The sequence below is a fragment of the Liolophura sinensis genome, chromosome 7 (genome assembly GCF_032854445.1).
Source record: "Liolophura sinensis isolate JHLJ2023 chromosome 7, CUHK_Ljap_v2, whole genome shotgun sequence".
In the NCBI taxonomy this organism is placed as follows: Eukaryota; Metazoa; Mollusca; class Polyplacophora; order Chitonida; family Chitonidae; genus Liolophura; species Liolophura sinensis.
The window spans coordinates 36,622,190-36,693,634 of record NC_088301.1 but is presented as its reverse complement, the minus strand read 5'-3'; the positions used below and the strand labels follow the sequence as shown (position 1 = coordinate 36,693,634).

The following is a 71,445-nucleotide window of genomic DNA, read 5'->3' as shown; positions in this document are numbered from 1 at the left end:
CTCTAGTAAACTTGACGGTGTGAGGCCGGCCTTACAGGAATAAATCGGAAAAGAAGGGCTGCCGCGGTTATTGTTTTTGTTGGAGCTGATGAAAAAAAGAAAAACGCCGATGGTGGGTACGACCGTGGATCGCCAGACGGACATCACTAGGTGCATATAATGCTCTCATGGCAGAATTGATGATTGAGGACCCACAACAGCTGCGGGAATTTCTGAGGATGAGGCATGGGGACTTTCAATTTATCCTTGATATGATTGAGGCAGAAATTACCCGCAAAGACACGGTCATGAGGAAAGCTATCCCAGCTAAGGAACGTCTTGCCCTCACACTCCGATTTTTAGCTACAGGTGAGTAATGACCATTGAACAAAACGATGTATTTATGTATTTATTTATTCAACATTCACTGTAGTTGTAAACATACTGGAGACAGTTGCTAAAGAGATGTTGACAAGGATTTATAGCGAAACCAAAAATAACAACTACTATAGTCACTACTTAATAATATTCGATTTTAGTATCGAGTAAGACTGTTCAAAGACAGTTTGGCGTACTTGTTTCGTATTCCTGCAAACACGATCTCTGGGATTGTTCCTGTCGTTTGCAAAGCCATCTACAAGGCCCTGAAGGATGGCATCAAGGTAATGTATGCACTTGTTGCAGTAACACAATTTACAAAGAGGGATAGGCGTTGTATCCCGCACCAGCACAAGAGTTCGGAGCAATGCCAGAATAGGTGGCATATTGGTTTTGGTCAGTAACAATATTCTGCATGGTCGTGCTTGAGGCATGTGATTGGCTAAATGAAGGCGACGGCGTGTCAGCCCTCCAGGAAAGAGGTGACGAATTACCACTGTACTGCTGTTCATCCAGTTCCTGAGCTCTCAAAATTGTCATAGTAATATCTCGTTTGGCTCTGTTTCGAATATGTTCTCCACGAATAGCTCGAAGCTCCGTCGAAACGTACTGACCGAAAATATCAAGAGCGTCCGCTGGCGGCTCTTCAAGCACTTTTACAGCCTGAGCCAACAGGTCCTTGTTGGGTTCACGCCGGGCTTTCTTTGTTGTCGGAGCGGTGCTGGCCATTTCGATGGTTTCGTCACTTCTGTCAGGGAGAGTTTCGGAAAATCCAATCTTGAAAAAAAAAATAAACATTGCAGTTTTTTTCACCATGCAGCTTTAAAGAGACTATACCTCAGATTTGTGGTAAAAAATCGATCAGCGCTAATCACATTGGGGCTCCCCTAGCTACAAGACGCCCTGTTACATGGGGCTATCTACTAACCCTCTACGGCACTAGTTGTGGCACCGTTTTACTCTAAGAGCAATATTCAAAAAAACAAAAATTAGATAATTCGGGTCGAATTATCTAATTTGGCAAACTCTATTAGCGTTTTTGAACGGGAAATCGTACAACAACAAACGTGGTATTTTCTGAAAGGTAAATGATTTGAGCTATCTTAGAAATAGAGCGAAAGCCCGATTTGATTAGCGCTGATCGATTTTTTACCACAAATCTGAGGTATAGTCTCTTTAAAAACAGCATAATATATATGTGATTATACAAACAACATCAAACTATTCATTTAAGCTGGACGTACATATTAATATTAAATGACTGTTTCAAAACAACGGTGGGCTCGATGTACCCCCATTCAAAGAGTATAATAAATTATTTCTGATAAACCCATGTGAGCTAGTCTAGTGAAGTAACAATCTGACAATGATTGACCACCATACGATAATAGAATTTACATCGTAATCTATTTTGTACTTTCAGTTTCCGCGTTCTGCAGTGGAGTGGGAAGTCGTTGCTGAAGCGTACAAAAAATTATGGCATTTCCCCCATTGCATCGGCGCACTTGATGGTAAACACGTGGTCCTGAAAGCTCCGGCCAAAAGCGGCAGTTATTTTTCAACTATAAGGGCACACATAGTATAGTTCTGCTCGCACTTGTTGATGCCAAATACAGATTCATGTTCGTGGATATAGGCTGTAATGGGCGAGTATCAGATGGAGGTGTTTTTTCGGCAACTCAACTTTTCACGGGTCTAAAAGAGAAGGCGCTGTCACTTCCTGATCCTTCACCACTTCCAGGTCGAACAAAACCTGTGCCTTACGTGGTTGTAGCTGACGATGCATTTGCACTTCAAGAAAATATAATGAAGCCTTATCCATTCCGAACAAGGGACATTGTCAGTCGGGTATTTAACTACAGGCTTAGTCGGCCACGACGGATGGTCGAAAGTACATTCGGTATACTGGCAACTCGATTCCGCGTTTTGCTGAAGCCCATCAATTTGAACCCAGACAAGGCTCAATTAGTTGTGCAAGCAGTCGTCGCCCTTCACAACTTCCTAATGAAGGAACCGAACGAAGCGTATACACCCCCTGGTACAATTGACCTTGAAGACCGAGACGGAAATATGATGCCTGGTTCCTGGCGCGCAGATTTCAACCCCCAAGGGACGCTTCTGGGACTTCGCCATCAAGGCAGTAACCACCATGCGACATCTGCGAGAGAGATTCAACGCGAGTTTGGAGAGTATTTCATGACTCCTATTGGTGAAGTGTCCTGGCAGTATCAACATGCGTAAAGTGGACCTACCTCTGAGGAAGATCCTTGCCGTTTTTTCATCCCCGCGCCGACAAACGACAACGCCTCCATGTACTGCCACTTACTCTTCTTTACAACACCCTCGGACCCGGACTTCCTTTTTTCTTCGGCCTTAACCTCAGCGGCATACTGAGTCCTCAGCGTGTGGAACTTCTTTTCCACCTGGAAAGAAAGACATGCATGTGTACAGTCAAGAGTGATTTTAAAGTCAGATTATTTGTTGGCGCTTAGTCTTCAGTGTCAGTGATAGTGTCAGTGACCAGGGATGAATTACCAGGGAGTATTTTTTACAAAAACGCTGTACAGTTATGTTGATGTAGCATCTCATCTTTGACTACACAAATGTATGTTAATAAAAAAAAATTCAAATGTCTCACCTCGCATTGTTCCTTGTTTAAAGCTTCCGCCACTTGTTTCCACGAGTCAGATTTTTTTCACCCGGTCTCTATATTCGTCTACCAATACATTCCACAGTGTCGGTCGTTCCTCCACCTCACAAATCAACTGCTTTATCTCCTCGGTTGACCACTGACCAGGCATAATTCACCTCTTTTATCTGGAATGAAATTGGGATCGACTGAACTTGACATATGCGAACATGTGTTTTTTCATGTACTATAAACTTGCTGGATAATAGGACCATGCTCTATTCCCAGCAACATTGCCTCAAGTCGTCGCAAGATCTCGAAAAGAGCCATCACACGGCGCAAGAACGGGTAGTGTGCAATATTGCTACACATTGCTGGACATATTGAGCAAGTCTCTTGCGGGGGACATCACACGTACCAGAATATTGCTGCAATAGTTTCATCAATATTCTTGCTCAAGTAAACTTGATCGTGTGAGGCCGGCCTAAGTACGTATCATCGGGCAGGGTTTCTGTAAGAGGACAGGGTTGTGCATCAAGATAGCTATATCATCGCAATAGTTTTGCAAACTAATTTCCGACGTTAAGACATTTTGAGCATTTGGTGGTTTCTGACGAGATTCGGTTTCGGAGGACTAATACTGACTGCGACTCAGGCGGCATATATGAACACTAGTGTAGCAATGTTATCATCGCATGTTATGCTCCAGTGATCAATATGCAATGACTATAAGCACGTGTAAATCGCTCGACCCTGAGTCAGCGGTTGTCTGTAATCGCAAGCTCAGGTAGATCGACTAATTACCAATGCCCATTTGGAAGCCCTCAACTGCCAAGACCAGAGTTCCTCCGATCCTCAAGAGTATTTCCTGGTTCAAGCATTTCAGGGTTTTTTCAGAGACGGCTTATCAGATATATATGAAACTATGTTTTAGGTACGGACCTAAAATTGTGCACCTTAACTTTTCATCAGTTCACTTGACAGTCATTTGGGATGCTGACGCGGTTAAGCTGGAACTGAAACTGCAGTTGTACAAAGATTATAGGTATATTCAATCTGTTAATGAAGACTTTCTGGGTTGAAAAATGTACGATGATTTGTGAAATTGTCATGTAGCTACAAATCTGTTTTTTTGGCATTCTTCAAAACTGAAAAACTTGTGTTACTAAAACGGTAAGGCAGAAATGGGTAAAACCTTGGTATGTAGACAGTATGTAGACAGGGGATAAACTTTAGCGAGTAAAAATCGGCCTGTCCTGCCATGTGACCTGATGTCTATATTGGGTTAATATGAAAATATTTCAGAGCCATGTTCTCCAGAACCCCATGTCGGCTTGACTTGAAATTTGGCACACGTAACCAGTGTCCAAGGAAGCTCTGTGCCATTTGTGAGCAAATCGGGTTTTAACTGATACAGCGAAAGTAATGTCGGGTGAAAACAAGACAAATGGAATTAGAAATTTCTAAACATGTTACTTGACGTATAGCTTGACACGAACCTGGTCTTATTTCCCGCGATGTATACTGTCTTTTGTCGCTAAAGTGCTAAAAACAGCAATTTCCTCCATATTTGCAGATCATTTGACAAAACTTTCAACTGCAAAGCTGAAAATTGCTGAATGAAATGGGCTATATATGTATTCACCTGTGTTAACATGACAGACACCATTCAACTGTGAACTGAAGTGACTCAGCATATACCGGCTTGAACCCCAGCAATCTTCATATTTAATTATTGGTTCAAACATAGTTACCCCGCGAAAGCTATGGTCAGCCCGGGAGAGGGAGGCCTATGTCAGCCCGGGAGAGGTAGGCCTATGGTCACCCCGGGAGAGGTATGGTCACCCCGGGAGAGGTAGGCCTGTGGTCACCCCGGGAGAGGTATGGTCACCCCGGGAGAGGTAGGCCTATGGTCACCACGAGAGAGGTATGGTCACCCCGGGAGAGGTAGGCCTATGGTCACCCTGGGAGAGGTATGGTCACCCCGGGAGAGGTAGGCCTATGGTCACCACGAGAGAGGTATGATCACCCCGGGAGAGGTAGGCCTATGGTCACTTTGGGAGAGGCATGGTCACCGCGTGAGCGGTAGGCCTATGGTCACCACGGGAGAGGTATAGACACCCCGGGAGAGATATGGTCACCCCGGGAAAGGTGGGCCTATGGTCACCCCGGGAGAGGTATGCCCACCCCGGGAGAGGTAGAGGGTTTGCATACTCTACTTCCCTTGCACTGTACTTGTTTCTGTGCTCCTGTAATACTGAACTCGAGTAAAAATGTACCTGTCTTTCAGTTATTAAATCTTATCTAATCTAATCTTCATGATTGATCGGACAACACAAACATGTCTGCCACGAAAGCTTCCGAAAGGAGACCATGCAATGACCCCCTTCTTGTCGGCTGGGAATCTTGATATGAAAGGGCTATGATGTAACTGCAGATGTGGCAATCAAAAGCGCCATCTGTATAGTTTACTACAGGACTAAGTGTATCATATATTCATCATATCACTTACGTTTACGTTGTAATCGAAGACTTGCAATATAGGCTATACAATCCGAGCAGCCACGACAGTGTAGCAATGGCCACCAGTAACCGGTGAAATATGACTTCCTGTCAATTCACCTCAGTTAGGGTTTTATTCTAACTGGACAGAGAAAGGCACTAAATTCTACACTTGCGACCATATATGAATGATACTAGACGCACGTATGTGAAAATAAGTTGGCATAGTCAGTTAATGCTATATTAAACATTCTAAACATCATCTTCTAGAGGTAAATTTGTCCTATACAATATGACTCTTTGTGTTTCATAATTTGGACTGTGTCGACGTATATACAGCATAAAGAGAAAAACCAGAGTGGCGATGACAATGTGATATATTTAAATGGTCACACCTAACGGGTGAAATACAGCCTCCTGTCAATTTACCTCAGTTAAGGTTTTATTCCAACTGTTTAAACAGTAGCAAATTACACGCCGACCTAGCACCACGATGGCTTAAGCAGAACTAGGTAAAAAAAAAAAAAAAAAAAAAAATCCACTGGTCTAAAATTACTTAAAATGCTGGGTTGTTATTTATTTATTCATTTGATTGGTATTTACGCAGTACTCATGAATATTTCACTTATACAACGGCGGTCAGGTGGGAGGAAACCGGGCTGGGTGATGTGTTGTGACCACATTTTATATATAATAACGTTAAAAAATTTCAAAGGGTCGCCGAGCTCCCAGGCGGCCATTTTTGTGTACAGGTGCATACTTGGTATTAAAATGCTGGAAACTGTCTAAACTTTGAGGAGGTATGAGCTTAATTGGCGAGAGAACACAAGGTGTGTGAGGTAGTTATGAGGCTCCGAGTGACGTCCCCTTGCTGTTGCTAGGCACGCCTCCCAGCTGCCGGCATAGAGAGGTCCAGACTTTGACGGTCAGCCTATGTCAAGATTTTTATGGCTTCTTTCTCACAGGCTGGGCTAGGTATGCACCAAAGCTAGTCTTTAACACTATCACTTACGGAAAATTAATGGGAGTCTGTAGCCAACTCCTCTACAGCTATTGGCAACATAGATGGCGCCCCCATGCACCCTTTGTACATTATAGCTGGGACTGATAGAACATTAAAAAGTTAAACAGAAAAATGGTAATCGTAAAACTTGTAATATGTATGTATGTATTTATGTATGTATATACAGAGAAGAGTCCATAAACCATGCCAGGCATAACTGAAGCGAGTTAAATCGTTACCATAGTTTAAAACAAACAGCCAAGATAATTTATTCACCATTGGAAACCATTGTTTAAAAAAAAAAGGTCTTGTGACTAACACTTCATGTGTTTCATAATCATACCGGTATATATAACTTTAACATTTCCCAAGTTGTATAAAGACAGCGATTATTTTGCGAAGAAAATTGTGTTGGATACAGCGCCATCTATGATACCAAATCATTCCAACCCGTACTCCACGAGCGAAGCAGACATTAGCTGACAGCAGATTTAACAATATACTACCGCACCGAGCTGATAGGTTTGCTCGACACGCCATTGCGTCGTTAAATCAGTTGAGCCACATTCGGGCGGCCATCCGATCCGAAGCGTGAACCGCAGCCGACCTGCTGAGAATATGGATGTACATAACGGCACAACCCCACTGCACAAATAACCGGTAGGCCTACTATTAAGCGAAATGTCAGGACTTCCTTAGCACAGTGTGGTTTAGCTCTATAGGGCTGTGACAACGTATACTATCACAGCCCTGTCTTGTTCCAAAAGCCTACCATAGATACCGCTGTACTTCCCTTGTTGATTTTAATATCCTACTGCTGGGAACCAAATAATTTGGCTGTTCGTAGTCATTGTCGTCTCAGCTATCAATTCCAGGTAGGTGTTCCCAAGTGTCATCACTACTAAACCCACACAAGCATGAAACTATAGTGGAAACTGGAGGAATTCCAGCTCCAACCGCCATGTTTGAATGCATAGTTTGCACAGTGAGGGGAGTCATGTATAGGCCTACAATTACCACTGCCATCATATTAGGCAAGTTAGACCTTTTGACTCGCATTCTGGTTAATTGTCTCACCAGTAAGGACCTCGAGGGAACCATAATCAAAACTGATCACTAAAAACATTTCTAAAGTGAAGTAAACAAAATTGAAAAAAAGATCAAACAAGTACAAAATATGCTGTCAGTGTCAGCACCGGTAGTTATCTCCCTTGTATAGGCTGTGAGGAGTATACATTCAAACATGGTGGTTGGAGTTGGAATTTATCCAATTTCCACCATAGTTTCACGCTTGCGTGCGTTCACTAGTGATGACCGACCTGGAACTGATAGCTGAGAAGACTACGGAAGAACAAATTATTTGGTGCCCTGAAGTAGTATACTTAAGCCAGCAAGGGAAGTACAGAGGTGTTCAAGATAAGCTTATGGAACAAGGCAGGACTGTGATAGTATACGCAATCACAGCCCTACAGAGCTATGTGTAGTCCTACCAACTCACTATACTTTCACTTGGCGGAAGGGGAGATCGCACCATAACACTCGCAGCGCTCCATTATAGTTATGATAGGCCTAAAGTAAAGACGTAGTCTACAACATAGAAAACAGTAAAAACCAGAGCAGTGATGACTGTGTGATATCTGGCCAATGATCTCACGTAACAGGTGAAATACGGCCTCTTGTCAATTTCCCTCAGCTCGGGTTCAGACCACTGCATTGATGTGTGGCCCGCGGAGGCGTTCGTTGTTGACAACGACGGGACATAACTTCCTTGTACGTTGCTTGCTTGATGATTCGACCGAAAATGTGGTCTTGTCCTTTCCCGTGGCTGCATGGCAGCAAACGAATTGCAGGATAGTTGTTTTCCATGCGATTCTTGAGGAGTAGACATCTGGGCAAAGATGAAGTTATATTTGAATTGGCTGGAAGGACCATCAGTCCTACCGTGTACTGATATGGCAGTAGGTCTCTTTTTATATTGTAATCTTTTTATATTAGATTCATTTTGATTATTTCGACCATTTTTGATGTGACTGCATGCTACATTAAAAGCTACACCTGAGCAGCAACTACAGTGTGATATTAAATTAGCAACTAGTCATATGAAACCGGTCAAGTTCGATTTTTATTTACTTCGATTATCTCAAGTGAAAGAATTCGATTTTAACTGTCCTTATTATAACTTAGCCTGCAGTTCAATGAACCATCAGTAAAGGTCCTTGCCCTGGTAGGCCTATGTTACACGGAACGTTCTAATATTAATTTAACAGTGGTAGGCCTATGTTACACGGAACGTTCTAATATTAATTTATCAGTGGTAGGCCTATGTTACACGGAACGTTCTAATATTAATTTAACAGTTGTAGGCCTATGTCACACGGAACATTCTAATATTAATTTATCAGTGGTAGGCCTATGTTACACGAAACGTTCTAATATTAATTTAACAGGGGTAGGCCTATGTTACACGGAGGGCGGAGACATTCATGACAAACTTTTGCTAGCTAAATCTTTGTAAGGAATAGTCGTTCAGAAAGTAGAGTAAGAGGATACATCGTTACAAGATATGTGTGTTATACATTCAAACATGGCTCGTGAATCTGCCGGTCGAAACATAGGCCTACATTCGCATATCAGCCGTCAACAGTAAGTTTTGAAGTGAGACGTCTATAGGAAACCCCATGAAGTTAACACCTGAATTTTGGTAATGGCACGTCATTAACTTCGTGTGGATCTCTTGTTAATAGGTGGGTAGTACACATTCTTGAACCCGCAGACAAATATGGATATCTGTGGATTTTAGGAGTCCAGCAATGTTGTGGGATTTATCAGTGACGTGAAGGTGTATTTGCGTAATGCAACGACAACAGCATAAAACCAGAGCAGCGACGACTGTGGTAGCCAGCAGATGGTTACACGTAACCAGCGAAATACGACTGTTGTCAGTTTACCTCAGGTTGGTTTTATTTCTAACTGTTCATGTAAATGCCTTAATGGTAGCAAATTACACTTCCCCTCCCCCGAGGCTTAAGCACTATTCAGACATCACTGGTTTATAGACCACATATAAATGAAATACTGATATCCAGCTATCCAGCTAAGAGTAACGATATCGAATGTGAAACGTTTCATGTTGTAAATCAAGGTATAACAGCCGTAAGTCATAATGGACATCCGAGTCAATAAGAGCAAGGGCAAGTCAGACTTAGGATCGATGTACTTGAATCCACCTGCTGGCGATTTAAGCAGTCTGCTTGACGGTTTTTGGAGCTTTCAGCAAGAAACATAGTGCTAAAGGGAGATCTCCAAAGAAGTTACAAGAAGCTACGTTTGGCTTAGGCAGAGTGCAATTCCAGATGTTTGAACTGTTTACTTTTCTAAATGACAGATATCTCATTTCCATGTCACAGCCTATATGACATGAGCAAACACATTTCAGTGATATCCCTTCAGAATCAGTATTGGTAGCGTCGAACACATGTTGTCGAAGAAATAATATATCTATGCGTTCGGAGACGAACCGCAACTGTAGATTCGTCCGCTCCGCGGTCAGCCCATGCCATCCATTATTGTAAATGGGAAATCACTTCTTAGCTATGAGCAGCGAATCAACAAGAATCGGTCGGATTTCAAGGTTTAACCTTGAGTTAAACTTTGAGGCAGCAAGAGTTTATTAAATGTAACACAAATATGTTCAAATATATGTATACATGTAAATATAATAAACACAAACAAAGGGTATTGCTGTAAATTATTCTTAAATTAAACGAATTCATTTGCTTGCGTCAATTAAAACGTAGTGAGCAATATATAAAACATGCATATTTATACCTGAAGACTTCCGTTATTAAAGGCAAATATTTAATCAAGCTGGGGCCGAGGAGAGTTAGCACGCCAGCACGGCGGAATGACACAGGAGCCTCCCATCAAAGCGATCGCTGTGAGTTCAAATCCAACCCATGGTAGTTTCCTCTCCGGCCGTACCTGGGAAGGCCTTCCAGCAACCTGGGGATGGTCGAGGGTTTCCCCCGGGCTCTGCCCAGTTTCCTCCCACCATAATGCTTGCCGCCGTCGTATAAGTGAAATATTCTTGAATGCGGCGTAAAACATCAATGAAATAAATGAATTTAATTAAGCTTAATTCTTGTTACCAGAGTGCATACTGTTCTGATTAATACCGATAATTTATTTACATAGACAATATGTTAGCTATATATTTGAAAAATGTAGCAGCAAGAAGCACTTCCATTTCCTCTAAAGGGATAACAGTTACTGAAATGGTTTTATATTAACTGAAAAAAGAATTTCAAAGCTTGGAAAATCTTCCAAATATTCAACAAAAATTCTATTTTATTTTAATTTCATGTGTAACCCATGAGTTTCACGTTCTACAGGTAAAACACATATCTGCACTGTGAGCAAGGCAGAGTAACCTCAAACCTCTAAAGCAAATACATGTATATAAATATCTAGGAAAATCCCAACCTTGCTCGTATTGAGCAAAAAAGCTAGTGACAAAACATACCATGAAATATACGTCACAAGGGGCAAGTCACTATCCTAATATAAGCGCCATGTCCGACATTCATCTATCATGCTATGATCAAGTCATTTAGCCATAATCGTGTTGAACAATGACTCGCGTACCTCTCAACATGCAATGCAGTCAATGTGAGTTCAAGCCTATTTCGTGGTGCCTTCCTCTCCTGTCGCACGTGGGAAGTAATGTACGAATGGTTGTGCATTGCCTCCCATCTTCCACCCCTCCCCCACCCTCACTACCGTCCCAAGCGCAATCATTAGCACTTCCGTTTCTCGGGAATGAATGTAATTCTGTGTATTTTAGGGTGTAAATTCTTCTTTCGCTGCCAGCCTGCCATTTTGGGTGTACAAGAGTATGCTTGATATCATAATTATGGAAACTGTGTAAACTTTGGGCAGGTATGAATTTTAATGATGAAAGTTTGAAATTCTGGGCGAGAAGATACAAGGAGACCAGTGGTGATGAGAATGTGGGTGACGTCCCCTTGGCGTTATGGGCACCCCTCCCAGCTGCTAGCATGGAAAGGTCCAGATTTTGACTGTCAACCCATGTCAAGATTTTTATGGCTGCTTTCTCACAGCTGGGCCAGGTATGCACCAAAGCTTATTGGCCACGGGATGTTTGCGACTGAGCTACAGCGCTAAACGTTAACACTGTCGCTTATGGAAAATTAATGGGGGTCTGAGGCCAACCGGACACTGTCCGCTTTCCTCCTACCATAACTGAAATATTCTTCAGTACAGCGTTTAACATCACAATGAAATAAATAAGAAATTAATGAAACACACTAGCCGTGCAAAATGACGATGAAGAGGATTGAAAATATGCAGGCCTAGGTGAAGCCCAAGCTGAACACACGATCTCCATTGGAGCTCCAGCTAGTGACGGAGCAACTTTAACATGCAGGAACGGTGGAATATCTGTGCATCTAATCAGACATTAGCATACCAGCCGTCAACCAAAATGGCCGTTCCGGCTTAATAATCGCAAGGTCAATTCCCATAACGACGTTGAATACAATCCACGAAAGATTTAAGAAAGTGTACTAAGCACGAAATTAAGACGGAATCATGCAAAGAGAACCGGTAAACAATTTTCAGTGATGTTAGAAAGACGCGTGGAATGTTATAGCCGAATGAGTGAAATCAGTGTTCAAATCGTGTACCATTCTAGTGTGTAAGTTGTCAATAATGAAATATGTATCTCAGTTGCGATTTGATTGCAACTGTTCACATATCCAATATGGCGATCTAATTTAACACAATAAATATACAGCCCTTTGTCCCGGGTTAAGCGGAAATAGACACAATCGTTAAGCAGATTCTGGACGCTCTGACCACATTTAATTACAAGAGAATAATACCGTTGGAAAACTTAGGAAACTTGGAGTGAAGGCATACGATGGAATAACCTTGACACACTGGTTTTTGCAGTAATAACTGCATGGTGACGATTGAAACCGACAAATAACACACAGGATTTAACGAATGTTACAAGGCCAGATATGTAGGCCTACACGTCATATGCAAAATGCCTTCGGTATATTGCTATCCAAGTAAAGATAATTTACAATGTAAAAACGGAGTAACGAGTGAGTGAGTGAGTGAGAGCTTAGGGTTTAACGTAGTTCTTAACAACTTTTCGGTCATATGACGACGAAGGAGTCCTTTAGAATGCATGTGCGTGTAATGTGCCTCCAATTATAGGACGGATTTTCACCGCTCTTTTATCTAGTGCAGCTTCATGGAGACAACTCACCTAAGGCAGGTAAGCCCGTCGACCTGAGCCATTATACTGATACGGGTCAACCAGTCGTTGTATTATCCCCCTTAAGAAACTTAAGAAACCCCATAATGCTGAACGTCAATCAAGGAATCTGCAACTTCCTCTTCTAAGGTCTTAGGTGTGAACCGACCCAGGATTGACCCTGGATCTACGGCCCCGAAGCGGGCGCTCTTACAACTGAGTCATCGGGGCCTGACTGTCAACATGACCATTTCTGTCGTTGCGAGTCCACACAGTTTCTGTGTACCCAGATTGGCAATCCAGGCATCAAATGTGGGAACAGTTGCTTACTATAAGTTTAAAGTTCCCTGTGAACTATTGTAATAGCTGTTGTTCTAAAGAGTGATTCCCTTAACTTTCTAAAAAGATTATCGTCCCTAAAATGGTGGCTTGACCAGGATGTTAAGGTGACCTGCGCTGATCCGCGGGCTGTAATTTACTGCTATGAATCAACCAATCTTTTAAAGCAATACTTTCATTGTTTTAGACCGCTGTTAGCCTTTTGGACTTCTGTTTCATACTGACAGTTATATATTTGTGATTATTTGCTCTATGTTTTGGTTAGCCTGAGCCTTTATATTGGGCTTCAATCGTTATATTTATCATATCTTTAACACTGGTTTCATGGAAATAATTCTTTGCTTTGCGTTTGAAGTAACCTTTACTGTTTTAATGATGTTTTGCGTAGCATTCATTGTTTTGATCCTTTGTTTAGCGAGACATTCACTCTTTTGACGCTAGTTTGCGTTTAGGTTTTTTTTCCATTGTTTGATCCAGTTTCCCATAGGTCTATCCTTAGCTGTATACTGTGTTTCATTTGCACGGTTTTATATCTTATAATATTGTGTTAAGTGTTACTGTTCAATGTCGTCTTCAATACTGACCTTCGGTTTTGCGCCCAATTTTACTTACATTTACAAGTAGGCCTAAGCTTTACACGTTTACTATTATACTTGATGTTTTTCATTTATTTGGGTTAAAGGTTACTGTCATTGTTTTAACGGTTAGGGTTTTTTTATTACTCCGTTTTCAACTTTATTTACCTTTAACGGTACTAAGTAACGTTATATGTTTAATCATTTACTGTCATTGTTTTAGCTATCTGTTCTCTTCATGGCTTTTTTGAGTTGGTGTCATTTTCATTGTTGTATCCTTTTCTTCGTGACTGGCATTCTTTTCATTATTTTGCATGGCCCTACTCTTTACGTTAAGCTGTATTTTCATTGTTTCGATCATTTATTTTGCACTTTTCCATTGATATAAATCCATATTTTACGTTTACCTACTTTCGCTGTTTGAATACACTGCTCACCGCACAATCTTACCTCCGTTGTTGTTATCTGTTGCTTTGCATTACTTCCATTGTTCTCATTCTCTGTTCTGTTTTTAGCGTTACTTTTACTGTTGTTTCGGTAATATCATACAACATTTTTTCTATGTCGCAACGCTGAACGTGCGTATAGAAACATGCACCAACTATATCAGTTTTCTCACGTCTCAGACCAAAGTTATGCCAGATGTATAATGGGGCCCTCCGTCACCTAGACATTAGCGCTTGCCTAGTGAAAGGACAAAGGAGCGTCTCACCAAGGTGGTCACTGAGTTCACCAAGTCCAGCCCTTGTTGGTTTCCTCTCTGGTTGTACGTGTTAATATCTGCCTCAATATGTGGATGGTCGTGGGTTTAACCCAGGCTCTCCACCGGTTTCCTCCGATCTGAATGATAGGGCCGGCCACGGTCGTATAAGTGAAATATTCTTGTGTACGGCGTACAATACGCCTCAGTTGCATGAAAATTACATGTATATTGAGTACTGGTATCACCAGTATACTGGTAGTATATACGCTGAATACTAATGTTTGTCTTTTTTTTTTTAAAGAGTAGACAGAAAAGATAATTAATCGTTATTTTCATTTCTACAGAGTGTGAACACGCACGAGAAGGCTGTATCTCAGTAAGGAATAACTTGCTGGGGCTTTGCCCATACCCAAACACAAACACATACCCATACATTTGAGCATATTTCAGCTTCAGTACACGACTGATGTCAGTCTCGTTTTGCTTCTCTGTAGGTGGCAAATCAGTGTAGCCTACAAGATCGTATGGTCATAAATGTGGCGAATTTATTACCGTAATTTATTTTCTGAATATCTCAAGAAGTGAGTTGTAAATATTAGCACCCTACAGTTAAATTAGTGTTTTGTTTTTCACTTTGATGATGTGGGTTATAGGAAAAATTTGTGCATTGTACTGCATGTAAAACAAAGAATATAATTCAAGGTGGTATACTGACAGATTACTGCCTGCAAATCCCTAATAAATGCGGTCACCTTATACCATATATGACTCTTATAACTGATACAATATAGGGAGCCTCATTGGCTTTCATGGTTAAATCGCTGGCTCCGTGCGACCCCCGGACCATTGGTTGCTTTGTATGTCCGAGTCCAGATACACGTAGTTCCACCATGCATGAGGTTGGTAAGGTGGTTTACACCCTGCAGCCCGGACCGGTTTCCTCCATCCACAAATCATACTTCTGTTGTAAGCGAAAAATAACTGAGAGAGGCACAAAACACCAATCAACTTAATAAATGTATACATGATACAATAAAGCAACCCATTTATCCCAGGATAGTTTGCTATAACATAACTGCATGACACATGGGCCAACCAGATCGTGTTCTGATCTTGACAAATTCGAGACGTTGACAATTTTTTCGACCGAGAAACAAGCAGCATATCTCACTTATGACATTTCACAACCTTTTTTTTACAAAATATTTAAATATAATTAAAAAAAAGAGAAGTTTTTCAAGGCTTTCTGATCATGTAAATATGTATATAACAGGGCCAATTGCTTGGACAGTCCACATAGTCCACAAATTTCATGATTTTCAGTTTTATTTTTATACTCTCCTGGTCCTCTGACAAAACTTTAGTTGTTGCCTAAGGAAAGCTAGGCCCAGTTGGCTATTTCAACACTTATTTCTATACAAGACTAGCAGAGTATCACAGCCCTGTACCAAGATTTACTTTATTTATTTATTTGATGGTGTTTTGCGCCCTACTAAAGAATATTTCACTTATACGACAGCAGCAAGCATTATGGTGGGAGGATACCGGGCAGAGCCCGGGGGAAACCCACAACCATCTGCAGGTAGCCGGCAGATCTTCCCACATCCCCTGTACAAAAGGGTAGCTGAAATAGCCACCTACAGAAAATTGAAAACATGACTTAATGTGTGTCTTCAAATTTAGGAATCTACATTTATTTAAGACCCAGATTAAATCTATGCATTTTGTAAAATGGAAAGAAGCCCCTTTAGGTTTCTTATTAAAAGACACAATTCAGCCTCCAGGTATCAATATATGTGACAATCATACATACTGCAATAACAAAGGTCTGTATTAACCTGCAGCTTTACAATTCACAAATGTTTCATATTCATAAAATTATACCTCCTCAATCTGTACAATCAACTGTTGCCATCACTCAAAGATTTTTGCATCCACCACACATCTTCTGACATCAAATTTTATGTCAAACATATATTTTTTCAAGGCCATTCACGGCTCTGAGCATGCCAGTTCAAACCTTTACTTTCTGTTTTCTATCAGGCTTACTAGTTACTTCCTGTGCCTCATGGAGTCTCATATCCATAACTTCCAGAGGCCAAATCTTTTTAAGCATTTCCTTTCCTCTCAGGTCTTGCAATTTGAAGACTTTTACAACTGGTACATTCTTTATGGCCATGAGCTTTCCAATCACCAAAAAGTATCCATCTAGCAGAAATAAAAGTATAAACTGATAAACATTGATACTTTAAAATCATGTGTGTTATATGATTTTTCAATAGTTTCAAGACATTTATATTAATTCATTCATGTTGCTAACATTACAACACATCTTTTCAAACTAACTCATTTATCACAAGCTTTGTTAAACATAAGATGTGTGGCCAATTTAAAGTCAACAGTCTACCTAGTCCTAGCTTTCCTGAGCTTGCAGTTTAAGGCAAACATGAATTTTTGATACATCCGAGATACTGAATCCATTTTTTTTTCATGTTGCTTAAACTGAAAAACGGCACATGACTAATGTTTATGTCAACTGAAACTTATGTACCATTCAAAGTATTGTAAATTGGCATTAAATATTTTTTTAGACTTTTTTCAACCCAGTAAAAGTTTAGTTAAACTTCGTCTTGTCACAGCTAAAATGCTTCCACATTAATTTAATATTAACCCCTCTTAAATGTTTACAAAATTACAATAGGATTGTTTTCCAACTGGATTCACGCTCTATTCTGACACAAATGGAAGTAAATCTAAGTACCAATGAGGCTGATCTTGGCATTCGACTGTCACTGGATGTTGTGCTTCAATTTTGTAGAGGTGGCTTCTAAGATGAAAGTAATGCTGACCTAGTTATTGTGGACGTCAGAGAAAGCATCTCGGCTTAAACATGGTGTTTCAATAATTTTACTGTAATTTATAAAAGAAAACAGAAAAAAAAGTTCCCTTGTGTGCAACAAAGACAAAGGGTAAAATTTAAATTCTTCAGTTATAATAAATTCAGAGAAAAATATCATATTACATGATTTAATTAATTTTAAGCATTGTCTGAGGAGATGCTGTCTTCTCATTCCCATAAACCTTCTGCATTCCCTAATGAATTTTTCACTGACGCTGAATATTACATGGCTTGTAAATCAACTGATTTTACGTCTGTGGTGGTCCGTAAATGATACAGACCTGTCCCACAACACTACGTGAAATGGTCCTTCGGCTACACATAAATAAATCGTTGTAAACGATCTCAAAATGATGTTTTTTGTGTTCTGTGTAATCATGTCACTTCATAGAGAGAATGGGTAAAAGCTACGTCACAATTTAAGCTGCGTACTCTGATAGCAATGTGTTTGATTGGATAAAACTCTAGATGGCTGCCTCAACTCAGTCATTTCGGCAGTAATGTCAGTTTGGTCTACATGTTATTCAGTGAAATTTCATTAAAATAATAAAGTATGATACTCTGAGAAAGCTTGAGTATCCTGCTTTCGACTTAAATATGTTTTAGCCAGTTGCTGTCTTGGTCTTTAAATTGAGTTTGAGTTGAGTCCCACATTTCTCCCCTTAATATAGCTGAATGAATGAATTTATAGTAAGTATGAATGAATGAATGAAAAGTATGGCAATTATTGCTACAAAAACACAAAATCTGCAAAATTTGCACTGTTCTACACAGGGCTGGTATACTGTGCACAGAGCACACATATGTATATTATACATGTAAGAAATTGTCCTAGATTTTATCTTCACTCTGTCTAAGAAAAAGAAAACAACAAAAAAAAAATCTACTTGTTTCAAACGGTTAAATAATGCAGCTGAACTTGTTTACCTATTTCTGGCTTTGTGAAGAGTTTGGGAAGTTTGCAGCATCCTGTTACAAGTGCTGCACCAGTGCCATCATCAAGTAAAAATGTATCTGCATTGTCAATCTGAAAGAAAAATTCAACCAGAGTTAAATAAAGATTCAGTTTGTCCTCGGGGGTGGGTGGGTGGGTGGGGGGACACCATCAGCTCACTCTTTAGCAGGGTCAGACTTCATTCATTCAACTAACATACATTCTGCTCAACATGCACATCACCAGATGACAGTGTAGTTAAAGTATGTGTATTGCTAAGTACTTTTTCTTGTCAGTATTGCCATCAATAAACTAAATCATTTTCTGCACTGCGTTGTAACATTAATTATACCCTGAATGCACCACTGACAGACCGGCTAGGGCATGAATTTTACAATCTGCTTGCTGCACTTTTATTTATCCAAACAAATACACTGTGCAGTGTTTTAACTGACAGCATGAACACAAAATTGCAAAATAAACTTGTCCTGTTTACAAGACTGGAAGATTATTTCAGTTCTGAAGTCTAAGTCAGGGAAGAGAATTTGTCTCTGCTAGTCTTCAGTACTAGGCCCATTGTAAATGATTCATGACAGTCCAGTACGTTTCCTTTGAATCTTTTCATATTTTTTCTCCTTCATTCATTCATTCTTATTTTTACTATTCTCCATACAATTTATACTGAGTGTACAGAGCCGATCCCTGGAATTGCTGCTCTCAACAGCAATACATGTAGCCCAGCACTGCTATCTGAGAGTAATGTTTATTTCTTTTCAATGGTCTTCACAAAACCCCTAATGGACACTGTATCTAACTGCCTGTGGTTCAACTCCACATAATTCCTGCCAATCTTTTTTCCCCAGTATCAAGAACTCTATAGACACCAGTCCACCAGAAGTGGTAAAAGATTAGTGGCGTGGACCCCAAGAACACTGCTGGATAACATCTTAAAGCCTTTAATTGTTTTTGTCATGCAAAATACATGAAAATAAGCCGATGTTTTTAATACAAGTACCTGTACAACAGTTCCCTGCAGCCATACATACTTCAGAAGTCTGGGTAACCTGGAAGTCTGTGGATGCCATTCATCGACCAACGAATGGCTGGTGAGGTCAATGTATGGTGCGTAACAAGAGAGATCAGATATGAACAATTTTCTGGATGGTATGCCTGCCTTGGCCATTGCAGAATATGTAACCTATGCATGCAATGCCTGTTCTCATGGTGGAGGACACATCATTCTGCTCCAACTATGGGTCTAGGAATGATACTGGAACATAAAGTTGTTTACAATTACACATTATATACTTTAAATGGCTGAATTCTTCATCTCTGGTATAAAAGCAGAAAATATTGTATACCTGTCAGGTGAGGTGCTGTACACCCGTCAGGTGAGGTGCCCTAGATGAACTGATGTCATGAGGATATCTAAGTCTCCGATATCATGAGATTATTCATGTATTCTGTAAGATGGCCCAGAAGCTAGGGGCTATGTGATCTAATTAGCAACAGACGGCATGAGTGAAGAAAATTGTCTTCTCACTGTTTTAGCATTTTAAAATGCCTATTTTTGAATCACCGTCAGGGACAGTCTATGCACTGGATCTGTATAATTTTGAACTTCAAGTAGGTAGGCATTTTGTTTTTGCCAAGATAGGGTGATCATGTGATCCCCAACTTCCGAGCCATCTTACAGAGTAATACATTTGAGTGAACCAAATTTCATACCACGATCCCATTCTATAAATATATCAGGCTTTTATTCAGTTCCAGGCGGTAGTTTTTAGATGACCATCTTTCAGTGCCCTCTTTCAGTTTTATTGCAATGGAGACCTGTGAAACCATTTTACTGACATCAAAAGTTCCATTCCCAGCTAATCATTATGATGTTACATTAAAGGCCAAATGTCACAGCAGAACTAATACAATGAAACTTTGTAGATGTTTGCGCTACTGTCAAGTTATGATGTACCAATGGAGTGGGATCTAGCTAGCCTACACACTATAGCGCCACCAATTAATATGGTGCCAAGGAAATAACTGATCAACATCGTTTAGAAAGACATGGCATGAACCTGTGTAGAAACCTATGGTTTACCATTGGTTGCCGCTGTGGCTATGATACTCCGCAGGCCAGTATAAAGAGAGGAGTTGTAATAGCCACCTGGGATACTTGGGACCAGTGCTAGCTCTACATAGCTTATACTCCAGAGGAGCTGTACATTTTTAAAATTTTGCAGAGCTGAACTAGTGACTTTTGACCAAGCAGATGGAGGATTCTTTTGGCTGGTCATCTGTGTCAGTGTAATACTGCAGCAGTTGTAGATTTCAAAATGAACTACGTCAAAACGGCTTTGGGGGGAATTAACTTTAAACACACCTGAATAAAGGTGAAGCAGCTGAAATTCTAGCACGCATATTTGTGTAGGTCTGTAGCCTACTTTTGCAAGAGACACAAGATAAATGCTTGAGGCGTGAGAACTCTCAGGCCAAGGGTCTGTGGCACTACTCCAAGAACGTTGTACAGCACTACCAAAGAGAAAACAAAAGTATCAAGCTATGTAGAGCTTGGGCCATCTAGGATCAGATGTTATGCTTCGATCTGAAACTACCTGTGGGATATTTTATCGATGTACACTTATCATTGTCTTTTCTTTTAATCGTCCTTGTTATCAACTGCAGCTACATGAAGATGATCAAATCGGAAAGGTAAACAACAGATATCAGCCTATGAACAAAAAAAGTGAACTGCCTTCAGCATGCAGGAAAGCAATAGGCCACTGTTTATCTCGATCCTTACCAGTTTACTCTTTAAACATGTAGAAGTAAGTGCACTTCGAACACCGCGGTTTTTGACGGAAGCACAAGAACGTCTATCATAAAACGTGAAGTCAATGTCGTAAACTGCCGCGCATGCGCAGTTAAAATTATCTAACAACTTGAGGAAAGTGAGACGATTGGCAAGTATTTCTTGAAGTAAATTGGGTTAACTATGTTGTCATCGTAAGGTACATGTAGCTAAACGTTTTGTGGCAGTCCGAAAATCAGCCTCAACTGATTCACTGCTCATAGACTGTAGATAATCACAACGGGAAACGCATTTTCTTGAAGTTGCCTTCACCATTTCACATCAGCAGGCGTGAGCACCCATTGATTGATTGCGCTGGACAGTTTGAGTGTTGTTTTGCCTCACCTTAGAATCGATCCAATTGTACTGTTTTGTAGTTTATCATATTTTGAACGTAATTATTTGCACACGTTTGGATTTAGGACACAAATTATTAAACTTGTGAACTCGAGGAGTGGGGCGACTAACATTCGATTTATAATCGCAAGCGGCGAGGAGACATTCATGAGCCCTTTACTTGAGGACAGAAGACCTTATGTTCCTAGGACTCCTGTCCTATTGAGCACCAGCCCTTAAACGCGTTTGTCATGCACTCTTCCTTTCCCAGTGTCAGAGGACTAGTACTCATTCACAGCACTATTTATAGTTCATGTACTGATAATTTCTAATATATTTGGTGACACTGAGTACATCAGTGCCTCTCACATTCCTTGTTTGCTCTTCAAGTTCATGACCCATTAGCTTGTCAGTGTTAAAGTGGTATGATGTGACATCATTTGGTTTGTTGCCATGAAATGACAAGATTAATGGAAAAAATTATGCACTATTTATGAATAGTATTTATGAAGTCTTATGATCGTTGGTGTGGAACATTGTAGGTATCCCAGCCTGCTATCTTGAATTATGTGACCTGCTAGGTGTGTCTGAAAACTGACTTGTTTTCTTTGAAACTACATCATCTGGGTGCATCACAACTAACAAGGAATGTTACAAAAACTTGTGTGAAATTCTTGTGTATGGCTTTAAACAACAATGAAATAAATTTTTATTAATGTTGAAATAGATCTTACAGTTGCAGCAGATACTGACTGTAAATACTTGATTTCCTGAACAGAAACAGATAAAACAATATTGGGTCAACCTAAAAACAACTTGTGTCAGTTTGAATGAACGGTACCAATGTAAAACAGTGTTAGTCCTCCAGAATGGCCTATTAAGTATGTAAGAAATGTAATATTACATCTGCAATTATATCATAAATGTGTGAAAATGTAATTCAGTTAAATTAAACATTGAGGTCTATTTTCAACAATATTCATGCTCACAATGAATAAGAAAGTGATCAGTGCTGGTTTTCAGCAAGCCTTTCAACACGTGTGATTGCTAAGATGAAAGAAGATAATGAAAGACCTGTGGTATTATGTTACTCTATATTTATTTTTGTCTTCTGGTTAATATTAATTATTTTACTCGTTTGTATATTTTTGGCCCTCTTTTTCAGTTCTCAGCTGGTGTTCAGCAGAATTTCATGAACAGGTTGCATTTCCAGTGAGACAGAAGGATGAGTAGTAGTGAGAGCTCTACAGACAAGGATGAATGTGAAACAGATGTGACAGCTGAAAAGAAACTGGGTTGTTCACACTACCAGAGAAAATGTTCTCTCATTGTAAGTTTGCTGATGTGTACATTCAGAGTAGCCTTTTCAGATTTCTGTTGCAGCTGATTGATGTGGCTTGTTTGAGTTCGAGCACAATGAAGTCATACCATTTCACAAAGGCATTCATAATTTAGTTATTTGATTGGTGTTTTACGCTGTGCTCAAGAGTATTTCACTTATTTGATGGCATCTAGTATTATGGTTGAAGGAAACTGGGCAAATCTCGCAGGGGGGTGGGGAGGGATCCACGCACATATGCAGATTGTTGGTAGATTTTCAAACTTAGGGCCTGGTCATTGCACCACCAAATTTCATAAACTTATTCTTAGGTGTAAGTTACTTTCTTATTGAACTGGGACTAATTTCATCAAGTATCATATTCCCATGTCCACCAAATTGAAAGCAGGCGTCACTGACTTGAGGGGCCTTCGTGGCTCAGTTGGTTAGCGTGCTAGTGCAGCGTTATGACACAGGAGTCTCTCGCCAATGCGGTCGCTGTGAGTTCGTCCAGCTCATGCTGGCTTCCTCTCTGGCTGTACGTGGGAAGGTCTTGCAGCAACCTGCAGATGGTCGTGGGTTTCCCCCGGGCTCTGCCCGGTTTCCACCCACCATAATGCTGCCGTCCTTCGTATAAGTTAAATATTGAGTACAGCGTAAAACACCAATCAAATAAATAAATGAAAGCCAGGCTGTGTCACACAGGGATAGATTCAAAATTTGGTATGCAAGTTTATCTGAGGATGAACTACCTTCCAGTTTTATCCTGGGTTTTAAACAGTTTGAACCGATTTATGGTTTCTAAAGCAACAAACAGAAAAAGTAATAAGGGTACAATCAGCTACTTTTTATGTCACTACCTTTATATTAAATAACTCTATCTTTTTAGAATTGCTTCACTTAGAGTTTTTAAACTTGAGGTGATGATGTATGATTCACTGGTCCAGAAACATAGTGAAACTGCATCCCAGCGGCGAAGATTTTAGAATTGTGTGCGTATTTGTGATATGTAGGGCATTGTTGTTAGCACCTATTCTTCAGAAACGCTCCTCTTCAAACTTATAAAATTTGGCTGCTTACATACATACATGTACGATACCAGTATAGGCAATAGATCCCAACAGGTGATCTCAAGGTTCAGAAATCTTAATCACCTGATTATTTTTCTGTACAATTCCTGAGTTTTGCACACTTTTAATGTGCTCTTCACTCTGACCCAGATTGTGTAGGTCACAGTTTCTCTTTTTTTACCCCCACATCTCCTTAATGGAGTATTGTCGTGGGTCCATCCTGCTGTCTGTCCCAATTACTTGTCATTGCGAATTTCACCAAACCTGTTGAAAGGGAAGCTTATGAAGTTTGCAGAGATGGTCATTGTAACTCATAGGTGTTCCTGTAATCTGTGATTGAAAAAAAATCCTGTTCACAGATGGTACATGTGGAATCCAATAATCCAGGGTTCTGGTGTTGAGTTGAAAATTAGGGCCTGAATACTAGGCTTGTACCTTGTTGGCACAAAGGCATGTAACTGTAGACAGTATATGTGTCAAGTATATCACTGCCCTTAGCATGAGTAAAGGCCCCACCAGAGGCAATCAGTTGGTCGGCCTGGCAGTTGTATGAAATGTTGGGCAGAGTGGGAAGTTTTGATCTTGACATAGGAAGTACACCAATAACTTTTGTTATCCTGTACTTCCTTGTACTGGATAAGCATGTGCTGCTTACTTTTAGACTATGTTAGTTTACTTTGTGAAGCCAGACTTGATCTTGATTTGTTTGTTCAGATCAAGATCAAGATTTCTATGATAATAAGCCACATCAGCATTCCTGGGTCTAAAATTGGGCCTTGTGATATTTGTACAAAAATTTGTTGGATTTGTCCTACAAGTTTGAAAGGTATATTTCACCTTGGCTTGTTACGTGAATTGACAATACTTTTCATCAAGAGATGTTTTTCTTAAGATATTAACTTTCAGTTCATATACAGTGTAGGAACAGATTGCTCTACTGTTGTTCTGTTATGCGGATTTGTTATGTAATTGTTCAGAGCCGAAGAGTTGTACAATTCAGCTTGTTTTTTTTGTTTTTTTTTGTACTGCCAGTGCCCAGTATCATGAAGTTTTCATGATTTGTATTGATTTAATAAAGTATGTGTACATCTACATGTAAATAAGTATATTGTTTTAACCAAATAAATATGTTGACAGCTACTGTATTTCCTACATGTAGGCTAACTGTTGTAAGAAGGTTTACATCTGCCGGGTATGTCATGATGAGGCAGAGAACCATCAGATGAACAGACACGAAGTACAGGAGATCAAATGTTTGTTGTGTGAAAAACAGCAGCAGGTAAAGTGCAAAATTTTAAACATTTAATTCTGGTCATTTATTCTGGTAGAGGTTAATGCCCAATTATTAGTCCTCAACTGGTACTCACAGGGGATTATAGGTCTGTCAGTCCATTATTCCATCACACTAGAAAATTATTCAGTCATTTATTTTTGTACTTGTGAAATGTAATTGAAGTGGGATTTTGGCACCAAAGATACATGTATGACCATTTCTTTAATTGGGATGGTAGTGTAAAAGTTTAATCATTCTTTTGGTTAACAGGTTTCTCAGGAAAGTTGCAAAGGGCAGGGATCTCCATTGAGCTCCTTGAGGTTCTTCCAGTCATAAGTTAGATCCATATCACATTGCATATTGCCTAAACTTCTAGTCCTATAAATAAATAAAATTGATTGAGGATATAATGTTAGATACGTGTATTCTTCATTGTATGGCATAGAATTCACAGATGTTATATTCCGCTGTTGTATAAGAGAAATATTCTTGAGTATGGCATAAAACACCAATCAAATAAATAAATGGATGTTATATGAGATTTATTATATTCTCGTTTATTGTTGCAGGTATCTGGAACATGTATAGAGTGTGGTACACAATTTGCTCGTTACTTCTGCCGGATATGTAATTTATTTGATGATATTGATAAAGCACAGTTCCATTGTGATGACTGTGGTATATGTAGGTAAGAATGTTCTCTAACCTATGCTAAACAATAAGTGGTAAATCTGAATGAGTTGTTTTCGCATTTGGTAAGTTTCCTTGCTGATCAAATCCTTAGTATTATAGATTGAGTGTATTACATGTGCAAATTAACTCTCAAACAGGAATGCCAAGACAAAGATTATAGCCTGTGTTCTAATACACTGGTTAAGGTTCCTTGCTGCTGAAAGTAAGAAATTACTTGAGGGTGTTCATGGATATTTTGAATGTTTTCAAATGGTTGATGTGAATTTTGAAGGTTTAGAAGATGCTTTTCTTCTTGTATGGCTCCAGCTTGTATGACTCCACAGTAGAAGATGTTGGATCTGTCTTGTATGATTTTTATCATATTTCTTACATCATTAAAGAATATTATATTTTATTTCATGTTTTCTCATTTCAGAGTTGGTGGAAGACAGAATTATTTCCACTGTTCGAAGTGTGATGTGTGCCTACACAATGAACTTAGAAACGCTCATAAGGTAACATTTGGAAGTATTTTTTATGTCTTCTTGCTCTTTATATAAATATATAAATGTCTCCATTTAAATTGTGAGTTGTTGAATTAAAAATTGCTCTGAAAGGTGCTGATTTCTAAGCTAGTATTTGTTACTTAACAATTTCTGACTTACAATTGAGCTCTTGCATAGTTCAAAGTTCTTGTTTAGATTAGCAAAGGTAAAAAAGGCTATTGCAAAGGACCTGGAAGACCCACGTCTTCTTACAATTTTATTAGGCAAGCACACTATTTTGTATGCTGTGTTACCTCTGATTCTGTTGTAGTGCATAGAGAAAGTCTCTCATAACAACTGCCCAGTGTGTCTGGAGGATCTTCATACCTCTAGGATAGCTGCCCATATTCCTCCCTGTGGACATCTCCTGCATAGGTCAGTTCACAAGATTACGCTGATTTGCTTTAGTTAAGTGTGCAGACACTAATGTACATGTATGTTGTTGTAGTTCTGGTCTCATTAGGGTCTACATGATACAGGAGTAACCCCCACCTTCCCCCAGTGATTTTTGTTTTGGTGCCATGGGGAACCCAAAGCATAATGGCCCAAGTGGTGTACACTTTTATTTTCTGTAATATGTCACTGTTTTTGCCTACATGTCCTTGTGCTCATAAGGTAAAAAGATGTACCAAAATGTTTCTCAACCTCCAGGTCAGTGTACTTGGACTAATGAGTGTAGAAAATAATCATAGATCACACCAATTTTAAGATTGTAGAAACTTATTTTCTGCTACTCATGCATAAGTTTATTGTGTTGCAGACACTGTTTTAGAGAGATGTTAAAAACCGGGTAAGTTGTAACTATATTGTAATGTATACCTTTTTGTTTTGTTCTTATTTCAACCTTGCCTTTCAAAACTTAAAATCAACTATGCAGGAGCATGGTTAATTCTATTCTTGCATATTGCTCATTGTAAATTAACATGTGTTAACATAAAATCATGCTGCTTAGTGGTGGTTGACAAAGTAATGGTGTCATTGAACTGCTTTTCTCTGTTCAGAGCCAGACAAAATGAATTATCTGTTTGTTAGACTAAGGCTCTTGTAATTCTAGTTGGCCTCAGTCAGTCTGTCAGATCATCGGTCTGTCCATTTCCTTGTTAATACCGTATCTCAGTGGACTTGCAAAGGGCTGCCAAACTTATTCCTCCTGTACTTATTGATGGTGGAAGAATTCTTTTAAATTTCTGTGACCTTGGCAGCATCAGAGTAAGCTTGTACTACACATTAACCATGGTGGTCACGAAATATCTATGAATTATGATGGGCTTATTTTCACATCACCTAATGGTAACGGTATAATAATCTAGTCAGTTTACATGTATGTGAGTGTGGTCTTGGTTCTTGTCTCTTTTGTTTGTAGAAATTATGCTTGCCCTCTGTGTGCGGAGTCCATGGTTGACATGAAGGGAGCCTGGGATGGACTGGATGAAGAGATTAAAAACACCCCCATGCCAGAAGAGTACAGAAACTACTATGTTATTGCACTTTGCAGAGACTGCCACCAGGTACAGGGACTTCAGATAACTTAAGCTTGATCATAATCAGAGGGTTGTTTTCTTCCTGTGTTTGATATGAACACCAGTCACATCTGCTGTTATTTGAGAAATGTGCATTTTAATATTGTTGAAAGTAGAGTGAGCTCTAAGGGAAATAATATTCAGAAGTATTTCCCAGTGTGAACTCGGAAGTTAGATTCTTTGGTACCATAGGTTGATGCACATCATAAGAAACTGTCCTTGTCAACAGCCAAATTACTGACTGGATTGTTGTGCTTGATACATTTTATTCATGATGTGGTTGTGGCATGTAAATTTTCTCACATTTTCATTGATTTGCATAAGCTGTCAAAAGAGATAATCCAGTGCTTTCGTTTCAAAACTTTCAGAAATTTTGTTCTTTACAAATTTCTGGTGTCATTTAAATGTAAAATGTCCGTCAGTTGTATGCTCGTGTCAAACATTGGACAAATTGACACATTTTCAATTTCAGGAGAGTCGGGTGGTATTTCATGTATTGGGGTTGAAGTGTCAACACTGCGGGTCATATAACACATGCCGTACAGGAGAATTTGTTGACCATTCAGGAGACACTAAGCCAATGCCCAGTACACCGACTGGATCTGCTTCAGGCCAGGGTATGTTACATGTATGTCACAATTATGAAGTAGACCTTCACAATTTTCACCCAGAACTATCTGAAATCAAAGTTTGTAATGCCACAAAACATGATTTGCCTGTTATAAACATGTGTATAAATAGATTTGTCAAGAACAAAAGAAGGAGAAGGATATGGACTTCTCTGACTTTTTCTTAAAATGAGCTGCGAGTATTTATTTCCCTACTTCAATACTGTGCATGAATTGAATAATACAAAAAACGAAACTATCAGCATTTGGCAGCACTCAGAGGTCTACTTCATGTACATGTATGAATGTTGGGTAATAGTGTCAGAATGCATAGCCTTGTTTTATTTTGCAGATTAGAAGACAAGAAGTGCTAAATCATGACCGACTTTGACAGTTTTGTAATCTCGAATGTACTTTGGAGCATTTATGCTGTACTCTCACATGTACATAAACTTTTTATGCAGCATGTCTTAATCTAAATCACTCTGTGTTTTATTTTAAGCTGTAGATTCAAACATAAATACACCAGATTTTTGGTGATTAATGCAAATAATTCTGTCTGTACATGCATACTTTGTAACATTCCTGATTATTTTAATATGGATCACACTAGTGATACATATATGTAGCTTTAAAATTTTGAACTCTGCCTGTGAATAAACTGTTAAGACACAGTCCAAGTATTAAGTCTTGTGACTTTGCCATTGTTTTGTTTTTTTTTGAGAATTAGGATGTGTTATGTAATCTGAATATGACTGAACTGAATATCTTAATTCTGTTGGAGGTTAGCCATATCCATGTGATACATAGTTGGCCAATGTTCCACGTCTCCTGTAACCCATGTTGTATATGTGGTTGTGCATTTGAGATCAGAATATGAGGGTGCATTTCAGAAAAATAACAGGGAAAGGGTCTGATCAGTGTCAAATGTGTTTTATAAATGTTATGCGAGAAGAACAAATAATTTTTCTAGTAATAATGTAGTTCTGTGTGCTGGTTTGTTGTCACTTGATTTGGGAGGGAAGATGTTTTTTCTCAGTAAATAACTGCCTTTAGCAAGATTGGCGAGGTCTAGGACATTCAGTTCAATACCTTTTCCCCTACATTGGCGACTAAGTTATAGTTCTACTGCAATGAAAGAGAAATACATTACCAATTTGCTTGTAAGATGTCATTGCAAAGGCAAAGCTTTAGTAAAATTGATTTAACATGAGAAAGCTGCCCCTTTAATTTCAGGTTCTGTAGAACCGATTCTACAAAAGACAAAAGATATGCTAATGGCCCCACGAGTCTGATCAATCGCTTAGTTATTAAAGCCAATTAAGAGAGCAGTGAAATCTATAAATTCCTGTCCAAGCTGGAAGTGAACTCTCCCTTCTGTGTGCCTTGTGGTTAGCTATGAGTTTACTGCTGGAAAACTTATGTCAGAAATTAAATAATGACATTGAACATTATTACCTGAGGTTTATAGCATTGCCTGAGTACTGCACTTCAGGTTGCCACTCTCAAGCCAATACCAGTGGGGAAACTCGTAAACTCCTTCCCTCCTGTATCAAGAGTCAAAAGCTGTGAACTCGTTTGTTCTTTAGTTTAGTTTGTTATGTCACAGTTATCGGTATGCTTATGCTCATAAAACATACATGTATATGAAGTATACACACACTGGAACATCGCAGGAGAAAACGATGCATTCCACTGTCATTTTGACCATCTGTAGCACGTCCTCTAATCTCCCAATAAAGCAAAACAAAAAGACTATATTATAAATATTTAATGATTAAAATTTTACTAACGTGTCATGACTAGTAAACACATACTGAAGGCAAAAAATTAGAGCAATAAAGTTAAACATATAGGATGGCTAGGCTATAGTTGTCTTTACTATTTTCTCCATTTAATAGTCAGATTTAAGAACTGGAAATAACAGGTAGTGTCTTTAAAATATGAGTAAATTTTATTGCAGATAGAAATAAGTCCAGTGGGCAAGAAATATAAATTTGTCACAGCTCTCAATAAATAATACACGAACAGTACCATAATCTCTATCCATTTGACAAAGGATGATGACGGATAAGAACCACACTTGTCTCTATCCATGCACGTGTAAGTCATTGCCTTGACCACAATTACAGCACCATTTTGGAGTATTATGATCATGTTAATCCTGTTTTTTATTATTTTCTGACTGGAAAAAAATTTAGCCAGAAAGGTATATACCTGAAAATAAATTTTTAAAGGTGATCACGTATAATAACATCACCTTGAAGTACTTCTGGAATAAAACACATCAAATAGGCCTTTTACACCTTCACAAATTTCTCTAGACTACATAAATCAGGTATAATTTCATAAACTCAAATCACCGTTCAAATTTTAATGTGCTTTTGATAAATATACATCACAGAACATTTTTTTTTTTTTAGGTAAGAAAAGATTAGGTACTGTACAGGGAATTTATATTTGTAATGTAAAAGAAAAAAAATTTCCAGCAGCATAATCTAGAAAACACAGGTATTACACTTTATTCATAAAGGCACTGAAAAGATGCTTTTAATAATACAACCCTTACATACTAATATATTATAAAAGCAGTTGGACATTGGAGATCATTTCTAAATACCTTTACAGGTACATTTAAAATAACAAAAACTTAAATTACATGTTGATGTAGCACCAAAGAATAGGTTTTTGTGCACATGTATTGTGCATGGGTAAACTAATATTAAACAAGATAACAAAACATCATTGCAATTGCTTAATAATGGAAGTCCATCTATTACAGAAATTAAACCAATATGCCAGACAGGCTGTAAATTACTTCCATTAGCTTGCTGGTATACATTCCTGTAGTCTTATAATAAACTATGTGACGAGACTATGTTAAAGCTAAGACACACCACAAACCAAACCAAAGAAAACCTATTTTAGTTCACTAAATATATACTTCTATACTCTCAACTAAACCATATATTGTAACAGAATAAACTTTGGCAAGAAATACTTTCCAAAGCATAGGTATTAAACTATGCCATATAAAAACAATAATATCAAAAATACTGCAGATGAACGCACTAGAAAGCGAACAAGAAAATTAATATAAAACACCATAAAAAAAGTAAGTGCACAGCAGATCAGCTGCATTATTGCCAAAGAAAGTCCCAACAATACATTTTCCACTTAGTGTTCTAGAGGCAGTGAAATGAGAAGCGTTGAACATGTGAAGAAAAAAAAAGACAACTGATACTGTAATTGTATTAACAATTTCTTCAACCGTTATTGCATGTTTGCAATAGCTTAGTTCAGTTAAAGACTCTTCTGAGGGCATTAATCTGTGCAGACTGATAGAATTCAGCTCTATGTGAAGCCCTGTAGTTGGCGAACGCAACCTATGTAATTTTGTCTCCAAAATCAAAGTAAAAAGGTGCATAAATCACACTGAAAGTTGCTCTTTCATATGCGACAAGGTTGAGAAGTTTGGATAAAAGTTTATTTTATATCATTATCAAATTTAAATGCTGCACAGAGACTATTAAAGACAAACAACTGGGCAAATGATAAAACTGGCCACAAAAAATGTGCAAGTAACCATTTTGAACCCATGATCAGATAATCAAGAACCAACTGGTCATCTGGGTACAAAACTAGGCAACACCAATTTTACTTTGTGTTTTACAGGCAAGCCAACACTAAAAAAATCAAAAAATCGAATAACCATAAACCTGAAAATCCACCTTTTTATTTTATTTAATCTTGATGTTTTTGTTCAGACAATTTTTTAAGACTTACCGATCCATGCAAATATGTTTTTAACATGAAAAATTTCTATAGAAATGACACTTCCCACATATTAGATGATTTTCAAGTTTTATTTTTATCTTCATAGCCTCCTTGCATTAAGAAAAGATGCCTGTAAAACAAATAAAATTGGTATGGCCTTAGTGATAACCCATGTAAATACAAATGAATATTTTAAACTGTAAATATACTCATGTTAAAGCCCTCATATAAAGTCAAATGGCTTATCTCAACAACGCAGGAGAAATTAAGCCACATTGTCATGATAAATAGCTGCCATACTGCCAATATATCACATGGTTGTTAAAGCCATCTAATAAAACAATGCCTAAGAGCAATAATAATGATTGTCCTGTCGATGTCTCTTGGTGCAGATTCATACTCTTGCCCCTCCAATATATGCTGTTCCAATGCCCTGACCCAGTCTGTAGACTACAACCTGAGTCTCGTACTCTCCCAACTGAACGTCACACTTTGGCGACTTGTCCAGAAGTCGACACAAAGTGTATGCAGCAATCTCAAACTCAGGGCTAGTCCCCAGGAACATGCTGCTCATGGGCTTACCCCTCTCGGGGTCATCTTCCTCCTTCCAGGTAAACTGAAGAGCTATCAACCTTGGTACCTCATCATCACGCAGCTGCAAAGGGAAACCATGCAAGAAATACTGGTAACTGAGTCTGTACATCTATACACTAGATACTGTCTTGTTAAAATGGTTTACTATGTTATGGATAACACATAAACATACCACTTTCCTTTTGAAGTAACAACACTAATGTATGGTCCCAAGCTACTACTGAAGGTAAAAATTTTAAACTATATAAGTATTTCTTTTTGGAATGTATTTTACCCATTAACCCCAGTTTATTTTAGTGTTAAAATTACCCATCATGAACACACCATTTCTTGTCTGAAACCATGGTAATGTTTTGTCCCCAGTTTCTCTTCTAGGTACCATTTCGATCATTGAACATATTTTCTCTTTGAAAGTAACCATCGTATCACCCCCTTCCCCCACCACACACAGAGTTTCTTTTCCTGGATTTAATAAATTCCCACTACATCACAACATACCGTTTCTCTTTGAAAGTAACCATGGTAATCTATTGCACCCAATTTCTCCTGGAGGTAAAACTGGATCCAGTTGTGAAGGCCAACAACTTGGTGACCGCGGCTTTCACCCACAAATACATGCTCAAAGCTGCTAGAATCAAAATCCCTGTAGCAAAGATAACAGATCCAACATTGTTGAGCCCTCTTGATTCCCTGCTTTCAGTCTAATAAATGCTTATTCATAGCTTCGGCCCTTGTACCCCAACTATAGCTCTTGACATTAAATTTAACGTAAAATGACATCCTTCTGTATGGTAACCAATATTTGAAAATGCATTGAAGATGTACAGCTTTCATCTCAATTATTCAAATATTAATCAGTAACCTTAATAATGATATCTGAATAAAAAATTTCAACTAACGGATTACAGATTACTGAGAATCATTACATGTTCTAATACAAAAGGCAACATAACATTCACACAATGCACAATTTGATTTTTTGTCTTCTTCCAAATATTTGGAGCATTTAAAATGTTTTACCTGTCCCCTTTGGTCCTCCTAATCAATCTGAACCACATATCATCAAGAAGCTCTTTGAAGGACTCCAAGTCAGCAGGTGCAACACCTTTCTCAACCAGGTAACTATGGGCCTCTTTCATCACATCTGTCTCCATGATTGCATCAAGGAAGTCCCAGTTCTCCTGCCACTCACCTGGCGTCACTTCCTCTGCCTTCCCCAGCTCACTTTCATAGTTGTCCAAAAGAGCTCTGAAAGCTACAAGGTCAAATATTTGAAAACAGTAGCCTAAACCGTTTTCTGGGTACTTGTAAAATACAGAATTACTGGTATTATATACTTTTCTGTTTGGAACTTTGTTTGCCAAGGGACAGAAGATGCCAGCAGAGCACAATCACTGTCTTTCTCTGATTGATGTTGTGTGTAATTTTCAAACATTCACATTGCTAGGTTTTTCTCAAATCTTTGGAAAGGAGTCCACAGACAAATCAGTAGGTCTGGTTTCAAACATGCAAGCTCATTAACATATGATTAGTGATCTCAAAAAGGGATATTCCAGATTGCATAGCTGTTAAGTGACATCATGCATATCACATTTACCTAATCTGATGGTAACCAGAGAACAAAACTACAAGAAATGTACATACATTCTGCAGCAGACAGTTTTTGTAACATGCTGATTTTAATTTTATTATCATGGTTCGCTTATGTTCGTGTACTGTTTGTTTTTTTTTGGAAATCTGTTGTTTTGCATGTAACAGGCACTTTGTCACATGACCAGAAGGCATCCATATTTGTTTATGAGCGAATGCTGTCGCAAAAGCAGACGTACACTTCAGTGTTTTGAAATGTTGCATGAAACAAACAATGATCATAAAACTAAAAACAGCATTTTACAAATGGTGACAGTTTGGAACAGCTGCAGGCGAGGTTTTATTCATGTCGTCTGTTGGGGAGGACTTCCCAACCTTTTCACTGAAACTAGTACAGTTATGTGACAGGATACTTCATTTGGACGAATCATTCAGACCTGGCAGAGAGAAGGTACTGAAGGGACATCTGGCACAGGCTGTCCTGTGAAAGTTTGGTAACAGAGATTTGACCTCTTAATATGGAGTCTCTCCATCTCAGTTTCTTTGAGCCCCGCAACCAGGTGTTGAAGTGGATAGGCCCAACAGCTCAGTACAGAACAGATCAAAGAGGGTTGCTGGAGTCCAGGAAGTAGCAGAACACATTCCCATGTCAGAGCAACTGAAGTCTCAGTCAGAGATGATTGTGAAGCAACATGATGAACTGCAAGAGCTGATAAAACAGTTTAAGAAGCAATCTTTTGGACGATCATCAGTCAGGAAAGGAGATTGGTGATGCTGGAATTGCGGGTTGCTCGATCATTTCAATGCGAGATGTCCTTGTAGACAGGACCAAAGAAAAAACAATGAGCGTCAAATTACCTTAAAGCGGATTTGTCAGCTCTTGGTTACACCTTGTGGAAAATGGGATTTCTTGTTGTTAGGGACCGTGTCAACACACCCCTTGAATAGAGATGTTCTGGTGTGAAGGTAGCAAACATTTTCAATCACATTGTGAAGACCTTGGGTGTGGAGTTTGGAAGTGATTTTCTCCGGCGGGTTAGCCAGGTCTGGTGAAACAAACTGGTGTAAAGGTTTAGCCATGTTAACGAGACTGTGTATCATAAGGTTGTTGTTGTTGATGATCTTAGACGTGTTCCTATTTTGAACACTCTCATGATCCCTGGGAGATCCATCAGATCCATGTATGGAAGTGTCAAACTACTCAGAAGAACATCAAGTATCAGGGCATGGTTAAATACCATGAACGCTCATGTTCCATTCCAAACTTGAATGAGCATTGGTGTCCTCTTCTCTACAGCAGTGTTGCCAAACATAGATCTTGAGCAAGTCAGTAACTGTGAGGTTATTGCATAGGAGATGAGTGCAGTGAAAATGCATGAAGCTGATCAAATCATGTCAGGGATGGACACTGGAGAAGGGTTTACATAGAAACAGCACCTTGCATTTAATGAACTTCTGGTAAAGCACTCAGGGATCTTCAGTCTGTCAGATTACGACACTGGGCTTTGCGATCATGTCCCTCACCGGATTGTTACCATTGATGATGTTCCTGATAAAGTGCCCTGTCGTTGAGTTCCACAGCATCAGTGGGGAGAAGTGCTGGAGTGTTTGAAGTCGGCGCTTAATAGAGGTATCATTCGAGAATCCACCAGCCCTTGTGCTTCTCCTGTCGTTCCCATTCGAAAATCTGATGGGACTTGGAGGATCTACGTGGACTATCAAGCCTTAAACAGTAAGACAAGCAAAGATGCCTACCCACTAACAAGGCCTTACAAGCCATTGGTACAGGTGGACTCTAGGAGTACCTATGCATGCCATTCGGATTGTGCAAAGCTCAGACTACCTTCATGCGACATATGGATGGTGTGTTTGGCGATCTGAACTTCCAGTCCATACCGATTTACATGGAAGATATCCTGGTGTGGGAGCATGTATGAGGGAACACAAGAATGGCTGAATACAGAACTGACAAAAATTGGAGATAGAAACTTGAAGGTGAAGCCATTCAAATGTCACATGTTCAAGGAGTATCTGCGATACCTAGGCCATGTCATCAGCAAAAAAGGAATTTCTCCTGACCCTGAAAAGGCTTGTGTTGTTCGTGAATGGAAGATCCCAAGGACTGATACTGAAGTACGAAGTTTTCTTGGACTTACTGGTTATTACTGTCAGTTTGGTGCTAACTATGCAAAGATGCAGCCCCATTACATGCACTACTGATCAAGGGTGACAGAGGAAGAAGCAACAGAGGAAGAAGTCAGCTAATCCAATTGTTTTGACCACAGCATGAGATGAAGCTTTTAGGACACTCAAAGACAATCTTTGCTCTGCTTTCCTACTGGGACATGCAGATTTCTCCTTGCCTTTTGTATAAGCAATAGTCATCTAGGACTGGAAGCTGTCTTGTCACAGAAGCAGGGAAACTAGACCGTAGTCTTGTGCCATGCTAGTCAAGGACTCTGAGAAACTGAGTGCAAGATGAACAACTACAGCAGTATGAAATTAGAGCTTTTGGTGTGGGCCATAACAGAAAAGTTCAGAAGGCTGCTAACTGGAGCAAAGTTCTGTGTTTACACATGTAACTTGTTAAGCTACATGTAGACGTCAAAGAAGCTTGGTGCTGTGGAGTCCCAACTTGGTTGGGCTGCTGACTTCGTGCTGTTTGACTTCACAACCAAGTACCGGTCTGGGATATCTAATGGAAATGCTGATGCATTGAGCTACAAGACAAATCATGGACCAGGGCCCATGAATTATCGTGCAGAGGAAATAGGAGTGAACATTTCTCAGGATGAGTCCACTGCACTTTCAAGGCATATCAGGAAGATGTTCAATGAGACCTGTTCTCGGGTATGGGTGAATAAGATCCAGACAAGCTCCACGAAGACTGCTCTATCAGCAACACCCATTTTTCCTTCCTTATCTCAAGAGGAGTTTGTAAAGCTTCAGCTGGCAGACGAGCACATTAACAGGCTATGGACTTTCTGGGACCAAAAACATTGACCAATGGCTAGACAGTGAAGGACAGAATCTAATGAAGTCTGCAAGTTGCTCTGGTTCTGGGATAAAATTATTGACAACGAAGGCATCGTTGAACATGTAAAAAAGACGGAACAGTTGTTGTTACCCAATGGTCTACAGAGTCGACTGTTGCAGGCTATACATGTCAATTCGGGTCACCATGGTCCTTAAAGAACATTTGAATTGGCAAAATCCAGATGTTACAAGTCAGGGATGCACAAAGACACTGAAAGGTATTGTCATTCATGTATTAGATGCATTACAGTAAAAGTCAGAAAACTGGTGCACACCTGTGTCTCATTTCCCTGCTGTGAGCATGTGCACTACAGGTTTCCTTTGTTATGTACACAACATGTGCTAGCTAGCGGCATTCGTCAGTTATGTATTGTGCTCTTGGTGAGCTTGCGGTAAGCAGAGAAAAGTGACAATCAATTTGAACAGAATTTAAATTTCACTAGTCAACAGCTTTCCATGAAATGGTCATTGTTGACTTTCCCTCGCGTTGTATTATTTCACCCTGTGGACGAAACCATTTTATCTGACAGAGATGGTGAGGGCTTCAGTCAGTTGGATATTACACACACTACAAGTAGCTGCCTGTAAAAGAAATTATTAACCATTAAAAGAAAATAACACTTGTGAGGCAGATGCTCAGTCTTGTCTACATGTATCTCAGTGTACAATACAGAAACATGTCTACAATTCATCCTTCCTATAAACTGTCCAACATTTTTATCAATTCAAGGAATATGTGAACTTCATACTTTTATATGTTGGTCTCTCAAACACACAGTCATCAACCCACTCAAACAGAGTATGTCGGGCCCAATCTCTGCCCACTGAACGGGTGCTTGTAACATAACCTAAAAAAAAGAGAAAGAATCAGTATAATCAATGATTATCCAAAGAATCTATGCAATGCTTTCTTTCTCACACTACATACAGTTACTTGTAACTTTGTACAAATTACTGTATCATTTAAGGAAAAAGTTAGATAAGCTAACTGATTACCTGATCTTGCATGAAGATGAATGTTTCGGGAGTTCATAATGGTCACTAGGTAATTGTTTTAGAGTTCTTTTTTTTTTTAAATTCAATCCCTGATAACTGTGGATTACAGCCAGCTGGACTTACATTGGTGACGTAGCCAAACCACATCACTTCGTTCAATTTGAATTAGAATGATCAGAGGGCTCATTTGCGTCTGCAGGTTACTCACTTTTGCATTTTGTTCTTTACTTACAAAATGCAAACAGATACAGTAAACATTAAATTGTTAACTGATGCATTTAAAACCATGAATCCATCTCTTTTTCTCTAGATGTAGAGGTTTGCCTGGACTTTCAGGTATTCTTTAACAAGCATTATTCCTGAACTTGTTTAACCACTGGTACAAGCTGGCCTTCTTTTTGCAGTTATGGAGTGTGTGACAAGATATGGAGTGTGTTATGCCACAGCTTTCTAATACACAGCTTACTGATTACCAAGATATCTACCTTGAAGGTCTATCTTATAGTCTTCTCCAGGTGTACATTTGTTGGTGTCCAGTTCCCAAAGCCTGGTCAGAATCTCAGACAATTCTGAGTCAGGGTCAAACCTATAGAACGTAAAAGATCTGACATGATGCACATAGGATATATTACATCTATGTATTGATCTGCTTCTCCAGATAAACCAGACCTAAAATAGGTTTTATCAAACATCACGTCCCGTTCAATCAAAAATTACTTGCATTTTAATCCTTCCTGCTGAATACAAAATAGTTTATGTAGCCTTACATGAATAAACCACATCTTGCCTCTTCAACATTAAGAATTCCCATTTCTTCACAACATGTAAAGACTACTCAGTACTGCATAGAATTGTGCAACAGATTTCAGCTGCTCACCACAGAAAATCACAACATAGCTTCTCAGTGGCTTAGAAATTTAAAATGTCCTGTTAATTTTGTGTGAAATGGTTTCCTTAAAGCAAATTAAAGCCTCTTAGGGAATCTGGAACTTGAGGTTGCTATTACATGGGCTAAGCAGTGGGCTATGGCAGATAAAAGTTGTGGACTTTGGTGATGAAGGCTCAAGTGATAGGCCTAAATACAGTTTTCTTCCACTGCTTAAACTGTTGATACAGTAGGCCTACTACATTATTTACAGGAACTCCAGCGACCCTGTTTAAATAGCCTAGCTGCGGATGCATGGCTGGGGTATTCCTGGTTCTGGTTATAGCCTTCTGAGGGGTTGTGCTGGTGTTTTTGACACCTAGGCCTATTAAATGTTTACAAAATAGGATTGTTATACACCTAGATTTATGCTCAATTCTGAAACAAATGATAATAATTCTAAGCACCACTGAGGCTGGTCTAGGCATTCGACTGTCACTGGATTTTATGCCTCACTTTTGTACTGGTGGCTTGTAAGAGAAAAGCAGTGCTAACCTAGTTATCGCAGACGTCAGAGAAAGCACCTCATCTTGAATACAAAGTTTCAATAATTTTAGTGTATGTTATAAAAGAAAACAAAAATAACATCCCTTGTATGCAAGAAAGACAAAGGAGCAAAATTTAAAATCTTCAATTGAACAAATTCTGAGAAAAAATTTATATCATAAGATTTAATTAATTTTAAGAGTTGTCCAGTGAAATGCAGTCTTTTCATTTCAATAAACCTTTGTCATCCCAAATGAACTCTTTACCAACTCTCATATTTATTATTTAGAAACTGCTGACTAAACACTAAAATGAACCACCAAAAAAATGTATTCAGGGAGATGAATGCAGTTTGGGCTGTGATAGTATTCTACTGTCTGACATAATTTGTGATATCGTCGTTGAATATTACACAGATTGTGAATCAACTGACTTTACGTCAGTGATGGTCTGTAAATGATACAGATCTGTTTCACAACACTTTGTGAAATGGCTCTTTGGCTACACATAACTAAATCACATATGATCTCAAAATCATGCCTTTTGGAGTTGTTCTGTATTATCATATGTCACTTCACATCTTAGGCTGCACAATCTGACCGCAACATTTTTGATTGGATAAAATTCTCACGATGGCCGCCCTGACTCACACCAGCCATTTGTGCAGTACTGTCATTTTATTTTACATGTTACTCGGTGAAATCTTATTAAAACAATGATGCATGATACTTTTTAGAAAGCTTGAGTGTCCTGCTTTCGATTAAAAGATGTTTTAGCCAGGTGCTGTTGTAATCCTTGTAGGCCTACAAATTCAATGAACAGTGTAATAAGCACACACTTGCTCAAATTAATAAACGAAGTCCCGTATCTACATCAATTTACATTTTAAGAACTGTCAGTGCTCTCATACACACCACTGTAGTTCAACTGAATTAAACGTTGAGGTCTACTTTCAACAATTTCTGATATTTACCTGCCTCAATATCAGAAATTGTTGAAAATAGACCTCACCATTTAATTTAACTGAACTACTGCAGGCCATCATGGGCGTAACAAAACCAAAGCTCCCTGAAAGATTCTTGAAGTTTGAATTCGGGTTTTAACGAACAACTAATAAAATACTAAGACAGGACTGAAATATGAATGCGACAGATCTTCTATTTCTGACTTAAATTTAGCTGACTTAACGACATAAACCTTGCAACGTAAGGATGTAAATGGACAACAAATTATTACCCTTGGCCGCCCTTATATGCCATTGGAATGATAATAACCGCAGCAAATCACTCACTGGCACCGTCACACTCAGCTGTGGTAGATAGGGAGTTGCCCGGCGAGAAACCAAGTTCCCTAAAGTTAATATGCAACACGTATTTCTGTTGGATAACGCCAACCAACCACAGCTCGTTTAGTTTCTGTTCATCTTGCGTTGAAATAGTAACCACCAAATAGTCCCATTTTCATGCCATTTGTTCGACATATTATCTTTCCATACTCACACGATCTGATTAGTTGTAAATATATATATGTATATATATATTGAGAAAACAAGCAAAAATTCATCAGTTATTTCAAAAGCAATGTACCAGTCTACAACTGCGCGGTAAACGTACCAGTTAAATGTGCAAGGTGCCTGTTGGCCTGTTGTGGCGAGTTTGACGGAGCGACTGGAATATGAAGTGATATATTTTATTGTTATTCTTACATTCTTATACTATATTAAGCTGATTTTGTGTAAGACAAGTAAGATAGGATTTAATTTCTCCAAGTTACTTTTAAGTTTTATGTGTATGAAAAACATTCACATCAGAACAAGTCGAAAAACCGATAGGCTTGTAAATTCTGTTAACCCGACTCTTGATAAAGACATATGAACTGTAGGTCTATTTAATTTATAGTGTATAATGAAATTAAGGCAAAACTTAAATCTTAAACTGAGAAAAGTGTTAATTCAGTTACATTAAACATCGATTCAGGCAATATTTGACGATCTGATAGTTGACAGCCATATCAGCATTTACTGAAGGAACTTTGATGTGGTTATCAGCTATCAGATCATCAGATATCACCTCAATCAGCGATTACTTTAATTTTAAAACAGTAGGCCTGTATGTATGTGGAAGTGTATGGTTGTGTATTATTTGCAGAATGGGAGAATCAAATACAGAAGAATCTTTGCTCAAGGCCATTCGATGTAATGATATAAAGATGGTAATAAACTTAATATTGCAAAAGGGTTATCAACCACATCTTTGGTCTTTGACTCCTGACCCTGTGAATTTAGCTGTGCAGGGAGGTCAATCGGACATTCTGAGGGTTCTCCTTGAGCATGGATTCAACCCAACATGTCCTTACCCTGGTGATCTTCCCTGGCAACGGTCTCCCATACACCTCGCCTCCTGTAGCAGAGATATGGAATGTCTGAGGATTCTCCTTGAGGCTGGGGTTGGCGTGGATGACCGTGACGGGGAGCAGAGAACACCCCTCCACTGGGCATCAGCTTGTGGGCACTTGACAATGGCCAAGTTTCTAATAGAGGCAGGAAGCAGTGTCAATGTAATACAAAGTGATGGATTCTCTCCATTACATGTAGCCACCTGTCTAGGGTATGACCAGCTGTGTAAGTTACTCATAGACAATGGGGCAAACATCAACATCGAAGATAAAGATGGATGGACCGCTCTGCACTCAGCCGTGTGCTATGGCCACCACTGTATCGTAACCTATCTTCTACAAGGTGGGGCTTTAGTTGACCAGGCTACCATTCACATGGAAAGAGCTGTTCACATTGCTGCGAGCTGCGGGCATATCGGCATTGTACAAGAATTACTTAACTTTGGAGCTGACATTAACTGTCGAAATATCAACGGATATACAGCTTTCCACCTGACAGTGTTTCATAATAAATATGAAGTGGCAAAATGCCTGGCAAGTGCTAATGCTGATGTTAACACAGTTTCAGATGATGGTAGCTCTCCTTTCTTCATGGCTGTGATGAGAGCCCAAGAAGACTTTCTTACACTGATATTATCTATTGGCGTGGACCTGAGGAATCACAAGTGGCTCAGAAGCAGAATTTTCCCTGCTGTTCTGAAGGCAAATCAACGTTTGTGCCAGTGGCTGATCAACTTCTCAAGCAATCCCCAAACATTGAAACACCTCTGTGGACTTGCTGTTCGCAAAATAATGGGTCAGAATTTTCTGCCTAGAATTCACTTGTTTGAAATACCAGACATTCTCAAAGAATATACAGCTCTTCCATTAATATAATGTTTTTTGCTGTAAAGCAGTCTTGAAGTCTTTTTTTTTGTTCTTTAGTGCTGAAAGTTGTCAAACTGTTATCATGAAAAGCCCAATTCTTCCACAACTGCTGGGCCCTTAGTGACAGTAAGCACTCAACCACACTCTTGTGATTGTTCACAGTCAAACGTTTATAAGACCACTGGTTTTCCTCCAGTATGGCATGCATGCATGTGGAAAAGTGTGTCAGTGGAAAAGGATCAGTTGTTTATCCTGGGCACTAAAATTTCCTCCACCCATAAAACTGATCTCCATCATAATGGTACAACATTCTTGAGTATATATATCTTAATGGTATACTTCAACAGCTAGGACGCCTCAGGTGCAAGGTGAATCCTGCTGTAAATCGCTTTAATCTTCCTGCTCTTGCTGTTCAAGTGACATTGGTGACAGTAAGTCATTGACAAAGCTTCTCGGGCTGTTTGCTCAGTCCAGTTATCTTGTCTTCCACGAATATGGTTTACATTGAAAGGTTTGTCAACCATATGCTAAAGGTCAGTTGTTTATACCAGATACATGTATTTAACAATTAATATTTAATTTTTTAATGAAGTTTTGATATAATGATTTAGGTGATTGATATTTTATGCCCTACTCAAGAAAATTTCACTTATAAATACAATGTATATGGTGGCCAGCATTATGGTGGGAGGGGAAACATGTGGGAACCCATGATCATCCGCAGGTTGCTAGAGTACCTTCCCACTTACAAGCAGAGAGAAAGCATGAGGTGAACTTGAATTGGTCCAGTGGTTGAATTGGTGAGACGCTCCTTGATGATTGTGCCGTGCTAACATGCTAACCACTAGCCGGAATGTGCTGATAATACAGCTTTGAAGATCCTAATGTCCAAGTGATTTGGACCATAAATTCCATGAATGATGTCCATTTTGACATTTTTGTTTTATATAAATAGCTACATATTTTTGAATTAAGTTAACATGTAAAGAAAATTTTATCTGAAGCTTGTACTGATTCTGTGACACACATACAGTCCAGAGAAACAAACTTTTGCTTTTCATTCAATGTTGCTCATAGCAGATTAATCCATATATATTCACATACATTAGAACATTAAAAGAATACATCTTTCATAATTTTTATTCTTATATTCTGCAAACCAGGATAAAACTCACATCACATCCATGGGAAATTTGTCAAATCAAAAAGTGACGCCATAAATCTGTGATCTGGCGACTGGTAACACCATATTTATTAAGGTTGTTTGAAATACTGAAAGCCCAAACCATTGTGGTGTTTATAAGAGCATTCATAATTACCATGGCTGATGATTGATAAATGATTTTCTGGCATTTATTTCTATTTACATGAAAATGTGAAGAAAGTCATAACTTCCTATCGTAGGTACCTGATTTTTGATACTGTAACACGATTACGAAAAGTAACTTTAGTCTAATTCTGGCGGTTTTTGTGTTGGAGAAAATATGACATACAACAGAGTCCACAAGCTTGTGCGAGCTAAGGGTCACCATATGTTGCCAGCCTACTTCTATTGCATTTTTCCACATTTAACAAAGCTCCTCTCATGAAGAGTGTATGTGACCTACACTAAGGCTACAATAAAGTTATATCTACAGGTAAACTTATTAAAGTCAATAGGTTATATTCACATCAGAGATAGGGGAATTGATAAAGGATAGATTAACTTTAATGTTGCACATACATTAGCCATTTACATAACTGTATAACAAGTAGTTCTCATTAAAGTGAAATACTGTCATGTTTCTTCAGTAGTGATGCAAACGTGGCTCTTCATTAAAATCTGCTTCTCTGGGTCTGACTATGATAATGAAACATTTGTCTGGTGTTGAAGAAGCAAAACGCAGTGAAAAGCATGACATGAAAGAGGTTATTTACAACTAAGATAATTATACAGATAGCCTTGAAAGCGACTCAAAGGCTGTAAATACATGTAGATGTACATTATATTTTCATATGAAAGAGCAATGTTATCCACAGCCCTCTGTGTAAACACATACACATTAGTCTACATCCAGAATATTCAAATTTGGAAATGTATCAATCACATTTACTACAAAATAACACTTTCTAAATCAAAGACCATGTCACTAATATTTCAACTTGAAGCAAAATTCTTAACTAAATGTATTTGTGGAGTCAGTTAACAATACTGTTATTCTGGTGTGCGTTGTAAGTAAATGTTTAAATCTTCTGCATTCCTGAATTATATATACTGGTACATGTACAGCAACCTTGTAATACAATCCTTACTACCTATGATAAATATCACCTCTTGGGGTTCAGTTTTTTATTCAATGTGCTCACCAAGACTTTGGATCCCACTCGGCCTTCTGGCAAATGTGTGTGGAACAATTTGATTTTTGTCACATACTTGTGTTTTGATAAAAATCCCTGAATGTCCGGTATCAAACCATCAAAATAAACAAAATGGGTAGGAAGAGAAGAATTTCCCATGTCATATTCCATAGTCAACCATTTTTCTGGATCTGTGAAGAAAATATCTGCCTCATCTGTGTAATTTTCCATGCGTCCAAAGTTTGGTTCACACGTCAAAAACCTCATTGTTTGGTTTAAATGAAGATAGCTGGAACAAAACATTGATAAGCATTTTAAAGAATGTATTATATGCTGACAACAGAATTGTTATACTAGGACCTTCACCAATATCACAAAATAACAATAAATTAACATCCTGTCATTTATTTTTTATACATGCAATACCTTAGAGATATGAAGGATGACTATTCCAGGGAATGGAATCATGAATGTAACATCTATACACAGCTTTTATCAATAGACTTACTGAATGGTGCAATTCAAGACTTGGACTGAAGTCATGTAAACTAAAGCTGTTTAACGGAAGCTACGTGTTGGCTAAACAGGAAAGGAAATATTTTCACAAACTGCACTACTTCTGTGAATGCTTACCTGTAATATGGAGTTGAATGGCACGGCATTAGAAACATAACATTTATGTCTTGTGCCTCCCCCTGTTGGTAGAGGTACCTCATGACTTCAATGGTGCCCCGCTGATGGATGAGACTAAAGTAAAGTACTATTGGTATATTCGTAACAGCCAGAAATATTGTCAGCAATTTAGCTTTCATAAGACTGAATTTGTGCTTCTGTTGTTGTTGTAACTCAATAGGTAGAGGCTTAGCTTCAACAGGCATTGTTGGTGGACTGTCCTCTGCATCTGAATACTTATTATTGGCACTATCGCTCTGATCTTCTGAGCTTAACTTGGCTTGCTGCTGTTTTAATTTCTTTCTGTGAATTCTTGGTAATGTGCAGAGAGATTGGCAGTATACTCCACAGTAGTACATTGCCATTGGTACCAATGAATACAAGAACCTAAATTCTTTGTGGCCCAGAAAGCTGAAAAAGGAAAAAAGACATGACACAGCATGTATAGGCATATTTGACAATAAATTGTTAGTAGACACGGAACAAGAGCCAAGTATCACAGCAAGTGCCAGCTCAACAGTTGTTGTTTACAAATCATTTACTATATTTAATCTAGATGTTATCCCAAAAAAGTACATTTTTAAAAGCAAATATGTTACAAAATATTACTTCTGGTTGTAAAATTTACATACACATTTCCCCTCTAGTATATCACCTTACCTTCCAAAAAAAACCCTCAAAGCAAATATCAACAGAACTCTCATAATCTAAAGCATCAAATTTTAGGTCATCTACATACATTTACATAGAGAGGCTGGGTAGTGGCTATATGGTTAAGAATCATGCACGTTTTTTAATTGCTGGGACATGATTGGTTCAGTCACTGGTGGGCTGCTATTATAGAGATGCTTTATACATGTAATTGATCTAATATACATCTAAATGGGGTTCACTTGTCTTTCACCACACATGTACTAATCAAGGTCATTCTGTGGGTAAAGATGTGTGCATGACATATCATCACTTCTATGCCAAAGCACAGTGGTTTATTCTGGGCACTGTTTTTGATTTAAAACAGCACTACATGTGGCTTTCTTGACAGGACTAACACACATAGGGAAATAAATTGCTGCTGACATATTCCAGTACTAATAATACACTTAGCTGTTCTGTTATCATTTTGGTCCGCTATTGACCTTTAATCATATTCTCACCTGTATATAAATATAATCCAGAGAATGACCCAGAGCAGCACCTTGTTTCGTGCCCACCAGACCCCAAGGGTAAACGGCAGTAAATGGGTGGTAAGCAGGATAGGCACACCCTGGGTGAGATACCAGTGCCAGGGGTGGGATCCATAGAAGGTTCCCATACCAGATAACACATTGAATTCCATGAAGTTATACTGAACATTCACCCAATGTCCATAACACAGACGATCCAGAAGAGCTGAGCTGGCCAGGGCCACAGATCTGTAAACACAAGTGAGATGGCAACTCATTATGTATAAGATAAACAATGCTAAGACATAGCTCTTTACATTGAAAGCTTAGAATAAAAATGTATGAAACACAATTTCAGGCTGGAAACACATTTTCAACAAAATAAATTAGGTGGAAAATATTTGCATTCCACTATTCCTGAAATATGCAGTCTAGTGCAACTGTTTTTACTTTGAAATATACTTTGACTTTTAAGTTGGTAGGTTTCCAGCAAAAACGGGTACAAGTAGTTTACTGACCTATGAATGCTCTCTTCATAAATACTAGCTTTAAATTTTTTTCACATTTGAACAAGGTGTTAGAAGATCCCAAAACACTACAAACACTTACGAAGAAAACAGAAAGCTTTGTGATGCGTTCTTTCTTTGAATTTACAATTCAGGCAATCTTAATGTTTGGGAAAAGTCACATGTACAACATCCAGGTCTCCGTCTCATGAATATGCCCTGGCAGAGCACCTGGGCAATACATGCAAGAAACTTAACATTACTATCATGGCCTTATTCTTAACTACCCCACAATCCGCTCAGAATCCATATTTGCTTTCTTTTCTTCTTTAAAAACAGGCTTACAACAAAGTCTATACCATCTAACATAAAAGAACCAGTAACTTGATTTAAAACAACATGTTAAAAATAACTCCTACATACCCCACAAGCACATAAACCCTGAGTTGTCGCAACAGATTCTGTTTCTGTTGCTGCAAATGCCAGGAGCAGAGCAGAATCCAAACAACAGCTGCTGTAGGACGGATGAGAACAGACAAAGCTGCCAGTGCCAAAAACTTCCATGAACCAAGCCTGCACAAAAAAAAATACCTTCACTAATAAATTGAAATTTTTCCATAACCCTAGTGAGGATTGTGAAAATCTGACCAAAAAAGGATATTTCATGAACATAATCTAAACCTTGCAAAATCTTAAAAGGCAGAAAATGCACACTTGCAACAGAAACTGAGTTCCAGTTTTATTTTTTCTTTCACTGAAGCTTTACAGGGCAGTTAGTTTTACAATAATACAACAAAATTTATATCAAAAGTTTTCTGACAATGGTGTTCCAATAAAATTTCATACTCGAGATTTCGTCAGAGTTTGCTTTTGAAGTTTTTGAAGTTTTGAAGAAAAGTATTATTAGTTTCATAAAAGTCAACACATTCAGGGCTATTTGTTCCTGTTATTTCATACCTAGGTTTTCCTGGCCAGGGGTAGTAGTACAATGCCATGACAGTGAGGACAGACTCCAAGGAGTTGCTGAGGGTCCGTGTGCTCATGTAGAGGGTCACCCAGGATAGGATCTGACACAGGAGTGCCCACTGGGCAGTGGGACGGTCACTTAACCGCCTTGATAGTTTGTACAAAAACAGGTCACCACAGGCAGCCCAAAACCCCTGAACAATTCGAGGCATCTTTATCTGAGAAATAGATATAGAATGGTTGCTGCTCTTGAATTCTTTCTTTCTTTTATTTCTTTCAAGTTCCAGCAGTTAGCAAGGCACGGAAAAGCAAACACTAATTACACTACATGTTGGGTAAGACAGAGTCACATCAAGAATGTGAATATCATCGATGAAAATGACAGAATTAGCATGAATCACAAAGAAAGGAAACAATTAATTTATTTGTTTTCAGATCACACAAGATTACATAGGTCTTTGCACGGATATATATTAAAATTTTTACGTTTCTGTCTTCATATGTAACAGTGTGGTTACAAATGTGGTGAAAGAATCTCACATGCAGAAATGTATTAGCTGCATGATTTTCACTTGTCTTACCAGCATGAGTCTATTGTCCAAACCAAACACTGCCAAGATCTTGAAGAAAATAGCAAACATGCTTGGATAAAGGTAGCCACGTAAACCATAGCGCCACTCCCAAGTTAGGTAACCATACCTACAGTAAATGAATTATTTATTATTTGATTAGTGTTTTACACCTTACTCAAGAATATTTCATTTATAGGACGGTGGCAAACGTTATGGAAGAAGGGAACTGGTCTGGGTGAATCCTGGGTTATTGTGCTGAACTAGAACACTAACCACTAGGCCATGGAGGCACCCCACCCCAATGGCAATTAGAAACAATTTAATTAAATCAGAGCAAATTGTTACTCCTGTGCTGTGATTCATTTATGACCTTGTAGACAAACACTAAATTGTCTTTTTTGAGGTAACACATTCAATATCTCTGCCTTGAAACTTAAGTTTACTACATATACATGTAGTGTCACGCTTCTTGGAATAAGAGGTGTGATAAAAATACTGCCTCACCCAAACACCATTTTGTGAGCTACTTCTTGTGACTGCCAGAACTCATCAGGGACAAAGTAGGTCTGTACGAGTAAAGCATTGACAGTTCTGAACGCAAAAAGACCAAGGAATAACTGCTGATCAGAAGACATGATTTGCTTCATTGGTGACGGACCCAAAACTTCCTCATTAAACATGTAGCTTCCTTCATCTTCTAAGGAAGAAGCTACAAGTGGGGCTGATGGGCACTTCTCTCGGGCTTTGCTGATCTCCTCTACAGTCGGCTTGTTCTTTCTGCGGCGAATTGTGTTGGAGCCCTTGTTCTCCTTACCCATTGCTATTTATAATCTGTCCCAACAACAGAACAGAAATCATAAACAATAACTGAGATTAGACAAAAATGTCACGAAAGAAGCCAATGCACCGTTTAATCAACTTTTATTACTGCTCTAACATTCAAAGACTGAGTTACATACTAAAACAATGAGCATACATAAATGGCCTCATTGTCACATTTGTTAAGAGATGCGGCAGCTACAAACCACTAAGATTAGGATATCACAACCTACTGTCAAATTCTGATGGATGACAACGAACAGGTCTTTCAGCTCAGGCTGCTTTCATCCGAACAGACAACAATAACAAATAAATTACATTCCTGTTTAAAGTACAGCCATGAATGATTTCATTGGCTGGCCTGTATTATTTCTCCTTTATGTCTGACAGCTTAATGAATTTGTGCATACTTTATCGGTAGTCCTACACACGCACTGGTACTGATAACATTTGCACATGTAGCACGCGTGTACAGTTATGATACTGATTTCAACACATCTGTTTTACCATGAAATATATTTTACGTAGGGTGCCTAAATAGGAAATATTAAAATCAGTGAAAATAATTTTTTTAGCTAAGCAACACTCGGATTTTTCGCTGCCGAAAGAGATATATGTACGTATACCTGGAAGATATTAGGTCTCGTCAAGTCGCTCTAAAGTATTCAGGGAGGAACACAAATGAGACTTGAGAGAGCAAGTTCCGAACACCAGCTAGACTATTTCAACTGTACTGAGTGTAGATCTTTGTTTTATTATTATTTTTTTTTTGATTCCAGGTAATATGACTCAACTACAGGAACGTTTTGGTTTTACCAAAGTAATGTAAAGTATGGTAACCTACCGTGATTGACCGGTGCTCTGTTTCCTGACATGTCTGAATCTGCTGGGTGAAATTAATTTCTTCCCGATATAAATAATAGACAGATATTGATTGCAAAGAAAATAAGCTATTCCTGTATTCATTGCTGCAACAACAACATGTAGTGGCGCGTGCAACGCTCGCCTCTACAAATGCGCATCAGGGGGGATAACACTGTAAACCATTCCTCTCCATTTCTCTCAACAAAAATAAGTAAATAATTAAAAGAATTAAACAGAATGTATAGATAACTAAGTATTATATTCATCATCAGCGTTGTCGCCATAAAAACACTGGCCATTGTCACATCACTGCTGGTTAAAGTGTGGAGGTAAAAATAGATGTATACCTTGACTTCTGATGCTATCTGCTGCTGAAGTCTATCTACGCATCTCTTAAAGTGGACAGAAAAAGAAAAGTTTACTTATTTACTTCTTGATTAGTGCTGAGCTCAAGAAAATTTCCCTTAAAAGACAGCTGTTTGATTTATGGACGAAGAAACCTAAAGAAACAACAGCATCTCTCACCCAGATACATTTATCTGCTTATTTGATTGGAGTTTTACACTATACCAATACTGAAAAATATTTCACTTATATGTCAGTGGCCAGTGTTATTGTGGAAGAAAACCAAACAAAACCCGGAGGAAAACCTGTGGCCATCTGCTGGTTGCTGGCAGGCCTTCCCATGTTTGACCAGAGAGGAAGCATAGCTCATAACAAGGGCACTGGTGAAAGGCACCTGGGTTATTGTTCTGCATCAGCATGCTAACCACTAGGCCACCGAGGACCACACCCACATACAAGTCAGACATTTAGCAGCAGCTAAGCTACTGACTCATGATCACAATGGTCCAGAACAAACTTGTGTTCATCTAGTATTTCCAAGGCTGTCAGTGCAATTCTTCAGGACTTTGAATATAAAGCCTTCTTAGACTTAAATTTCAAACATTGGTATAATTCCAGAACTTTTACTCAAACTTAAATACCGTTTGTTGATTTTGTCATGAAGCACTAAGACAACACTCAGTATTAAAGTAGAAAATTCCTAAGATAAATCACAATGTCAGCACAGAAAAGCATTTTGATGTTAAGACTAAGTTTGACTTTAGTCTAAATCAGCTTCAAAGATCCTGGGGACAGAAGATCATGACAGGCATCTTATTCACAAAATTGGTTCATACTAATGATATGCAAAGAAAACAAGACTGGAATGAAAATAATGAAAAAAATAATAAAAAAAAAGAAAAGAAAAAAATTCAATCAACAGATTAAATACCAAAATGATAAATTAATACTACCTAGGAATACTACTTAATACTACGTAACAAATAATATTTGTTGATTTGTTGACTAATATTCCTACTTTCAAATGACAGATATGAACTATTACACCTGGAATAGGTGTAGAAACATAAAGCTCACAACATAGTTTGGTAAAATATTTGCTGTATCTTTATTAAGTAATGCATAATCATCAGTACAACCATTTCCCTAATAATCTGTACATACATGTATATACCTTGAGTATTTTACTATTCTAAATGTACGCTTTATTATTTTTTTTGTTTAAATAGTGTACAACATGAGCATGCAATTGTGAAGAATTCTCTGATTAAAATTTAGGTAAAAATATATCATAAATCTCAGTTTTATGTGTGTACATTGGCTGTTAATACAATAAGTCTAATACAAAACATGGTTCAGGAAACTTCAGTAAATGTAATTTTTCATTTTCAAATGTTAACCTTACAGTTCTATATAAACTAACAAAGCTGCACAGACAACGTAAAACAGATCTGATGTAAAAATGATAATGCATGATTAAAGAACCTTGTAAGTGTCATATGCATTTCAATATTGGTTTTATCATATGCACAAAGACAGAACAAGGAAATAAATCTGCCATATCTAATATTTTTTAACTTCACAAGAAAAATATGAAAAACCAAGACAGCAAAACCAAATATTAGAGGAAGGCTTTATATCACATACCAACAACCAACACAGTTGTAAAACACTATGTTGATTAATCAGCCCCTAACATCCCAGAGTTATTACATACATCACAGGTGGAAATCTTTATTAAGTATTCTATGGGTAAAAGTTAAAGTTGGCAAATAAGGACAGTAAAATAAACACATTTTGTGGAAATGTTCAGTAAGTATTTCTATGGGTGAGAAAGGCAATAAAACACTACAAACTCATAAATATAAAACAGAAAAATAAACACATTTGTTACAGTGCTTAAGAAGTGTGTGCACTGTAAGAATCATACACAATGGTTAGTATTGGTAAAATGTGTTTATAATGTTTCAGGAAATGAAAAATACAGATCTTACAGATGCTAATGGAAAACAACATTTTCAAAGGTTTATAACTGTAATCAAGTTATTTTTTGTGAAAAAGCCAGTGTTATGAGAAACCCAGGTTAATTCAACTCCATTAAAAGTGAGTAATGACCCTTTGGTAGTAATTCTTTAAATTTAAAAACAATATCAGATGGTCACAACAACAAAGTTTAAATAGCTATAATCTCAGTACACCTGAAAATTTTCCAGACAATCTCGTGAGAATTATAGGAGCTGTATTGGCAAGCTCTCATTTTTGCAAAGGAACTGTTTTCAAATGGTGACTGAAATATAATTCAAGTCATGCTACCAAAATCGTACGTGCATATGCCAAACATACACCCAATTCACCTCCAACCCAGTCTAAACTGAAAATTATAACCAACCTCGACGATAAACAAAAAAGTGTAACCTTGCCTACAAGACAGACGTCTTAAATTTTAACACAACAGGCAACAATACCCTATTTATTCTAAAATTTGGGATGCCAGTTCTGCTCATTTTAGCCAGTATATATGTAATTCAAGCATTAATACTGATTTCCTTTTTTCTTACATGGTTAGACCATCTAATTTTAATGAACAATGTACTCATATCTTTACTTTTCCAAATGGCTGGTAAAGAAATGTAATATTCTACAATCAATCTTACTAATACTTGCCCCAAATTTTAGAAGAATTAGGGTACACATCAGCTTATAGTACAAAAGGACTCCACCTAGTACAAAAGAGTCCAACCAAGCCTTCAAATTAAACCCCTTAACCATGACAAGTTACAACTATAATTTGTCTACAAACTCAATAAATTGTAACTGGACAATGACGCAACCACTTTCTTACATTATCTCAATACGTTGTCTGACTGAATAACACTCACCTAAATACTACTTTTAAACTAGTGAGCAGTCTGTTTAAATTAAGCCAAGCAGACACCATATGCACATATGCTGCAGCCTCGAGAACAATATCAAGTTGCTTTTTTGCTGTATAATGTGTATTACTCAAACAAAACAAAACAAAGCTGGTACATAATATCAAAGATAACAACGGAAGAGACACAAAAATACAGTAATAACTTTCCCTAACACAAGATTAAAAACGTGACAAAAATCTCATCCTCTGGTAAAACAAACAACAAAACATTTTAGACTGAAAAATAAAGAAACTTAACTATTATGTTAAAGCATCATTTATCCAAATGAACATTCAAATAAACAATAACTAAATCAGCTTGACACTCCAAAAAATTAAGCTGATAATATAATAGCACTTGAGTAATATATACTTGTTCATCAATGCCGATACATCTGTACTAATGCACACACAAAATATACTGACATGATTCACTGCAGACCCATGATCCGAGTAAAAGCTAACAACCTGAAATATTGTTAAGGTTCTGTTACAAGATTTCTTTCAAAACCACAAAGCTTAAAGTCATTTGTTCCTGTAAAAGAATCGGTTTTGTGGGTTTCAGTGAAAACCACTTGTCCAAAAAGTCTTGATTATAAAATAATTTTAGTTCATTTGTTCTTGCAAAATTTATTCTTTGTTATGTTCTGTATCAAAACCATCAAAATATTACAGTCTATGAACAGTTAACTTCCTCAATGAGGTCTGCACCATGAAGGATAGACTATAGTATGATGATGAATTTAGTGAATGTATTCACTTAAGTGAAATTCGTCTTGGAGCTTTTGATTATAGCAAAAAGCTTGCAGTACAACTTTCTTCTGCTATAACAATAAGTAGGTCACATGTTTATCCTCATTCTAATGGATAATGGGCACAAAATGCATCTTCGCAACTCCGCCAGATCTGTTATTAACTTGGATACCATGAGTCCCGAAGAACTGGCATTAATATAAGCGTTTATGTATATATTCAATTACACAGTCACATCTTAACAGCCTGAGCATCTTCTCCTGTAAAAAGCTGGCTAAATAAACAATAACAGTAAGCCCAATTAGAAAACCATAACTGAGGCAATATCTACTTCACATGATTAGCTGAGGTTGAAACATGCTGGTTGATCAAACCCTTTCCAAGTCTCTCATTATTCGCAGGACCAGCTCCTCTTGAAAAGGTAAAGCAACACACTGGACGTTAACAGGCATCCCTTTTACTACCCACAAGAACCTGAAACAAGAAACAATCAAGAACAATGAAAAGAAAAACATTGCCTGCTAACATCCCTGTGATAAACATAGGTGGCTGCTTCTGACAGACAGACAAACAGGTGAATCCACCATCATACAATCTGTCAAGGTAGTGGCAGAGAAGTTCATGATAATGGAAACAAAAAAAGAAAAAAAGAATAGGCAGGAATAATCTGGATTTGAACCACAAGAAGCTAGATACAATGCCAGTGGGGGTTGTGACCAGTGAAAAGTTAAGAAACACTGCTCTCAGATAGCAGTACTGGGCTACATGCATAGCTGTCATGGACAGTAATTCTGGGGATCGACTCTGTACGCTCTGCATAAATTGTATGCTGAATAGTAAAAATAAGATTAAGAACGAAGAAAGAAGAAAAAGGAATGTATGGATTTGAACCCTAGATTGCCAGACATCATTTACCATGGGCCTATTAGTGAAGACTAGCACAGAAATTAGGTGGCTTGATTTTCTGCTGAAGAACAAGAACAAAAGACAGAAACAATACATTATTGCAAAGTTGCTGCCTGTTCCTATGGTAAACTGCAGTGACAAGTTTCATGCAGTCTTGCATAAAGCTCACTTGTTGAATTTTGGAGAAAATTCGAACAATTTCTTAAATTTTTTTTTAATGTTTTTTTGGCAATTACCTGAAAACCACTACTCAAACAAGAAAGGTTCTTTGAAATTCATAATCCATAGGTCAAGGTATTCTCATAAATGTTTTAGTTCAATACAATTGTGCAGTTTTTAAGAGTTAACCTTATTTTGAGCTAATTTCATTGGTCCGTTTTTACTTAATGTGCACACCAAACTCAATGATTTTTTGAATCTTTGTTGGACAATCCACCTAGAAACTAAATTTTACGTCGACGGGTTTAGCCGTCTTGGAGATGCCGATTTTCTAAGCTTATCAATGAAATTCAAAGTGGCTGGTAAATCATGGCCAAACAGCACAAATGTCAAAAGTTGCTTCATATATTCTTTATTAAAACTTCAAAGTTTGGTTTTTATACCTTTACCAGTTTTCAAGATATTGAAATTTTATGAGCTGACTTAATAACGATTTCAAGTGGTGTCCCGCTAGTTGCCCTACTAAATTGTTTTTAAAGGGGCCATGTATTAGAGTGCCAGTCAATGTATTATTAGAATTACCTTTTGGAGCACCCTTTCATGATGATTTTTGGGATGATAATGTTGCTGCAAGTCCTCTTCATCTTGAGTTGAAACCTTGGTAACAGGCATGGAACCCGCCGGAAAGTTCAGAACATTGTATATGGTGGTGTAAGACGTGCTGCCTGTTCAAAAAGAAGTTCAAATAGAACAGTTTTAATGTTTGCTTAGGTGCTAGTTGAGAATTTTTCTAAAGATTACTGCTTCAAGAAAAACAGACTGTTTTAATTATTAAGATAATCATTAAGAGACTGTTTTTACCTTCTGCCTCCGAAGCAAACCCAGAGGGTGTGGCTGTGGAGGCATATCCAGGTGAGACAACCACATCTAGTTTTAACTTTTGCCATTGCTCGATAAACATCTCTCTATATTTCTACAAACACAAACAAGATTATAATTAACTACCAGTATAAATAGAATTTGAAAAAAAAATAATAATTCATCAACAAAACAATGGTCTGGTAAATATACTCAACATCTTGTCAAACCAATCTTGGACATGGATGCTTGAAAAAATAATCCAGCAGACACCAGGATCATGAAACTGTCTTCAACTTAAGTCAGAATTATCTTAACTTATGGTACTATATGCAAACTTTTGAAATTTTGTCATGAAGAACAGAAATAACTCTCATTATTGAAGTAAAAATTCCTAGGATAAATCACATTTCGGTTATTTTGAACATGGGGTGCTTTGCTGATAACCTCGTGCCCAATGATTAGTGTTTTGAAGGATCATGGTTGGGAAGGAGTATCAATACCAGTGTTGATTAATTGATATGTACATGTAGGGCAGGTCTTATCTGTACATATCTATTGCTGTCCTTAGCCTTTTTGCTTAAATTAGGTTCAAGTGGATACTGTATTGTCATAAAAAATTGTGATCTTCCAGGACAACCACAAACAATCAACCTCATTTTTTTTGCTATCATATTAACTTTATTTTTACTATTACTGTCCTTACATATCTATTGCTGTCCTAAGCCTTTCTGCTTAAATTAGGTTCAAGTGGATACTGTATTATGCCTAAACTTTTGAATGTAATAATGCACTTTCAGAAGCACACAAAATGATACTTCTGATGCCAATTCTCAAGTTTTTCTGATAAGAAATTCATCAATTTTTAACAAAAACTCTTAAGCCACCATACAAGGTAAATAAATACATTAGAATCCAGCAAACTGTGCCGTTCTGCACAACGCTAAAATTTAGGGGAAACACAGTGAATTCTTTACAGCACATATTGCATTAGTATGCACCAAATGGCGACAAGGGTACAAACTTATTGACCACTGTTTTCTTGCTTTGATGATTAATACATTAGGAGTCTGCAAACAAAATGTCCCCATAAAAGTAGGAATGAGCAATAGACTACACAGATTAGGCCTAAATTACTCAGGGCAAGCAAATGTTCCCCATTTCGGATGTTACCTGGATGTCTAGGGTAAGCTGCCACCATTCAGCAACAGAACTGCAACAGAAATAATTCCAGTAAAAACAAATATCAGAATTATTGGACTTTATCGTACAAATGTCAAGTTAGAAATAAATACTTTCACAAGAAATACACAATGCTACTAGAAGTTGTATCTCTATTACAGAAACAGAGTATCCCTAAACATTTTAGAAATAGATCACAAAAATGTCCAAGAAGCATGAAAACCATAATTTAGTAATGTTTCAATATTTTAGGATTATGCTATTGCGTTCATGACGCCTTCAGTATACTCACTCCACACCTTTACTTGACAATAGCATTCTGCCATGTTTAGGGCTCTGAAAAAAACAAATGTTTAAGAAAACGACTGTGGCATCCACAGAGGTGATATACTTGTATCAGTTCCTAGTCCCCTCCCTCACTCACTTTGTCTTCCTACTCAGTTACTGTCTACCCTACTCAGTTACTATATTTACCCTCCTTCACTCACTTTGTCTACCACCACTCAGTCACATTGTTTACCCATCAGTTACTGTCTACCCCACTCACTCACTTTGTGTACCCTTCCTCACTCACATTGTCTACCAATGCTCGCTCACTTTGTCTACATAGTTAGTCTACCCTACTCAGTCACATTGCTCACTCTTCCTCACTCACTTTGTCTACCCTACTGACTCACTTTGTTTACCCTGTCCCTTTGTCTACTGCCTCTGGGTCACATTGTCTACTTTCCATCACTACCTTTGCCTACCCCTAAACACTCACTTGGTCTATCCCTACTCACTCACTTTGTCTACCCATACACACTCACTTGGTCTATCCCTACTCACTCACTTTGTCTACCCATACACACTCACTTGGTCTATCCCTACTCACTCACTTTGCCTACCCCTACACACTCACTTTGTCTACCCCTTCTCACTCACTTTGTCTACCCATACACACTCACTTGGTCTATCCCTACTCACTCACTTTGTCTAGCCATACACACTCACTTTGTCTACCCCTTCTCACTCACTTTGTCTACCCATACACTCACTTTGTCTACCCCTTCTCACTCACTTTGTCTACCCATACACTCACTTTATCTACCCCTACTCACTCACTTTGTCTACCCCTACTCACTCACTTTGTCTATCTGTGCTCACGCACTTTGTCAAACTCCTTCACCCTCTTTGTCTACTTCCACTCATTCACTTTGTTTATACTCACTCACTCACTTTTTCTAACACACTCACCCACTTTGTCTACCCCACTGACTTTGTCTATAGCCCCCCCCCCCTCTACCATGCTCTCTTTATCTCCCTCGGTCTCCTTGTCTACACCACTCACTGATGCCTGAGAGCTGATAAAGCCCTACTTTTAAAACCAGTTTATCTACAATGAAGACAGAAGAGCTTGTAACATCAACCAAGGCATTCAAACATAATTTGAGTGTGAGTGAAAAATATTACTGTGTGAAAGAGACAAGTATACACATGTATGTTTTAAAGAATGACCAATTCTATAAGCAAAAATCAGTCACTGCAAACTGTTCAGAAAAAGCCAATTGGTAAGTTAAAATATAAATATATACCCTGGAATACACGGTCTCAAATACATTTCCACAACGGCTTGTTCTGGTAAGCAAAATCTGCACTGTCATCTAACACATTAATGAGAAATTGTGATCCGAATAAATTTATCACTGTTACTCACCACTAACCCCACAAGGGTAGACAGAATCCACTTAAGTCTTCTAGGCAACCATAGAATAGCCCAAAGTTTCTGACTGGAGACATCACTTAAATCCTTGTCCCTGAGGAGAAGGGGATGATATAGACTGAATAAATTCTAACCGATTCTTCTTCTCAGAGACAAGGTAAAATCTGCATTTGTTACAACTTGGGATATGCAATATTTTATCAGTTATCAGTAAAACGTGCTTTTGTCACAATGTATATGTAGCGTATGCAGTTTCATTAGAAAATCACAAAAAGACAAAGTAGCTATAATTTATTATAACTGGTAAAACGCACCCCACCCCACCCCAATCCCAACTCTAGAAACTTCAAGCACCACAATATGCACAAAATATTTGCAAAAGGACACTTAAAGCATGGTGAAGCTCAATTAGCATTTTTTTTCTCAGTCATGGTGTTTCAAACTGTCACAGAAAACTTTTGTCACATTTGGTCAATTCATCATACACTCTGATTCCTGTATACTTGTCTGTGCGCCATATAACTTTTCTTCTGCTACATGTATTTGTCATACAAAGTGTGATCTTCCAGGACAACCCCTATCAATCAACCTCATTTTTTATATTAACTTTATTTTTACTATTACATCTGTCAAGCACCCTAGATGCATTTCACATGCTGATAACAATAATTAACATTTACAGGTATCTCATGAAACTGTGACCTCCATCCCCAAACAAAGCAGAAGAATACAGTCTGAATAATGCATCTTCCACACATGGGGGCTCAATCTGAACGAACTGAAAATCAATAATAAAAAAGAAGGGTTTTCACACAACTTCAGAATTACATTATTCTATCAAACAATATCTATAAAAATAATAAAAAAATTTAAACACATCAATGAATTCTTTTCAACTGGAAAATTCACAAAATATTCAATATTTATCTCACCTCAAGAATGAATAATTAAAGCCTCTTTGCCTACATGGTTCATATCATGGTAAAACTCTTCAAGTCATCTCTTATTTATTTATTTGACTGGTGCTTTACACCATACTCAAGAATATTTCACTTGTATGATGGGAGCCAGCATTATGGCGGGAGGAGAAAGAGCAGAACATGGAGGAAACCCACAACCATCTGCAGGTTACCTGCAGACCTCCCCCACAGATGACTGGAGAAACAGCCAGCACAGATGGACTTATGACTGGAGAAACAGCCAGCACAGATGGACTTGAACTCACAGCCATCCATTGGTGAGAGGCTCCTGGGTCATTGCACTCCACTGGCATACTAACCACTGGCCCCCAACACATCTCTTAGGTGAATAAAATAACATGATCATAAGAGTTTAGGCAGCCACAGATGTTCTTTCAATGTCAAGTGGGGGCCTCCGTGGCTCAGTCGGTTAGCGCGCTAGCGCAGCATAATGACCCAGAAGCCTCTCACCAATGCAGTCGCTGTGAGTTCAAGTCCAGCTCATGCTGGCTTCCTCTCTGGCCGTAAGTGGGAAGGTCTTTCAGGAACCTGCGGATGGTCGTGGGTTTCCCCCGGGCTGTGCCCGGTTTCCACCCACCATAATGCTGGCTGCCGTCGTATAAGTGAAAAACACCAATCAAATAAATAAATAAATAATCAATGTCAAGTGCATAATATCAGTGTTTAATATTAATATTTGTATATTTCAGCTAAATTTGTATCTAATCTCCTGAGCTTAGTGGGTTGGATATAATGCATTTTTAGCACAAGACAGAACTGTCATCTTTGCATATGCCTGTATACATGTATTAGTGAGCTGACCGTGTGGCCTTGCTGTTGAAGAACTTCTTTTGCCAGGTGAACTGCCCTTTGGACAGCTGGGATGGGCTGCACAACACCTGTATCCAGAAAATAGCCAATTCTCAATGGATTTGTACTTCTGTAAACCTGCAATATAAAAAGTAGTAAAACAAATATCTCAAAGGAAGGAAAAGGATGTTCCTAAATCTTAATGTTGCCAACAAAAGTTTCATTTTAAGGATGCTATGTACAATCTGGAAGTACATATTTACAGGCCACACTTTAGTTAAATACATAATTCATTATGGTAAATGCTTCTGGTTTTATGTTGTACATTTCTGTGTTTCATTATTCATCGGTGGAAACAACCATTTACCACAAAAGTCAAGGTGATAAAGAAATCCTCATTGGCCATTCTGCTTTACCTTGGAGTTAAATGGCATGCGAGGTAGTACAGGATCCAGTTCATACATGAGCGGTGAAAGAAGAGCCTCCATGGCAACAGCAAGGCTGTTCACATCATGAGCCATTGGACCTGGGCAAGCTTGGACTGATGAAGGAGAAAAAAAAACAGAAAAAAATGTTGAGGTGTAATTCAAAAAGATGATGTCATGACAAAGGACATTTTTGTGAATGTACTGACTTATGTTGCTGAACTACAGAAGTAACTGTATAAACTTTAGCTTTAGTGTTATGTATATGATGCACATCTAAACCTACATATGGAATACATTATGAATCAGTATACCCCAACACAGATTTTCTCGGATAGCTTGAGGATGATTTCTGAATGAAAACACATACATGTGCATGCACACTTTCATTAGAAAAGTAATAATTTTGGACGTATAGGGATTTCGTACATTAACGAGCCCATACTTAAGTTTTGCCCCTTGAGGAGTCCAAATATCCCTTTTGAGCTATAAGAAAACAAGAAAACAAGAAGTTGTATTGAATGTCAATGTATATATAAGACAGTATAGCCAATATATATATATATATATATATTTGAATAAAAGAGAAAGATCCCTGGCGAGGAGAATTTACATATGTACATATATATATATATATATATATATATATATATGTATACTGTTGCAATTGTGTTACAATTAAAGCTATGTAATATTGTTTCTGAGTTGGTTTGTTCCTATGAGCAATTAAGATTGCATGTTTCTCATCTTGGATAATACTGGCATTTGTTAGAATGAGGTTTGATTATTTATTCCTTTATTTAACTGATATTTATCTCTGAGATTTTTTAGGAAGGTTTAGAGTCATAAATTCTTTGCTGGTCAAAACCTGATCCTATCAGATAAGAAAACTGTCTCAGTTGGCATGGAATTCTTTTTTATTATTCTGCCACATGAAGAGAAAGAGAAACTATCAAAATTTAAACGTATAAAAACTTTAGATTAGGTTCAGCTTATGCCGTACATATTTTTAATGATGGCTAGGAGTATATCACCTCTCTAATGACACAAAGGCACAGCTGCAGACATCATTGCTTTGGGGCTGATCAACTGCAGCAAAAACAATGTTACATTTTATTATATTTCAATTATTTTATTGACATCTTGCCAGTGTAAACTGATGCCAGTAAGGTATGTATAGTTATAAAGGAATTGAGTTACCTGAGTCTGTCACGTGTGGGCTTTAAGCTGTAGATGCCACACATGTGAGCAGGGATGCGAAGACTGCCCCCAATGTCTGTACCAAAGCCAAGAATGGAGCCTTCAGATCCAACCAGGGCCCCCTCACCACCAGAGGACCCCCCTGGACACCGGCTGACATCATGAGGGTTCACAGTAACACCATATATAGGATTACTGCATTCAGCACTAAAAATGAACAAATAAAAATTATGCACAGTGTATGTATGTGCACTTGTACATACAAAATGAACATTTTTCTTTGCCTTTTTTTTCACTTTTTGCACTTAAGCTGAGCGCACACAAGCAACAGTTGTTGTTGGAAACGAAATTTCTAGACAATAAAAAATCTCTGAAATTTACTCATGTGTGGACAACCACATCTAGAATTCCTGAGTTTGGAACACTTGATCCAAAGATTCAGCTTGTTTAGCTTTGGGCAACAAAAAGTCCAGAAACAAATGAGAGGGCATGTGAGAGGGCAATCTGGGCCTTGACAGATCTTGTCGTCTACATCTACCAATCAGTGTCTATGGAAATGTCATGTGAGTACATACAAAATGGAAGCTGTGAGAACTAGCTGATTTTGGGGTCACATGACCTTGAACGTATAATGTGACCATCTTTCGCTGCTTAAATCTTGAAAATGGACAAAAATGGACAACAAATGCTGCAAGTATGCAGGTACTCAATATTCCATATCACATGACATCAGGATTTTCAATAACAAATGTTGTCCGTGTGCACTAGGCCTTACCTCACATAAATTTCGAGTGCATTTTGTTTGAATTCATGTTTGTGTAGTAATTCACCATCCTTACATTGTTACATGTTTGCCTCTTCCTATGATGTGTCTAATGGAGGACTCACACAGCAGCAGGCATTATTTGCAATAAAGTTTTACACCATACTATAGCTTGCTTCCTCAATATCATGGGGCGTCTGTGGCTCAGTTGGTTAGCGCGCTAGCACAGCGTAATGACACAGGAGTCTCTCACCAATGTGGTTGCTGTGAGTTCAAGTCCAGCTCATGCTGGCTTTATCTCTGGCCGTAAGTGGGAATGTCTGTAAGCAACCTGCGGATAGTCGTGGGTTTCACCCGGGCTCTGCCCGGTTTCCTCCACCACAATGCCGCCATCGTACATGTGAAATACTAAGTACGGCATAAATCACTAATCAATAAATAAATAAATCCTTATTATCATAGCAGTCAGATTTTAGGTTGAAGGCATATGTTGCCTTGGGTAAATCATGCAGGTTCCTGACAAAATTTTAGATATACAAGTATTACTGAATTTCACCTAAATTTTAATATGTACAAATGCACTTTCAGAAGCACATGAAGGACTTGAAACGATAATTTTGATGGCAACATGTGTTCTGATGTTTTACTTCACAAAAACTGTTAAGTGGTCCATTGAGGCACATGAATCATTCAGAATCAAGCAAAATGTGTGCCTTGAAAAATGCTAACCTATAAGCAAAATAAAATATTTTAAGATATGTAATGAATTTTAGTCCTGTAAGCAATATGCTCACCTCAACAAGGTTTGTGGAATATTAGTTCTGATGAAAGGTACAGCACCTTGAGCCTTCAGCACCTGATACAACCCAGATACAAGCAATTACTTAAGAAAACAATGGCATATTCAGGAATTTTCAGGGGAAATGGGTGCATCTTTAAGTGGCAATACTACACGTACTGATTGAAAAACACATTTTCAAAAGATGAGAAGTAATATTAACTCATATTTAATCTCTGCTTCGATCATATATTTTAATATTATTTATTTGAAGGGTTCTTTTCACAATGCTTAATTGTAAAGACTATTTCAAACACATTTTGTAATCAGGTTTTGATTCCTGGAAATCCGGTAGATTCTGGGCAAAATCATGAAGTACCTGACAGCAATCAATTTGGCTATTATTTAAAAAGGAACTTTATTAGAACATCTGACGGTCAATGGTCCGTAGGCAGAAATTTCTCAGTCATAGGTCTTAAATTATATTTTTCATACCTCCCTTTTCCTCCATCAAACAGTTACCCTGATTGACCATTTGTGTAATCCCTTCTAAAATGTATTTCTCTCTGTGAATACAATCTTTTTTTTTTGCCTCAATTTCACTTCTTGACTTAAGCTAACATATAGAGTACTAAAACTTATTCTAAATTTTACCTGGACAATGACAGCATCCTCCTGGAAGGTATTGCCCAGAAGGCCGGCAATCCCTGCTGTGCAGTCATAGCCCTGAGCAGACAAGACTAACCAATAGATGTACTACACCAAAAGTTGTACGTATATTTACCCACTTCAAATACTTTAAGCTTAGTACATTTTCAATGATTAACTTCAGTACACAAAAAACATGTTAACATACAGAAAAAGTTGCCTTGTTGTTAAACTGGATCAACGCCATCCACCTTTGACATGTAAACAGATGCAGAAATGTTGGCCTACAGAGTACATTGCAAAATCACATCAGCATGCGCTATTATAACACAGAGAAGAACATTTTCAGAAATGTGTTAGGAAAGGAGACCTAGATTATGCAGGAATCCTATGCATTTACATGACAGTCCGTCTAAAATAGACGGACTATCTTAATCCCAGATTAAAGTAAATATATTATTATTTGTTGCCAGTTTTACCACTCATGTCATATGCACTAAATAAAGGTAATAAAGGTATTATTGTTGTCTAAAGTTCAATAAAATATCACATTCAGGCAATTCTATCCAATATCAGCCATCAAGGTGGACTTACCTTTAGACAGTAGTTTTCCTTTATACTGACAGGTACACCATGTAACATACCGCCCTTAGAGACAGAATTATCACAGGCTTTAGCTAAATCCTGCAACAGATTAATTAATACCTGCTTGGTTAAGACATCTTCACCATTACGCAGCAGACACACTATAAGCAGATATATTGGTTTGTAGGGACAAGCTCTTAACAGCGACGAAATATGCTTGTAATAATCACAGCATACATGTAGTTGCAGGCAAAATATAGGCAGATTTTTCAGTAAGTTATGTCCCGAGACCTAGTAAAAAATGTGACAAATGTTCAAAAATGCTCAAGCTTAAAGCCCATACTGAGCATTCTTGCTATGCTTGTTCAGAAACAAATGTATGCAAAGTACATGTATGCAATGTAAGCCTATGTCATTTAGATGAAAATGTAGTCTTAAATTTTGTGTCTTTAGAAATGTATATTTTAGGGCAAAGCAGTCCACACAGTTGTACCTTAATTTCCTTAATTTTTGTAATATTTTTGCCTCCAAAAAATTAAGCCCATTAGTATTATAAACTCACCTCTGACTCTTTGATCAACCCTATGGCACAATTTGTGAACTGCTGGACTTGCAATGCCTACAACAAAGACAGTGTATCTTTTACCACAGTCAGGGCAGGTGTGTTGTCAAACAGGTGTGTTGTCAGAAAAGCCTGTTCTAATTCAGGTTTATCAACCTTGAACCTTAGGAAATAGTCACAAAATAGTTAATTACCAAATCTGAGATCAATCTATCCACTTTGAACGATATATTTTTGTGAGAAAATAAAAATCTGAACAATTGAACAGACCAAAAAATGGAGAAACCGGGACAAAAATCAATTCCTGGTAAGCCATTCACATGCTAACTCTGAAATCAATCCAAGTCAAATGAAGATATTCAGAAAAAATGGAAATTGGGACAGATATATTGATAGATGAAGAGGGACAGACAAACACCACTGTGCCACATATACACTAATAATGACGTACATTCAAAAAAGGGGGAAAAAATGGTTGATCCTCACCCTGGACTGATATGCTTTGAGCACAAACCTGTGCAGTCAGATCTCCACTACGCAACTTCTCTTGTAGTTCTTTCAGGGTTAGACTTATGATAGCATTACGAGCATCAATTGTAAGCTAAACAACAAATAAGAAGAACTAGTCAGCTTTAGTATAAACCTGTATCTTTTGAAGCATACGCCATAAAAAAAATTGGCTGGAAATTTAAATTTATAAATTCTATATGATAAATGATGAAATGGCAATAAATGATGTGCCAGTTGAACACCATGGAAAACATCTGAGGCAATATTTAATGAAAACTATTTTCATTTATGTTTTATAATTTTTGATGCTATGTGGTGAACTGAATTACAATAATTCTGATTATCTTCAATCATATTAAGCAATCAAAATACTAACGTGAAAAAGTTTTGGAAAAGATGGTCTCAAAAATCCAACTGAGAAAATAATTTATATTTGTGGAATACCTTGGTAAGAAAAAATGTAAAAAAAAATCATTTGAAATATTTCTTGATATAGTTCGCTGTTACCTTTAATCTGAGGCATACATTATTTTTACTTTATGTACACTCTGAAAGAAATATCGCAATGTGAAATATAAAAACAAAAGATCTGAAACTCCAACTTACACCGTCCTCTTGTAATTTTTCAGCCAAGGCATCAAAGTCTTCCTGGCGTTCTTTGCGCCTTTCTTCAACCTTCTTCTTTAAATTCCTGACAGTATAAACTCTGTACAGTTTCTTCAGCAGTAACACAAGAATCACACCTCCTCCCCCAACCAGAACTCTGGTTTTCCTGTCATTCATCATGGGACAGTTCTCCGATATTCGCATCAGATATGGGTGCATGTTGACACTTTGGTATCCCTTAGTCTAAAGTCTGCTGTCAAAAAACTAATTCCTGTCAAGGTAACAAACACAAACCTCAGTAAATGTTTGATACATACAATTATGTTTCGAGGTATGACACTTATATGGCTGTCAGCCAAAGTTTAATTGGTTCGTGGATTGATTGGTGGCTGCCACCATCATGGGGTGAGGAAAGAAGACAGACTGAAGTAAACCACCAACCTGTGACATGTAACTGACAAACCTATAAGCATGTGATGCACACCTGCAGAGCAAATATAAGCCATATTACTGGAAACCGAGTAAGCTTCAATGAAGTTCATGCAGGACCACCTAAGAAAGTCCCATAAATGCTACATATTTTTACTTATGGCCATGTAGGCTCAAATAACAGTAGAAACAGAAGCAAGTCAGTTCAAAAAATATCCTGCACCTAAAACACAAAAGGTCATTCACCAATGTGTTCAATCCATCTCGGAGAGAAATGGCAGCTGACAAACATGCCTGGCTTAAAGCCAAAAACATCAGGCATGACACCCCACCCTATCACAATATACTGACACTGGGCTAACCAATTCTGTTTCCTTGCTCTTGCAATTCTTTCAGTCCTGAGCGTCAAGTGAGTACCATTTTTAAATGTTTGGTATGACCCAACACTGGTTGATCTCAGATCTCCTGACTTTGGTGCAGACACTCTAACCATTAGACAACTGAACAGTGAACATACGATCCATTAACATCATCACCCAGGCAACTAGGAATCAAGCAAAATTGTAAGATTTTTACAAAACATGTATAGCAAGGAAGCTGGCATACTATGGCTTCTGGTGAATCCATGTGTGGAGGAATTCGATCTATACAATACCAGTACTTTCACAGAGTTATGCATTAAAAGTTCTTGTATGCAGTGAAAAATTACCCATCTATCACCAACAACTGCACATCCCCAGAATATTGTATCCAACACCACAAATTCACTAGTTCTCCTGGCAGAGCCAAAAACCACAGTTCTGGCCCTGACAACCACTACTTCAAGGATTTTTTTTTCAAGGATTCTTATAGGGCGGCGGCCAGCATTATGGTGGGTGGAAACCCACGACCATCCACAGGTTGCTGGAAGACCTTCCCACTTACGGCCAGAGAGGAAGCCAGCATGATCTGGACTTGAACTCACAGCGACTGCATTGGTGAGAGGCTCCTGGGTCATTACGCTGCGCTAGCACGCTAACCGACTGAGCCCACTACTACTATTTCAAGGAATGTACTTTTCAATTCCCAGAGCTTACACTTCATGTTCACTTTGAGTTATTTTGCATACTGATATTATTTTAAATTTATCTGCTCACGGAATGTATTAGGGGAGGGGGTGATTTGCTTTCAAATAAGTCTTGAAATCTTGCATCTAAACATTACAGGATACCCGAAAAGATACTATAACATGAAGAGTATAATTTTATGAAAAATGAAGACAGAAATGCCAAAAAGGAAAAAAATTTTCTTTTTTTGAGGTACATTTCATATTTCTTAATAGCCTCTCTATGTTATGCGTATTTTCTATCAATGGTCAGGAATATTTGGAAATGACATCATCGATGGATACAATGGAAATGCAGGACCAGCTTAGCACCCCAAATTTGCCCCCCAACCTCCCTCCTCCACCACTGAAATAGTTGTTTTGACAGCTATCACTGTTAACCACACCAGAGAAAAATAATTAGTTTCCAGACTGACTCCTGGGGCCTTAGTAAAAAACAATGGTCTAGAAAGAATTTTACACCCTTAAAAAGAATGCCAAGAAACCTTTTCTGTATGTACTGTAAGGGTACATAGTGAAGGTACTGGAGGTATACTTGAAGTACCTTTGAGGTGTACCACTGACGTGTAGCATATCTAATCTTGGGTATGGCTGAGGTATAATTGAGGTGTATTGGAGGTACTGCCAATTATGCAAATTAATACCTCCAGTTCACCTAAAGTACACCTTTAATGTAGAAGGCCACATCCTAAAGTACACATAAAGAAATAAACCAGGTGTTTCATGTATCCTTTAAATCACTGTTCTATTCATGATGCATGCTGAGTCACCTGAGCAGCAAGGCACATGCTCCCCTGCTGTTCTGATTGACAGAAGAGGTGCATGGCCTTGAAAACAAGTTGCCACACATCAGAAGACTTCCGCCGCTTGGAGAACTAGCTGATGAGCACCTTAGCAACTTAACATTATTACCCATTTGCAATACTCCAGTTCACAATTTATAGTGGTGAGGGCACTTACTATATCCTGTGCACATGCAGTTGTGTAAGTGGCTGTGCACAACAAACCCTGGCTATATAGAGATGTACCCTTTAATTTTCACTCTTAGACTGCTGGTTCAGAAGTATAATGTTGTGAAATGACCGGAAGGCACTCAAATCCATGGTGACCAGTCTGAAAGAAAAAAAAGAAAGAAAGAGAGAAGATGATGAGAATTAACAATTACTGATACAATGAATGATTTTGGCTTAATGCCACTTTGGAAATATTGTAGCCATATCATGGCGAAATCACTTACAGAAGAAAACCAATTCAAGAATATACATATAGATATAATAATAATTTAAAACTTAAGTTCAAAGGGGCAGAATAAACTGATATGAAAGCTACCAATATGTGGCTTTGAGAGTTCGGTACTAGACTTACCCCTCAATTTAACTCCCCTCTACCTGATTTTTCACTGAAATGTCAGCAATAAGGAGAGTTCAGCATTTAAGTGTGAGCATAACTTTATAACTGGGAAAGGCAGAAGTAAAAAAAACTGACAGAACAATCCCGTCTCACCACACAGTGACAACTGATCACATAAAATTGGCATACATACTGATAACATTCATACTACACATGTTGTTGTTGTAAGTACTCTAGGCTACTACCGCCTGTACAGGCTCATCATTTGACATTTCACACCTCGACTGAGTAAATGGGATAAGAGAGCATAAATAGCATGAAGTATTCACCGCGAAAACACAACTGTTTTCTACCAATCTTTTTCTTAAATAGCCACACACCGAAGTTAATTTGCCAACTACCAGGAGTAAAGCACCCCAGTTCTTGTAAATCTATATTATAACCATCCACTGAAGCGCGAAGTTTATCATCGCTTGCATGTCAAGGGCAGATAACTCAGACAATTACCATAATTTTCCGTGTTTTTTCCACATAATATTCATCAACCGAAAACTAAGAAATTATGAACGACAAAGAGAAGGGCTTAGTTGTCCAAGTAAAGAATAATATCGTAATGTATAAAGAACGGAAAATCCAATGCTCAAAGACATTTATATTCCTCCTGCATTTGAGAGCAGATTTATATACACTATTTTAATAATCATTTAAAGTTTATAATGCAGTGTTATCATAGCAGAATATTGAGACTTGCCCAAGTTCGACCTCCTGGCATCAAAGCAGAGTGCAGTATTTTGAACAGTATTTTGCGGTTGAAACCCTGCAATGGGCGTAATATCATAATTTAGCAGACTGCTCATGATCCTATAATTAAAATTGAAAGTTACATTACCAAAATCACAAGGTTAAAGCGATACT

General features: G+C 38.1%; 6 protein-coding genes across 12 annotated transcripts; 2 read left to right on the top strand and 4 right to left on the bottom strand.

Moving 5' to 3' along the window:
* Positions 1–15,838: 15,838 nt before the first annotated feature.
* On the bottom strand, positions 15,839–21,081 carry LOC135471781 (recQ-mediated genome instability protein 2-like). 2 transcript variants are annotated; one of them, XM_064751118.1, is made up of 5 exons: positions 21,028–21,055; positions 20,608–20,756; positions 19,243–19,497; positions 18,221–18,320; positions 15,839–16,602 (listed from the first exon to the last, which is right to left on the bottom strand). In XM_064751118.1, exons 3-5 carry the CDS (start codon positions 19,408–19,410, stop codon positions 16,409–16,411), a joined length of 462 nt encoding a protein of 153 aa, XP_064607188.1. In that variant the 5' UTR covers positions 19,411–19,497; positions 20,608–20,756; positions 21,028–21,055; the 3' UTR covers positions 15,839–16,408. The 2 variants fall into 2 exon arrangements, with proteins under 2 accessions (XP_064607188.1, XP_064607187.1); XM_064751117.1 differs by lacking the exon at positions 20,608–20,756 and having other exon boundaries at positions 21,028–21,081.
* Positions 21,082–21,151: 70 nt separating this feature from the next.
* On the top strand, positions 21,152–29,098 carry LOC135470526 (RING finger and CHY zinc finger domain-containing protein 1-like). 6 transcript variants are annotated; one of them, XM_064749526.1, is made up of 10 exons: positions 21,159–21,187; positions 22,577–22,741; positions 24,959–25,078; positions 25,642–25,760; positions 26,181–26,259; positions 26,561–26,664; positions 27,050–27,079; positions 27,653–27,797; positions 28,282–28,426; positions 28,770–29,098. In XM_064749526.1, the coding sequence occupies exons 2-10, from the start codon at positions 22,637–22,639 to the stop codon at positions 28,772–28,774; spliced, it is 852 nt and encodes a 283-aa protein (XP_064605596.1). In that variant the 5' UTR covers positions 21,159–21,187; positions 22,577–22,636; the 3' UTR covers positions 28,775–29,098. The 6 variants fall into 6 exon arrangements, with proteins under 6 accessions (XP_064605592.1, XP_064605596.1, XP_064605590.1 ...); XM_064749522.1 differs by lacking the exon at positions 28,770–29,098 and having other exon boundaries at positions 21,152–21,203; positions 28,282–28,736; XM_064749520.1 differs by lacking the exon at positions 28,770–29,098 and having other exon boundaries at positions 28,282–28,736.
* Positions 29,099–29,951: 853 nt separating this feature from the next.
* On the bottom strand, positions 29,952–40,480 carry LOC135470885 (uridylate-specific endoribonuclease B-like). Its single transcript, XM_064749935.1, has 6 exons — positions 40,472–40,480; positions 38,896–39,079; positions 38,164–38,262; positions 33,809–34,043; positions 33,287–33,431; positions 29,952–32,849 (listed from the first exon to the last, which is right to left on the bottom strand). The coding sequence occupies exons 1-6, from the start codon at positions 40,478–40,480 to the stop codon at positions 32,589–32,591; spliced, it is 933 nt and encodes a 310-aa protein (XP_064606005.1). The 3' UTR covers positions 29,952–32,588.
* Positions 40,481–41,496: 1,016 nt separating this feature from the next.
* Positions 41,497–43,091, top strand: LOC135470884 (serine/threonine-protein phosphatase 6 regulatory ankyrin repeat subunit B-like). The gene is made up of 2 exons (XM_064749934.1): positions 41,497–41,500; positions 41,969–43,091. The coding sequence occupies exon 2, from the start codon at positions 41,970–41,972 to the stop codon at positions 43,089–43,091; it is 1,122 nt and encodes a 373-aa protein (XP_064606004.1). The 5' UTR covers positions 41,497–41,500; position 41,969.
* Positions 43,092–44,212: 1,121 nt separating this feature from the next.
* LOC135471368 (GPI mannosyltransferase 3-like) lies at positions 44,213–51,086 on the bottom strand. Its single transcript, XM_064750578.1, has 8 exons — positions 50,962–51,086; positions 49,803–50,129; positions 49,308–49,425; positions 48,718–48,944; positions 48,184–48,333; positions 47,246–47,503; positions 46,053–46,502; positions 44,213–45,708 (listed from the first exon to the last, which is right to left on the bottom strand). Exons 2-8 carry the CDS (start codon positions 50,114–50,116, stop codon positions 45,390–45,392), a joined length of 1,836 nt encoding a protein of 611 aa, XP_064606648.1. The 5' UTR covers positions 50,117–50,129; positions 50,962–51,086; the 3' UTR covers positions 44,213–45,389.
* Positions 51,087–52,431: 1,345 nt separating this feature from the next.
* On the bottom strand, positions 52,432–71,001 carry LOC135470883 (fatty-acid amide hydrolase 1-like). Its single transcript, XM_064749933.1, has 20 exons — positions 70,911–71,001; positions 70,141–70,293; positions 67,647–67,917; positions 67,017–67,131; positions 66,531–66,587; positions 65,978–66,129; positions 65,390–65,461; positions 64,752–64,813; positions 63,195–63,401; positions 62,440–62,480; positions 61,986–62,110; positions 61,582–61,707; positions 60,481–60,578; positions 59,795–59,894; positions 58,391–58,434; positions 58,090–58,129; positions 56,920–57,031; positions 56,641–56,783; positions 55,751–55,806; positions 52,432–55,467 (listed from the first exon to the last, which is right to left on the bottom strand). Exons 3-20 carry the CDS (start codon positions 67,863–67,865, stop codon positions 55,362–55,364), a joined length of 1,875 nt encoding a protein of 624 aa, XP_064606003.1. The 5' UTR covers positions 67,866–67,917; positions 70,141–70,293; positions 70,911–71,001; the 3' UTR covers positions 52,432–55,361.
* Positions 71,002–71,445: the final 444 nt, after the last annotated feature.

Bases quoted from the DNA above. Each gene is read 5' to 3' on its own strand.
- LOC135471781 (XM_064751117.1), bottom strand. From the start codon at position 19,410: ATGGCCAAGGCAGGCATACCATCCAGAAAATTGTTCATATCTGATCTC. The intron at 18,321-19,242 runs GTACTTGTATTA...TTTTTCTTTCAG, and splicing joins TGCAGGGAACTGTTGTACAG to ATTGACAATGCAGATACATT. The intron at 16,603-18,220 runs GTAAACAAGTTC...TATTTCTGCTAG, and splicing joins CTTCACAAAGCCAGAAATAG to ATGGATACTTTTTGGTGATT.
- LOC135470526 (XM_064749522.1), top strand. From the start codon at position 22,637: ATGAGTAGTAGTGAGAGCTCTACAGACAAGGATGAATGTGAAACAGAT. The intron at 22,742-24,958 runs GTAAGTTTGCTG...TCCTACATGTAG, and splicing joins AGAGAAAATGTTCTCTCATT to GCTAACTGTTGTAAGAAGGT. The intron at 26,260-26,560 runs GTAACATTTGGA...ATTCTGTTGTAG, and splicing joins AACTTAGAAACGCTCATAAG to TGCATAGAGAAAGTCTCTCA.
- LOC135470885 (XM_064749935.1), bottom strand. The intron at 38,263-38,895 runs GTAGATATCTTG...TCTTTTTTTTAG, and splicing joins CTATAAGATAGACCTTCAAG to GTTATGTTACAAGCACCCGT. The intron at 33,432-33,808 runs GTAAAACATTTT...TCTTTGCTACAG, and splicing joins AGGAGGACCAAAGGGGACAG to GGATTTTGATTCTAGCAGCT.
- LOC135470884 (XM_064749934.1), top strand. From the start codon at position 41,970: ATGGGAGAATCAAATACAGAAGAATCTTTGCTCAAGGCCATTCGATGT.
- LOC135471368 (XM_064750578.1), bottom strand. From the start codon at position 50,116: ATGGGTAAGGAGAACAAGGGCTCCAACACAATTCGCCGCAGAAAGAAC. The intron at 46,503-47,245 runs GTGAGAATATGA...TTCCTTTTTCAG, and splicing joins TGGATTATATTTATATACAG to CTTTCTGGGCCACAAAGAAT. The intron at 45,709-46,052 runs GTAAGCATTCAC...GTTTTGTTCCAG, and splicing joins CATTCAACTCCATATTACAG to CTATCTTCATTTAAACCAAA.
- LOC135470883 (XM_064749933.1), bottom strand. From the start codon at position 67,865: ATGCACCCATATCTGATGCGAATATCGGAGAACTGTCCCATGATGAAT. The intron at 64,814-65,389 runs GTAAAATTTAGA...GGGTTGTATCAG, and splicing joins AGGATGCTGTCATTGTCCAG to GTGCTGAAGGCTCAAGGTGC. The intron at 56,784-56,919 runs GTAAAAACAGTC...CTTTTTGAACAG, and splicing joins GTTTGCTTCGGAGGCAGAAG to GCAGCACGTCTTACACCACC.